The sequence below is a fragment of the Vigna unguiculata genome, chromosome 4 (genome assembly GCF_004118075.2).
Source record: "Vigna unguiculata cultivar IT97K-499-35 chromosome 4, ASM411807v1, whole genome shotgun sequence".
NCBI classification, from domain to species: domain Eukaryota; kingdom Viridiplantae; phylum Streptophyta; class Magnoliopsida; order Fabales; family Fabaceae; genus Vigna; species Vigna unguiculata.
In genome coordinates, this window is record NC_040282.1 from 4,097,245 (window position 1) to 4,158,192 (window position 60,948).

General features: G+C 30.7%; 8 protein-coding genes, 1 long non-coding RNA gene and 11 other non-coding genes across 21 annotated transcripts; 11 read left to right on the forward strand and 9 right to left on the reverse strand.

The window, feature by feature from the left end:
• Nucleotides 1-1,864: 1,864 nt before the first annotated feature.
• On the forward strand, nt 1,865-6,006 carry LOC114180342. The gene is made up of 9 exons (XM_028066638.1): nt 1,865-2,218; nt 2,455-2,526; nt 3,244-3,465; nt 3,955-4,090; nt 4,246-4,408; nt 4,591-4,719; nt 4,850-5,044; nt 5,354-5,476; nt 5,772-6,006. The coding sequence occupies exons 1-9, from the start codon at nt 2,047-2,049 to the stop codon at nt 5,859-5,861; spliced, it is 1,302 nt and encodes a 433-aa protein (XP_027922439.1). The 5' UTR covers nt 1,865-2,046; the 3' UTR covers nt 5,862-6,006.
• Nucleotides 6,007-9,972: 3,966 nt separating this feature from the next.
• On the reverse strand, nt 9,973-12,210 carry LOC114182571 (transcription factor MYB35). The gene is made up of 3 exons (XM_028069461.1): nt 11,620-12,210; nt 11,396-11,525; nt 9,973-10,780 (listed from the first exon to the last, which is right to left on the reverse strand). The coding sequence occupies exons 1-3, from the start codon at nt 11,750-11,752 to the stop codon at nt 10,054-10,056; spliced, it is 990 nt and encodes a 329-aa protein (XP_027925262.1). The 5' UTR covers nt 11,753-12,210; the 3' UTR covers nt 9,973-10,053.
• A 1,564-nt stretch (nt 12,211-13,774) lies between these two features.
• LOC114180250 (probable prolyl 4-hydroxylase 7) lies at nt 13,775-16,863 on the reverse strand. Its single transcript, XM_028066537.1, has 8 exons — nt 16,529-16,863; nt 16,320-16,406; nt 16,182-16,239; nt 15,610-15,714; nt 14,926-14,983; nt 14,668-14,843; nt 14,503-14,563; nt 13,775-14,230 (listed from the first exon to the last, which is right to left on the reverse strand). Exons 1-8 carry the CDS (start codon nt 16,630-16,632, stop codon nt 13,917-13,919), a joined length of 963 nt encoding a protein of 320 aa, XP_027922338.1. The 5' UTR covers nt 16,633-16,863; the 3' UTR covers nt 13,775-13,916.
• A 6,622-nt stretch (nt 16,864-23,485) lies between these two features.
• Nucleotides 23,486-23,567, forward strand: LOC114182814. The gene has a single exon (XR_003604249.1). It is a non-coding gene; the product is annotated as a small nucleolar RNA Z199 (small nucleolar RNA).
• A 107-nt stretch (nt 23,568-23,674) lies between these two features.
• Nucleotides 23,675-23,749, forward strand: LOC114182796. Its single transcript, XR_003604232.1, has one exon. It is a non-coding gene; the product is annotated as a small nucleolar RNA SNORD18 (small nucleolar RNA).
• A 76-nt stretch (nt 23,750-23,825) lies between these two features.
• Nucleotides 23,826-23,908, forward strand: LOC114182818. Its single transcript, XR_003604253.1, has one exon. It is a non-coding gene; the product is annotated as a small nucleolar RNA U54 (small nucleolar RNA).
• A 61-nt stretch (nt 23,909-23,969) lies between these two features.
• On the forward strand, nt 23,970-24,062 carry LOC114182821. The gene has a single exon (XR_003604256.1). It is a non-coding gene; the product is annotated as a small nucleolar RNA R64/Z200 family (small nucleolar RNA).
• Nucleotides 24,063-27,279: 3,217 nt separating this feature from the next.
• On the reverse strand, nt 27,280-28,926 carry LOC114181027. The gene is made up of 2 exons (XR_003603728.1): nt 28,806-28,926; nt 27,280-28,026 (listed from the first exon to the last, which is right to left on the reverse strand). It is a non-coding gene; the product is annotated as an uncharacterized LOC114181027 (long non-coding RNA).
• Nucleotides 27,282-27,386, reverse strand: LOC114182831. Its single transcript, XR_003604266.1, has one exon. It is a non-coding gene; the product is annotated as a small nucleolar RNA snoR97 (small nucleolar RNA).
• LOC114182817 lies at nt 27,415-27,529 on the reverse strand. Its single transcript, XR_003604252.1, has one exon. It is a non-coding gene; the product is annotated as a small nucleolar RNA Z278 (small nucleolar RNA).
• On the reverse strand, nt 27,616-27,730 carry LOC114182816. The gene has a single exon (XR_003604251.1). It is a non-coding gene; the product is annotated as a small nucleolar RNA Z278 (small nucleolar RNA).
• Nucleotides 28,130-28,222, reverse strand: LOC114182820. Its single transcript, XR_003604255.1, has one exon. It is a non-coding gene; the product is annotated as a small nucleolar RNA R64/Z200 family (small nucleolar RNA).
• Nucleotides 28,479-28,553, reverse strand: LOC114182819. The gene has a single exon (XR_003604254.1). It is a non-coding gene; the product is annotated as a small nucleolar RNA SNORD18 (small nucleolar RNA).
• On the reverse strand, nt 28,662-28,743 carry LOC114182813. The gene has a single exon (XR_003604248.1). It is a non-coding gene; the product is annotated as a small nucleolar RNA Z199 (small nucleolar RNA).
• Nucleotides 28,927-30,374: 1,448 nt separating the features above from the next.
• LOC114181484 (thaumatin-like protein) lies at nt 30,375-31,852 on the forward strand. The gene is made up of 2 exons (XM_028067952.1): nt 30,375-30,606; nt 30,870-31,852. Exons 1-2 carry the CDS (start codon nt 30,543-30,545, stop codon nt 31,583-31,585), a joined length of 780 nt encoding a protein of 259 aa, XP_027923753.1. The 5' UTR covers nt 30,375-30,542; the 3' UTR covers nt 31,586-31,852.
• A 4,136-nt stretch (nt 31,853-35,988) lies between these two features.
• On the forward strand, nt 35,989-37,920 carry LOC114182312 (AAA-ATPase ASD, mitochondrial-like). Its single transcript, XM_028069162.1, has 2 exons — nt 35,989-36,645; nt 36,738-37,920. Exons 1-2 carry the CDS (start codon nt 36,077-36,079, stop codon nt 37,705-37,707), a joined length of 1,539 nt encoding a protein of 512 aa, XP_027924963.1. The 5' UTR covers nt 35,989-36,076; the 3' UTR covers nt 37,708-37,920.
• A 2,819-nt stretch (nt 37,921-40,739) lies between these two features.
• LOC114180289 (AAA-ATPase ASD, mitochondrial-like) lies at nt 40,740-42,558 on the forward strand. The gene has a single exon (XM_028066577.1). The coding sequence runs from the start codon at nt 40,894-40,896 to the stop codon at nt 42,226-42,228; it is 1,335 nt and encodes a 444-aa protein (XP_027922378.1). The 5' UTR covers nt 40,740-40,893; the 3' UTR covers nt 42,229-42,558.
• A 5,828-nt stretch (nt 42,559-48,386) lies between these two features.
• LOC114182753 (AAA-ATPase ASD, mitochondrial-like) lies at nt 48,387-50,265 on the forward strand. Its single transcript, XM_028069684.1, has one exon. It carries the CDS (start codon nt 48,468-48,470, stop codon nt 49,992-49,994), a length of 1,527 nt encoding a protein of 508 aa, XP_027925485.1. The 5' UTR covers nt 48,387-48,467; the 3' UTR covers nt 49,995-50,265.
• Nucleotides 50,266-50,616: 351 nt separating this feature from the next.
• On the forward strand, nt 50,617-53,126 carry LOC114182754 (AAA-ATPase ASD, mitochondrial-like). Of its 2 annotated transcripts, XM_028069686.1 has the most exons (2): nt 50,617-52,462; nt 52,556-53,126. In XM_028069686.1, the coding sequence occupies exons 1-2, from the start codon at nt 51,410-51,412 to the stop codon at nt 52,862-52,864; spliced, it is 1,362 nt and encodes a 453-aa protein (XP_027925487.1). In that variant the 5' UTR covers nt 50,617-51,409; the 3' UTR covers nt 52,865-53,126. The 2 variants fall into 2 exon arrangements, with proteins under 2 accessions (XP_027925487.1, XP_027925486.1); XM_028069685.1 differs by having other exon boundaries at nt 51,179-53,126.
• Nucleotides 53,127-60,227: 7,101 nt separating this feature from the next.
• TRNAC-GCA lies at nt 60,228-60,298 on the forward strand. Its single transcript has one exon. It is a non-coding gene; the product is annotated as a tRNA-Cys (tRNA).
• The last annotated feature ends 650 nt before the right edge of the window (nt 60,299-60,948 follow it).

The following is a 60,948-nucleotide window of genomic DNA, read 5'->3' on the forward strand; positions in this document are numbered from 1 at the left end:
CCATAATAATTATAAAATGCTTGTGTCATTTAATTTATTCTAAAAGAAGTTTGTCATATTTTTTTTGTTTATAGATTTGTTTTCATTCATCATGCTTTATTATTATTATAATATTTATTTGTGATAACAAATATTTAATATATTTTAAGATGTTAATTTAACTGAAATAGCATAATATACAATATACATTGTTAATTAACATGAGTTTTATAAATTACTTCCGGTTGAATAAGTGAGAGAATACAATAAATACATTACTACAAATTTATATGCAATGTATAATTTAGTTTAATTAAAACTTAAAAAAAAAAATTTACGGATCAAAATAATACAAATAATACTAAAATGAAAATGATAGTTTAATAATTTCATTTTTTAACAATTTAATAGATACACACACATATATATATATATATATATATATATATATATATATATATATATATATATATATATATATATATATATATATATAAAGAAACACATACATGTGCATGCAGGGATAGTGGTAGGATCAAATGGAGAATATACCTTTCCGTTACAAGGATAATAAATTCTTTAATTAAGAAATAAGATTGAAAATACTTTATACTTTTAAAAACTAAATTCACTGTCTATCCAAAAATGAATTTCATTCAATTTGGTAGACTTTTAACTTAATAAATTTTATCTTAACAAATGTAAGAAAATAATCTTTTAAATCAATGTTTTTTTTATCACTATCCTAAACTGGTTCATTTAATAAATATTATAATCAGAAAACTAAATAATTTTAATTCTAACTGCACACATCATTTATAACTTTTCAATAAAAATTATATATTTTTATCAGGTGTAATTTTGCTTATTTAAAGTAAACACAAATAAAAAAGTATAACTCTTCCCAAGATTTAAAATACACTTTTATTTTTGTTTTTGTTTAATGGAGATACATATACTTTTATTTACCCTTGTGTTGGCATAAATATAGAAACATAAAAAAAAATTAAATATGTTTTTTTATCTTCTTCTTTCTATAAAAGTTAAGATAAATAGGATTAAATATATTTTTTATCTTTAATTTTAACGGAACATAAAAATAGTTTATTTTCAAAACTTTCATTCAATTTAATTTCTTTATTTTATAAATATGTGAATTTAGTCATTTTAAAGAAATATTGTTAAATTTGTTTAGTGTTTTAAACGCGTTTTATGCTGTCATTTTAAATAAATATTGTTAAATTTGTTTAGTGTTTGAAGCGCGTTTTATGCTGACAAATAAACTTAATAATATTTTGTTAAAAGGACTAAATTCATACATTTCTAAAGTTTAGAAATTATGTTGGGTTTGGAGATAAACTAATTCCAATTTTTACTCAAAGTCAAGAGACTAAAAATATATTTAACTATTTTTTTTTTAATTTTAGACTAATTTAATCTTTATTGTAAGAAATGTGTGAATTTAATTTTTTTAATCAATATTTATTAAATTTATTTGATATTTAAAAAATATTTTTCAACTAATATGAAAATGAAAATATATTAAGTGTAAACATTAAATAAATATAGAACGTTAAAAAAATTTAATAAAAATTGATAAAAATACTAAATCCAAATATCTTTAAAATTAAAAAATAAATTAAACTAAAATGTTGAGAGAGTAATTTCAATTATCAGTTGAAGTTAATGGATAAAATCATATTTAAAAAAAATGGAAAAGGTGTTATTTTATTTTCCTTCTCATAATCATTTATCATAAATTCGACCTTTGCTCTTCCTCCGATTGTCCACGTGGTGCTCCCTTAGCCGTCTGATCAAATCCTGGAGTGGACCCCACACTCTCAAGTGCACTTGCATCATGATGAAAGCTAATGAATGACCCTTCACCAGCTTGCTCAACGACGATGCTTTGCTGGTGACCCATCTCTTCTTCTTCTTCTTCTCTTCATCTTTCGTCTTCTATCTTCCATCTTCATTCTTTGAACACCCTTTTGTGTAAAGCACCGATTTTTTAGCACTGCGGCGCTATAAGCGAAGAGGGTCGGCGCCAGAAAGGTAGAAGAAGTAATGGGTGTTTGCGCGTCGAGGCCTAAGGCGAACGAAGACCTCGCCGCGAAGAAGAAGAACCACCGCAGACGACGGAGGAGAATCCTCCGAAGACGCGTCTCTTCGAGAAAGATCGAAGCCAACAACGTGGCTCACTCTAATTCCGCTTTGCAAGCTTCTAATCGCGCTTCAGGTGCTTCTGCTTCTGTGGACTCTTTTCTTCTTCTGCTTAAAATTTGAATTTATTGTTTTACATTATATGAGAGCAAAATTGGACACCAGAGTTTAATGAATGCTGCTGGGTTTTAATTTAGGTATGCATGTATGTGGACTTAGTCTTAATTGAGGTTTATTATTGATTTTTAGTTTTAATGAATGTTTGATAAACATTGAAGTGGAGATCCTCATTTTTTTTTTCTTCTGTTTTAGATGCTGCTTGGTTTGATTCTACTTCGGCCTTGGATTCTGAGTGTGATGATGAATTTTACAGTGTCTATGATGGTAAGTGAATTATTATTATTTTTTTCTGTTTTTTCTGTAAATTTGGAGTTTAAATTACAGGTTTTTAAATGGGGGTTGCCGAGCCCTTGGTATAATCGTTGATATTGAGGTTAACTGGGGACAAACATGGCTCATACGGGTGAAATTGTGGTCGGTTGTGGTTGGGGATATTCAAATTCTAGGTTCTGAATTGGGGCAGAGCAGAGGGCTCGCAATTTTGTTGTAATTCTTTGTATTGTGGGAAATTACAGATAAATGCGGTCGATGGGGCTGCAGTTGTAGTTGTTGGGGGAAATTGTTGATGAATGTGACTAATGTAGCTACAATTGTAGCAGTGTTTTGTGGCCAGAGTGTCCGAAATCCTTGATGTTAATGCTGAAATTGTATCTGTAGGCCGTTTTTTTGAAACCTTGATTATATTTTCAATTTATTATTGTTTGTTTTTCTTGTCAGTGTGGTTATATATTTTTTACATGAATGTTTGGTAGATTAGGTGTCTTTGAATGAGAGTGAAACTGTGTCAAGGCCAAACTATTCATCTCCTAAAGGAGTTTGATCCTGCGTTTGTTGATCCCCACCACCACAGCCAGAAACAAAGAGTGCACCCATATAATTATTTTTGTAGCAATTCTTCTTTGAAGATTGCTAAGAATCAAGTCAAACCAAAAGATTCTACATTGCAATCAAATGGAGCTTATTTCAACTCTGTTTCGACAGGAGAAGCATCTTCAGGTCACGCAGATGAAATTGGAGAGGACAGAAAGCTGAGCCTGGATCATTGTGGGATTCTGCCAAATACCTGTTTGCCTTGCCTCTCTTCTAGTGCACTTGCTGTTGAAAAAAGAAGGCCAATGAGTCCTGATACACCCAGTTCACAGAGAAAGTCGCTTTCCAAACTATCCTTCAAATGGAGAGAAGGGTCTTCGGATATGACTTTACGTGAGTATTCTGCATATTTCTTTGCCTGCAAGAATTGCTTTGTATTTCAGTGTTTGCATGCTTTCCAACTTTGTGCAAATGAATGAACTAGGATCTGTTTGTTTCAGGAAATTGTTTCTGCTTTGTTCTGTGTGTTCATATATTATTACGAAAATGTCTCTTTGGTTGCACGTTGCTTCGTAAACAAATCTTTGAAAACAGGAAACAATAAGGTGACATTTCAGGAATTGTTTGTGAAAACAGAAAATGTTTTCTCAGATCAAGTAGACTCTTAGGACAACTGTGAAATTGTGAAAGTGAAGATACCTTGTTTGCTTGAGTGGATCTTATTTTATTTCTCCTGCCATGTTTACAGCATAGTAAACACGAAAAAATATGTAAAAACTTTAATTTGCTCTTGTTGAATTTGCTGTATCATGCACTTTCCCATTTTAGATGTTTGGTGCCAGTTCTTTTATTTGACTAATTCATGGCTTTCTTTTGTTGCAGTTTCCCCTAAGGCATTTAAACAAAAACATTTGGCCGGTTCATTGATTCCATTTTGTGCAATAGAGAAGCAAACCCCTGGTTCGTGGTCTCAAATTGAGGCAAGTTCATTCAGAGTCAGAGGCAAAAACTACTTAAGGTAGGCACCAAGTTCATAATTTGTGCTAAATGTTCTTTTGGAGATTGAACATTTTGCTAGGGATGCCCCTCGAATAGATGTCATTCATTTCGTTAACAATCAAGCACTGTTCCATTTCTGATAATGCCATAATTCATTTGTTGCATGGTTGGCAGGGATAAGAAGAAAGATTCTGCTCCAAGCAGTGCTGCTTTCTATCCTCTTGGTGCTGACCTCTTTTTGTCTCCTCGAAAAATTGATCATATTGCTCGCTTTATACAAATTCCTGCAATAAATGTACCTGGGGAAGTCCCTTCAATTCTTATTGTAAACCTTCAGGTACCTGCATGTCTTTTTCTAGAATTTCTTAGGCTATGTGCCCAAAGTTCAGAGTTTCTTACCATTCTGCATATGTATGCCAATTTTATCAATAATTCTGTGTCATGTGTGCTGAAAAATATCAGTGGAATACACATTCATCACAATCTGGATTTTGACATATTATGCTCTTTGAAATGCAGATACCATTATATCCTGCCTCTATCTTCCAAAGTGAAAATGACGGTGAAGGAATGAATGTGGTTTTGTACTTCAAATTATCTGAAAAGTACTCTAAAGACCTTCCAGATCAATTTCGCGAAAATATCAGTGTAAGGGGGATGATATTTATCTTTTTATGGCCATTGTCTCTCATGTTACAGAAGCTTTTTCCTCTTTAACATTATATGTAGTTTTTAACACTTCATTAACATGTGTACATGTTCTTGTTTTCCTTGACAGAAATTGATCAACGACGAAGTGGAAAGAGTCAAAGGCTTCCCTCTAGATACAATCGCGCCGTTTAGGGAGAGATTAAAAATTTTAGGCAGAGTGGCAAATTTGGAGAATCTGTCTTTAAGCACAACCGAAAAGAAGCTTATGAATGCTTACAACGAAAAACCAGTTCTCTCACGTCCTCAGCATGAATTTTACTTGGTACACACTTGCATATCCTTCTATAAATTTTATGAGGACCCTCTAATCTTTCATTGAAGCAATCATCAATGAATTTGTAAAGTCTCTGATTCAGTAGAGATCATTGTCCAAAATCATACTAACACATTCCTTCCTCATTTGGACCATTGGTCTTATTTTCATCACTTTTATCTGTTTGTCACCATTAGCCTTCGTTTTCACAAGCAAATTATTCAACATATTAGTGCAATATGTTTCTCCTTGTTATGTTGAGTGATTTTTTTTGAGCTGTTGAAAAAGATACCTAATCTGATGCTACTTCTTCCACAGGGAGAAAACTATCTTGAGATAGATTTGGATGTGCACAGATTTAGCTATATTGCAAGAAAAGGATTTGAAGGCTTCATTGAAAGACTGAAGCTATGTAACCTGGATTTTGGTCTTACAATTCAGGTAACTTTCTTACCATTTTATTCACAACATAAATAAGCTTTCTTCTGTGTTAACCAAGTGTTGAGCTATCAATCATTCAATCAGAAATCGTCATTAGTATGATTCTTAAGATAATTATTATAAAATCCATCAAATTTGTCATAACATAATTGTTCACAATTGGATGATAGTGTAAAAATTATTTGCATGAACTATTTACTGAATATCTTCTGCTCATAGCATTTAGTTTATTTTACAATTGGAAGATTCAAAATCTTGGTTATATAATTTACTTTCTATTGTGTTCATGATGTAGGGAAACAAGGCTGAAGACTTGCCAGAACATTTATTATGTGCAATACGGTTGAACAAACTTGACTACAGCAACTTCAACCAGATTGGCTAGTCTTCAACATAAAGAGTTTTAACCTTAATATTTTCCATAATGATTACAAGAATGTCACTCACAGGTTGTTTCCAAAACAAAAAAAATTCGGTCGCTAACAGAAATGTATCCTTGAATTAATCGATTCATTGATATAAAATTCGTAGAGTGTATAGTAGTGAGAATAATCAAATTAGAAATTATCAGTGAATAACTTATCTCAGATACATGCACTTCCTGAAGCTTCATTCAATTTCTGAATTTCCATATTCACAAATCCAACTTCGTTTAATCACAGTTTATACTTCATTTTTACTTCCTCTCCCAAGTAAAACTTATGAATAAATAAGACAAATCCAATCGAATGGAGTTTATTTGATTGAATTGAAGATTAGATTAAATTCAACTTAATCAAATCCAAACTACTTATGATCTTATCAACTGGTCTATGAAATATTAAATATAGATAAAATCAGTTGTTAACTTTTGCAATGATTTTGAAAAATATAGAGTGCACACCTTTGTAGTTAGAAGGGGGTTTAATCTATTTTTCCTATTCATTCTCTTCCATTTGATGAGGTTCCAAAGCCTTTTTAATCTAATATTGACAAAAAAGAAAGGTAAACCAATTAAATTTAACCCTTTTTTTAACATGTTATCCCAAATTGTTAATAGGAATGCGATGAAAAATAGGTGGAGTTTTTTTTTTTTGAAAAAAATTCATTAATTTCCACTTCCCAATCCTGTGCAAATGTATGATTTTAATATCTTTTAACAAAGATATTGTAATCATAATATAAAAAAATATTTACTTAAATTGTTTGACATAACAAGTATAAAACATTTTTTTTAATGATTTAAAATCTGACTTTTTACCCCAAATATGCTTTTTAAACGGTTTAGATTTGACCTATTTGTAGGGTTTGTTTTGCTAAAAAAGAAATTCTTATCTGATATCATTTAATCTAAACAGGAGTTCAAAACTTTATTATATTGTCATATACTTTCCAATTAAACATTTTTGATTTAATTTTATTTCTTATTTATTTTTCCATTATTTGAATTGACTTATTTTTTTTTTCTTGGCAGTGTAAAAAGAACAAAAGCGAATGAATTGACTTTAGAACTGTGGAATGGCTAACCTGTCTAGTCCATTTTGGTGGATTGATTGCAAGGCATGTGGGTCAGTTTTTTGTTATTTTTTTAAACCCTACAATGCATGTGTTTTCTATATCACAAACTCTTGCTCCATAAAGAAGGTTCCTTGAAAATTCCCTGTCTCCATTAATTTATTTTTAAATTTCTTAAAACATTTGGGATGTGATTAAAGTTGAGATAAGGTCATTTTAAATGTAAGATACCTTATCTCTCTTTTATCTCTCTTGTACCCAAAATTCATGATTCTCACAACCTTGTAATAAACCAATATTTTTCGTAGCCTCTTTGTTACTGTGGTGTAATGATAGAGTTTGTTGATGCTTTTGGAAGCTATTACATGGAAATTTGTTCTGATAACACTCAAATTTTCTTGGTTAAAACATGATCTTTAAAATTTTTGAAGATATGAGTTATTAAGTTTGACTCTCTATCAGTAAGTTGTATGTGGTAGAACTATATATCTGTATCGTCATTTGGTAACAAAAAGAATTTGCAAAGTGCAAGTTCTATTATGTGAGTGCTACAATGGAGTATACATATGAATGTTGCATGAAAGGCACGACATTAGCTAAAGCCATGTGAAAGTTGTCTCTAGCTCAGTTTCCTTCTGAACAATTATCGATGATCGGATATGTGACTTTGGTTTTGATATCAATTATTGTATATTATGTTTATCATTAGACTTAAAATTATAACAAATAATCACAATGCAATTCTTTTTTTTTTTTTTTCAAATATAGTATTTTTTAAACACCACACTCTGATTGTGACTCTTAGTAGGTACGAGGATTAATATCGGATCTACAAGGACAAATGATTGATTTACCTATTCAAATCAATTTAACAAAATATATAATTTCTTGCTATGGAGCTCGTAAAGGAGTTGTAGATACTGTTGTACAAACATCAGATGTTGGATATCTTACACGTAGACTTGTTGAAGTGGTTCAACATATTGTTATATGTCGAACAGATTGTGGTACCATTCGAGGAATTTCAGTAAATACCCAGAATGAAACAATGCCGAAAAGTAGTTAGACATAAAACCATTAGAAATCAAGATATTGGAATTGGACTTTTTGACCATTTCGTCATGGAATATAGGATAACAATGATGGATGAATGATGCATACATACCAAGAGGAAGATATCTTACTCTTAGTTTACTTTGAGATTCTTCATACTTCAATGAACAAATAATTGGTTTATTTTAGTTCTTATTCATTATGTTACATTTTATTTACTTGTCTTATTTGTTCATTTTCTTTTTCCTTTGCTAATACCCTTATTTTTGTGTTACCAAGAATTTTTTAACTAATCAAAGGGAGAAAAAAAATACCCTTTATCATTTTTCTGAACGGCTAAAACGACTGAAATTTTCGCATATGTTGCTTATTTTCTTTGTTGTATCGAACATTTGGCAAAACATAAAACTAAGAACACAGAGGAATACTACTAAGAATAACGAAAGAATGTTCATTGAACATAAAAATGAAGACACATATTTGCACAACGTTAAAAACCAAGAAACTGATAATACAAAAGAGATGACCCTAATAAAAAAAAAAACAAGGGTGATCGATCAATCGCGACCTGAAGGATTGTTCATACACAATCCGCAAATGGAAGAGAAAAAACTTCCATGTACCTTATTTTGAGATTTAGACAAAGAAGAAGGTGATGTATTTGAATGTGCGTCACCTTCATCATTCTCGTGAAATGTTCTTCCCGCTATGGCTTCTTCAATCTGTGGCACATTTGCCTCCTTGTTGTTGTTCTTCATCTTGTTCTTCAATGCAGCACCAGCAGCAGCATTACCATTGCCTTTTGCATCCTCGAATTGTATTTGGTCTTGCCATATTTTACCAGAAGATCCTTGTCTTCGAAATGAAAATGATGATCTTTGTAATGAATTCATGATTTTTTTTTTTTTTCTGAATTTCAATGGAAATGTGTGTCTTCTCTTTGTGTTTCTTATGATCTCTTCCTGTGAAATAGTCCTTCTCTTCTCTCTCTCAATATGGATTTGGATAGTGGTGACTATAATAATCTCTTTTGTTTAGTCTGTTCATGCAAATATAGCAATTAGCCTTCTATTTTTAGTTCTTATCCCCACAATTTTTGGCTACTTCGTTTCGGTTAGTTGCTATATTTGAAAACTTATTATTAAGTGTTCTTATCTGCTTTTGGTGATGCTACATTTTAGGGATTGCACAATAATTGAACCACTGATGATATTTCTTGCTCATTTTTAGGTCTCGGGTTTTTCATTTTAGGGTCTAATGTTATTAGCATTTTAATTCTTATCTGTACAGTTAGAATAATTATTGGTAGCAGAGGTTTTGCTTCAAGATTTTAGCAAAATTCCAAGGTCATTCTTTCCTATCTTGTAAAGCACTATTTTTAATGTTTTCTCTCTTTTTGGCATTCCATTAATATATAGTTTATAGTACAATTAAAATAAACTAAATAAATATAAGAAGTGAAAAAAATAATAAAATAAAACAGTTGATAAAGATTAAAATATGATAAATTATTTTTTTCAGGTTATGCAGATCATTATATCACATACTGTCCCATCATTAGTATATAATAAATTATGTAAAATAGATCGAAATAGATGTACATATTAAAGAATGATGGATTAAAAATTAGTTAAAATATCGTTATCCTATATTAAAATATTCACATTAACAATTTCCATAGAGGTCCTGATGCTAAATCGACATAGCTATATCAACTGAAAATCTTAGAAGGGATTAATCTTAATTATATAGTTACACGTTAACATCAAATCCAGTACATGTTTATTTTGTTAAACGAAATACACATAAATTTAAAAAAGTGTTAAAAACTAAAAGAAAAAAACATTGTAAAAGATTAACAAGCACTACTAAATCATGTATAAGAGGCATTGCAAGATGGTAAATCATAACAAAATCTGCAACTGGAAAAACATAATGAATGGTTTAACTTTCTGCTACATCCTAGTGATGTGAGAGTGTTGTGTGCTTAATAACCCTGCTGCTAATCATCAACAAGCAGAAAAACACACTCAGTAGTCAAAAGAAGCATCCAAAAGTTCAGGAAATGCTGCTCTTAACTCATTATCCCTGTCCAGAATACCATCTACAAATGAATGATATTCCATGCTTGCACCAGAACAACCATCAACTGATGCAACTCCTTGTTTGTCATGGCCACTGGTTTTGGCATTGATGGAAAAAAGATCAGCTTCAGTTTGCACCAGACTTGAGGGGTTCAGTGACCACACAAATGAGTCACTAGTGTGAAGAAACTCACTCCAATCAAAGGAGGAACAATGAGGAACAAGAGTTTGAGCCTGAGGGGTTTGGCAGGAGTAGGACTGTGGTGAGCCTAAGTGGGAGAGGTTGGAGGAAGATGAGGATGAGGTGGAGGATGCAGCTTCACTGAACACATGTGGTTGGACATTTTCTGTGGTGAGGACTTGGTATGAGTGAACCTGACCCTCTTGTGTGTTCTCCACCAGTGACTTATTGGAACCTGATGGTTCAGTTTTGGTTGGTGCCATGTTGCTCATCATCAAGTCCTTGTTAACATAAGCCATTGGGTTAGTGGTGGTGGTGGTGGTGTTTGGGAAGCCACTGATGCTTCCCAAGTCAGAGAGGACTTGTGATACTGGTTTATGAGTCACTGGATCAATTCCCATCTTCATAAGCTTCTTCCTTAGCTTTGTGTTCCAGTAGTTCTTCACATCATTGTCAGTTCTCCCAGGTAATCTTCTTGCAATCAAAGACCATCTGAAAAGAAAATGTGATTAGATGCCACAAATAAGGAGATCAGATTTTTTTTTTCCTTTAAATAAAAAAAAAGGGTAAGTGAAAAATAAATGGGGTTATATAGTTAGCACATTTGTCATGCATGTCAAAGTTTATGGTTAGTTCATTCTCTCAATAAACCAAAACAACACAGTTTATATTTTCCTCATGCAACATATACCAGCCACTGCATTTTAAGTTTTGTCATGCTAATTTTGCTTACTTTGTGAGGCTAATAGCTGTATCATAAAATCAGAATTTAGTAAATTGCATTGCACCCTACAGTGTGATTAGACAGCTTGGAATTAACTGTTATCATTTTAGAAATTAAATCTTATAAAAAAAAAACAACAAATTTCACTAAAATAGACTCTAAATTATGGTTTTGATAGCATGTCAATAAGTAAACTTTAAGCTTAATTCAACCTTACAAAACGAGTTTGGCTTGTGAGATGAGATTGTATCTATTTATATACTATAAATTAACTTTTATCTCTATAGCCTTATATATAACATCTGTGCCACCTTTCATATTGGTTTCATACAATGTAATGAAGCCATTGAAGCATTTTAGCAAATATATAGAGTGGAATATACCTGCTTCCTATGGCTCCATGAAGGTTAATAATGAGCTCTTCTTCTTGGGGAGTAAAACTATCATGCTTGAGGTCTGGTCTGAGATAGTTGGTCCATCTTAGCCTGCAGCTCTTACCACACCTATTCAGACCTGCAAAGAAATGGAGAAAAGAGAGTAAAGTTGCACCATAACAAAGTCATGTCTCTTTGTGTGGAAAAAGAAAAGGGTTGATTGAAGAAAAAACCTGCTTTCTTTGGAACCAATGTCCAGTTTCCAGTTCCATGATTGGCTACATAGGCAAGTATTTTAGCATCTTCCTCAGGAGTCCAAAGACCCCTTTTCACATTGGATTTGTCACAACAAGGAGGCCTTCCCATTTTTTGTGCAAACAGACAGAGAAGAAAAAGAAGTGCAGAGTGAATTATGTAATGGTGATGCAATATGCATTGAAGGGTAACTTTAAAGTGGTGAAAGGGGGCTAATGTTTAAGATATGAAGAGGCAAGAAAAGCATGCAAATTTTGGCTCCTAATAACAACAATTGCATGATTATGTTCATCTTTCTGTAAACAAAAATTAAAAACCAAAACCATTTGTATGACATCAGAAGCATAATGCAAATGCCTTCCCAATTTCCAAAACCAATATCTATTTCAGGTGCAATTTGAATGAATGACCTCTTTGGTTAAAACTCATTTTATTTGCTAATGCAATCCAAATTCTTAATCAACAGTACAAAATCTTTGCTTAAGACAAAGCAATATAGAAAAAGTACACATAACTACTACATAGATTCGTTCTCAGAAAGCCTGTGTAAGCATTACCACTAAATTCTGAAAAATAAATTCTACTCTGCATAAGTTCTGTTCAGGTGAACCTGTGAGCTACCATTGGATACAAAGCTATCATGTAATCATACTACTCGTGTATTTGGTATATATTTGTGTTTTATAGTAAATTTTATTCACCAAAGCTGTCCAATCCATTTTATTTTGTGTCACTTCCTGATATTTGTGTGAAAAAAAAAATCTAAAATAAATTGGATCTTTGCATCGGTTCAACTCAAAAATTAAGGTTAAATATTTTTTTTTCCCTTAACTTTAAGTGACTTTTGGAATTAGTCTACTTCAAAATTTTGAATCAATTTAGTCTTTTATCTTTCGAACTACATGAATTTAGTCTTTTTAATCAAATTTTGTTAAGTTTATTTAACATTTCAAGCGCGTTTCATAATAGTATTTGACTTAATATTAAAGCAAAAATGTGTCAAATAATATAAATAACTCAAATACGAAATACATACGAAACATCAACTAAACCTAATAAAATTTGGTTAAAAGGACTAAATCTACGTATTTCGTAAAATAAAGGACTAAATTGGTCCAAAGTTTTGAAATGAACTAATTATAAAATTGATTGAAAGTTAAGGAACCAAAAACAACACACACACACACACACACACATCGAAAGCATAATTATGATAGATTGTAATAATAATAACAATTAATTATACATTCGATTAATTATTTAAATAATGTACAATCCCTAAAAGTTGAAGAGTTGTGATAAGAAATAGACTTAATCAAGTTTTAAATTTTTGATAAATGTGTATATTTTTAATTGAATCTCAATTAATTTTTTAAAATTTATTAAATACTTAAAATTTTTACATTTTTAATTAAATTTTAATATTTAACTTTTAGTTTTTCTAAAAAATAACAATCGCATAAATTATTTAATAAAAAAAATTAAACAACAAAGGCTTAAAACATTTGAGAATTCAATAAATTAAAAGTTAAATAAAATTTGATGTATAAACTTTAAACTTAATTACACGTAAAAAAATAATTTCAATTTCTTACGAGGAATTATATTAGTCTATTTCTTTTACACTCTATTGTTAGCTTATTTTTATTCATCACTATATCCTCATTTTCTCCTACTTCTCTTCAGCAAAACATTTCTAATATCATTTCAGTTCTTACAGACTGTCATCACTTCAGTAAAGTCCATTCTTTATATTGTTCCATTCATGGTAAAAGAATCAACAAACTGTGAATACTTTCAAACAAGAATATATTTACGGAATTGCTGTGAGAACAAACAGAAACAGTAAAATTATCATTGAGTACATAAAAATAGTTCATAATTTAATCAAATTATCTTTTCAGAGTATTTCAATTAACTCCTATAATAGTTTATAAAAAAATCTTATGATATAACTTCATCTTATTTCACCTTTGATTAATAAAACAACTCAAAATGATAATCAAGTTCTACTCAAACACAACCTATATCCAAAATGCATGAAAAGCGATATCAGGCAATAAAAACAGAGAATGGTGTATCAAGTTTTTATCTTTGACCATTAAAATATAGCTAAAAATTAAATCCTGTGTGTTCTAAGAAAACAGTATGAAATGTACTGGCAGAGTTGATGGTTATAGTTCACAACAAAATGAATGTTATATACATTATATTTCACAATGTATTATGTTTCTACATGCATTTAAGTCCAAAAGAAGAAAAGGTAACAGAGTCTTTAAGAAGAGCAGACATTGCAACTCTTCATGCACTTTCCTCTGACTCCTTCACCTCCAACCATATAAAGTGGATTCTTCTCACATTCACCTATTTTAGCCCACCTAGTGCAATTCTCATTCTCATCAACACATTCTCCACTATACTCTTCAAGTGACCTCACAGGTTTTTCAAAGTCACTCACGTGAATCCACTTGGTTGCAGACCACTTTTCACCCTCAATCACTGGACAGCTTCCATGCAAGCTATTGGCATCGGTAGTTGCATCAAGATGAAGACTGAAGAACAACAAGGCATCACCCTTACGAGGTTTTACTGAAAACACCAAAAAAAAAAGGTTAGAACCATTGAAATATCAAGCATAAGAACAGTTAAGTTCATTCAGTACTGAAAACCATTGAATTCTTAGTGTGTCAAACTATTAGTCTCTGCAGATGTGCCTGCAACATCATCGTACTAAGAAGGAGAATGTGAAATTATGTACACCACATGATATTATACACTCGAGACCTGCAGGAATGTTTTTCTGATGTAGTTCAACATAAAAAAACTGCTAATAGTTTGTAAAGGCATCCAAATATATATACCTGCATATCCTTTGTGAGCACATTCTGACCAGGTATCATCTTTTGGCTGTGACAACTTTCCCTGAAAATGAAAAAGAATTGATCATGATTTCAATTTTTCTTTTTATAGAGGGAAGGGATTCCGAATGAAACATCAGAGAATCAAAGCCATGAGAAAATCTTTACCTCAGAATTGGGAAAAATTGTTTCCCCACCCTTCTCAACATCAGACAGATACATCAATACAGTAGCAATCCTATGGCCACCCATAATTTGATTAGCTTTGTCATGGAAGTAATCAAAGTGTGGTTCATACTTCTGACCATGCTCATAATGCAGTACTTGCATTGACTCACCATTCTCTGATGCAATGAACATACGTTTAAATTAAAGCAAAGAAAAGTGAATACTGAACTGGATCAAAGAATGATATTGTTTACTAACCTACAGGAAGGAATGTCCATGCAGAAATTCGGCATTCAATATCAGCAACTGTTTCATCCTTAAAAGATCAAATATAGAAAAAAGAGGAAATCAATACGTAAATGCAATTGTCACAAAGCTCTGTTAAAATAAATTTCAGCTCATGAAATTGAGATAAAAAATTGTTGGTGGAGCGGCAGAATTATTTGGTCATGAGACAGAATTATTAACTTGTTACTCTTATGCCCTGAAAGAGTAAACCATTAACCTCTGATTACAGCACAGTAGAACTGACAGTGGCAGCCCTCCATGATGCACATTATTCATTTAAATGCAAGATAATATCAAAGTCTATCTAGATTATAATCATCTCAAACAAGCAAACAGACATTGAGCATGTTCACCACCTCCTTTCCTAAAGAAAAAGCTTCATAGAAGTCACATGTGGTTGTGAAAGTGATAAAATTCCATTTCTAGCATTTAGCAAGAGCAAGAGCGAACATTCTCCACCATATGAACATCTCCTTATTCACATGTTAACTTGTGGTTCAGTACATCTTCACTTCATTGTAATTATAATTCAATCCACATTTTGCATACACTTACATTTAACTTCTCTATAAGCTACATAGTTAATCATAATCAAATAAAAAGCCTTGAAGGTTTCCATATAAGCATAAAATAAACCATTTTGATTCATCATACCTGTGCCTTGTTCAGAAACATTCCAGAACTCGTTCTGACTTCACTCATTATACTTTTACCAGACTCATTATCCGCCACCATAGACTTCTCCAGCTTGTCCTTGGCCTAATATCACAAAAATTCAGACACAAAACTTAATATGATATATAATCTCATAAAAAAATCTCACATAAACCCAATGCTAGAGGTTTTAAATTGTAGCCACAATTTCGTCACAACCCTTAATATTGCGATAAATTGCGGATAAATGCAGCCTCGGCAACCACAAAGCATTGCAGTCACAGAAACCCCAAAAAATCATTAAGTTGCAGCCTAGATCACAGTCGCAGACCCTTTTCTAAAGCCTTGATTTTCTAATATATTGATCATAAAATCAAACATAATCCTCGTATTTGTTATAAATGATGAGCTTCATTCTTGATCCTACAATCTTATTTTTCACAAAGATGAACGGAATTCAACAATTATACAAAATAAGATCAAAATGCATCGATTACAAAAAGTACCAAGACCAAAATCCACAGTCATTGTTTTAAAAGTATAAGGACTAAAGATCAAAAACAAAATCTAACCAGAGATATCAAATGATCGCATTCTTCCTCCTTTAAGAACCCCTTGTACAGAAAAGCCCTGCACGACATAATTCACAAAAATCAACAACAAAAGATAACAAAATCGACCCATTTGTCTAACAAAGGAAAAGGTCAAACCTGGGATTCCACGAGAGCTGAGTGACCCGTGTGGGATCAAATTTCACTGAACAGCCTCCCTTTTTCAACCCAAGCCCCGATCCATGGCTGAAAAACGAACACCCACAAACCAAAACAAAAAAAAACGTCAAACTTTAAACTCATCCACGGGCAGAGAGATACACAAATGGCAGAAGGGCATTCAGAAATAAAATTATGATCATCATTACGTGGCCTTGGCTTCTTGGTCCACACCAGGTAACCGAATGGCGGAAACAGAGATCTCAAAACAGAGGAAACAGAGAAAGAGCGACACGAAACGGAGAGAAACCATGGTGAAAGGCTTTTTCAGTGGGCAATCTGAAAAGAGTGTTGAAATTTATGCAATGCAATAAAAAAGAGTTGAAAGTGAAAGAGAGTTTGTGAAGATGTAATGTGGGCGTTTATTCAATCACGGTTTGTCGTTTTCGGAGCAATGAGGATTCAACGAACGCCCACTGGTTTTGATTTGGCTTTCTACTTCCTCTGTCTGTTTCTAATGTGTGCTTAAACCCACCTTCTCGAACCTTCGTTTACCGCATCAACACGGAAAAAAACATGGTCCCTGTGTTTTTGTAAGGTTAAATTCTACGTTATTAATTCATTTATTTTAATATAATGCGGTTTTATTTTATATTCTAAACATTTAATTTAATTATATATTTTTTTAATAAAATGATGCTTCGATTAAAATAAAGTGTTAAATATCTTTTTTTCTTAATTTTTAAAAAATTTTGAAATTAGTCTATTTTGAAATTTTAGATCAATTTAGTTTTTCATGTTTTCAAATACGTGAATTTAGTTTTTTTAATCAAATAACATCTCAATCGTATTTTATAATAGCATTTGACTCAATATTAAAACAAAAATGTATTAAATAATATAAATAACATAAATATAATCTTGAGATGCGTACGAAACATCAATTAAACCTAACAAAATTTAATAAAATAAATGACTAAATCCACGTATTCAAAATATGAAAGACTAAATTAATTTTAAATTTTAAAATTAACTGATTTCAAAATTTAATAAAAATATATTTAACTCTAAAATAAATTAACATGTGACGTTAAACTTTATCGGTAAGAGAACTTGTTTTTTGTAACTTGGAAATTTGACTTGATTCATGTTTTTTTTTTTTTTTCTTTTTCTCTGAAACAAAATGAAACAATTTCTGAATACGTTCAGTTTTAGACGTCAACAGAGAAGTGGAGAAACTTGAGTCCAACTACGTCTTTCTCCCATGCCGAATGTGTGATGAGAAGAAAGAGAAGTGGTGTTGCTCTCTCTATGTATAAATAAATTAGCTAAATTGTTGATAATATTAAATTAAAATATTAAAGAATTAAGAAGATGAAATATAGTTTGCGGAGGAACAAAATTTTGATAAAAGAAATACGAAATTAAGATTTCATGTTTATATTGTGTATTTTAATTCATTTGAATATAGGAGTGCATTTGTTTAATTAAATTTATTGTTATTTATAATAAAATGTAAATATATTGTATGCATCGCCAACTCAAGAATAAAGTAGATAAAACATTCGTTTCAGACTTCAAAAGAAAAACCCTCAGCATTTTTTTATTTTTTTAGTATTAATATTTTTTTATTAAATTAATTATAAGATAAAATTTGTAACGCCTCATTTAATTTAATACACAAAATTAAAGGAAACGTCACAAAATTTAAAGAAAAAAAAGCTTCAAAACAACTTTTTAGTTATAATATATCTTTATTAAATTAATATTAAAATTATGTTTGAGAAAAATAAATTTTAAAAAATATTTTTTTAGTACTAATATACCTATTAAATTAATTATAAGTTTATGTTTAAAAATAAAATTTAATTAAATTATTATTAGTATCTTTCAATTAACCTCTACATGTACTGAAGTGATATTTAATGAGTTAAAACATCTTTTTAGTAAATAATTAACTTTTTTTACGAAAAAAAGTAATAATGGTTAATTACTTTTATTTTACTTACATATCCTTGTTCTTCTTCTATTTTATAAAACAAAAGTTTTTAGAATTTTGTCAATTTACATTCTTTGAATTTCATGTTGACTGTATACCAATATTTTCACCCTTATCTCAAGTTGATATGTTTTTTCACTACTAACAAAATTTGTATTTCCTACCAATTTTGTTTTGAATTTCTTTTCGTAGGAAATACTTACAAATTTTGTTGTGAAATTTTTTTTTTCAACAAATTGCTACCAATTTTCTTGCAAAACATTTTGTATAAAACACTGTTTGCAACAAATATTGTAGAATATACTTGCAAATTTTATAATTTTGTAGGAAATGATTACCTACAAAGAAATTACCTATCATTTAAAATTCCTAGAAAAATAGTAGAAAAAAAATCTTTTCTTGCAAAATTTGTTAACAAATTTATAAGAAAATTTTCATGTAATATAAGAATTTACAGTAGTGTTTCTTTCTATTCGTTATTTGTATGAATGTTGCCTTTATTCTACTTGTTGGATTTATATTGGAATTAAAAATACATTTATTTTTTTCAGTTTTTTTTTTATACTTTTTGATTTAGGGATTTTGAGAGTTTTTTTGCATATATATTGATGATGAACTGAATTTTTTCTACATAGCTATTAATTATATTAGTTTAGTCTTTTTGCGGACAATAAAAAAACAAAAAAATGTGACAAGAAAATAAGATTCAGATTTAAACTCTACATTCAAAACTAAGGAGCTAAGCTGAGTTTTTTTAGAAAAAGTAATTCAAGTTTTGGAAAAAAAAAACTTACCTTTTCTGTAACAAAAATCATAAAGAAGGACTCTCTTCAAAGTTATTTAAGTTTAGGAAAAAAAATACTTACCTTTATTGTATATTTATGCATTTAATTTTTTTTCATAATTAAATAACTTAAACAAAATTTTAGGTTTGAAAAATGATAAATTAATTGACATTCTTTGTGACATCCCATTTAAATAGATTAATCTACTAAACAAAACATCGCATAGTTATAATATTAAGTTATAATATTAAGGAGCAAAGCTGACCGAAGAAACCAGAGTTAAGAAAAGTACTTTAACAGTCATCCATAGGAGTGCTTAAAATGAAACCTAGGCATATAACCATGCCATAACAAAATCAATTCTAAAGCTTAACAGTTTTGCAAAAGAAATGTTATATGAGCATGGAATTACAAGGCACTAGGGCCATAGAATTTCTTTCGAAGGCCACATCAACGGGCCCATTAAGCTGCACTGCTACCACCATTAGGCCTACCTCTAGAAGCATTCCCATCTGTTCCCACCATATGGTGATCATCGCAAAAGAGAAAGCAGAACAGGAACATACACAAAAATTTCAAGGGTAAGCTAGTGTAATTTAAAACTTATGATGGTATAAAAGAACAAGTACATGAACATTCCCAAGCATACAAAACAGAGACACAAAAGTCATGTTATGACAAACAAACAAGACACTATGACTCAATTATCCGGATACACATACTAAGATCGGATTCACTGGACGCTTGCACTCGTGGTGGCCTCTACTGCTCTGCAGAGCCATTGCCAATGGCTTTCACCCTACCACACACGAGGTTAGCCTTTAAGCGTCTAAGGCAATTATCCTGCCAGAGACTAGAGCCTCCCGCTACTCTCACCACTTGGGTCAGTTTGCTCTACTTGAGACTCACTGACCCTTTAGAGCTTCGGGATGCGATCCTTACTTGAATCCATATCTTAATATATACACTACACACCACCATGAGATCTCCCCACGAGACTCATGGAATTACGCCTATCACATACCAAATTCATGTTTCATACCATATCCACCATCTTTATCTCAAAACATTCAGTTCTCAACCAACCAAAATCCATGTGTTATTCATGCCAACATACCAACTTTTAGTTAAGAAGATTCAAACAACCACATATATTCACATGCTTTAGGTTTTGAAGGAAATGGGTAAATAAATAAAGCACACAATTCACCCATCAAACAAAGAGAAAAACAGAATTGAAACCACCCGCTGCAGCAGCCTCGCTCAAGCTAGGAGTTGTCGCCCAGACGAGAGAAGTTGTCTCGCTCAGGCGACGGGCTCTCGCTTAGGCGAGCCTACAACAGTGGGTCATTGGAGAGTTTCACGATCCCTCGCTTAGGCGAGGCTGTCTCGCCTGGGCGAGCTGTCTTGTCGCTCAAAACGCAGCCCCTCGCCTGGGCGAGTGCTCGAGGCAGAACCCTGAGTGAGCTGCTGATATTCTCGCCTAGGCGAGACGAGCTCGCCTGGGCGAGAATATCAGTTCTCCCCCACAGTTTCACACATGCAAGGCAGAAAAACGACATAGAGCAACATCCAGAATATACGCCAACCATTTTTACACGATTCCAACACCATTCAAGCACCCACAACATGGAACAGAACATAAGCATGCCACAATAACTTTAAACTTAAAGACCTAGCTCCCCTTACCTCTGTTTCAAGCACCAAAAGCAACCAGACCCTAACTATGCAGTACCACAGCTCCAGGAACTATGGCAATGAGCTGAAACGTGGAAAAAGAGGACAAAACGAAGTTAAGAGACTTAACCTCAACTTGACCCACGTGTTTTAAACAATGCAAAAAGGAGAAGGAACGGACCAGGAGCTCTAAAGCTCAACTTACCTGGAAAAAGAGAGAGTTTTGCTAACTCGCAGGCGTGAGGATGGAGTGCCCTAGTAGGGAACCTTGCTGAAGAACAAAGTGTTTGAGGGAGGGGAACCTGCTTCTGTAAAGGAGACAAGGCACATAATGAGCTGAAAGGGGGTATAGGGGGTCCCTTAGTGGGCTGGCCTTAGGCCCACGAGAGGTTAGGCCCTAAACACAAAACTGAATTGGGGCTTACATTCTTAATTATATAAAAGACATATTATTTTTAAAATGCATATATAATTTATAAAATGATATTAACAACAATTCCAATATCAATTTCTTTGGCCGAGAGGAGTTTATCAAAGTTAAAGATAATAAAAACATTTAAGAAGAAAGATTAAATGGAGTAGTCCTTATTGTTTATTAAAAAAATATTTCAAATAAAATTAATTATGATAATTTAATAAATAATTTTACATAAAAAAAATAAAAAATCTCATTTTTTTTACTTTGATTTAGGCCCTGCCAATCCTTTAACAGCTCTTGAATTTGTGCTCCTAGACAACGTTGACTTCTTTTAATAACACATTAATTAAAACTTGAATAGAAAATTATAATTTAAAGTTGGTTTTATTGCGAGAAAGATGGTCGCAACTTACAATAAGAAAATATCATAACATGAAATAGTTTATTTTACAAAATATAATATGTAAAGAGAATAAAATAATAAATTATCACGGTGATAGTTTTAGACAATGAAAATATTTTTTTCTTATTGAGGAAAATTATGTAAACATTGGGTTTGGTAGTTGTATTTTAATATATTTGGTTTTGGTGCATATTTTTATATTACAATTAATGAAAGATTGTTTTATATTTTACAATGAATTATAATGACAAGAAAATGGTGTTTAAGACATGTAAGACATACATATACTTGTGACATTGCCAACAAAATATGAAATATGCGTAATAGATGGGTAAGTATAATCAACCTATGTTTATTTTCAATTTTTTTTTTATATTGCATTTTAATAACAAAGGAACAATTCATGGAAATGATTATAAAGTTGCTTCTAGGCAAGGTTTTAGACACGGTGAAATTGATCTTAAAAAATAAATCATTCTTAAAAATTGTAGATATCTTAATAAGTTTGTATTGAATTTTTTTAAAAGTTTCTTAAATAAATTAGAACATAATAATTTTGAACATGCATTAACTTATAATAATCAAAGTAATATCCATCTCATTATATTGATTTCAAAAAATTATCATCATATTCATATTTGCTATCACTATATACTAAAATTTAAATGATAATAATATAAAGATAGAAAATATTTATAAAATTATTGATGATAAGATGACTAAGACTATACTAATAAGGTAATAGCATAATAGTGCAAGGTATTAGTATAAGCTTTCCAATCATGATAGGTGGACTATTAATAAAATATTTGTTACTATTAATAATAAATTAAGAGTATGATAAAAATTAGTGTTTAATGCCAATTCTAATATTTTAATTCATATTTATTTTTTAAGCTATTTTTTAATTAAAATATTATAACGAAGTTATTTTCTTATTATTCACGTCTTCTTTTCATGTTGGATGCCTGTTTAATATAAGTTAATCAATCTTTACCTTTTTCTTTAATTTTGGAGACACAAACAACCATTACAATTTTATAAACTAAGTAATTGATTTTTTCACTTAAAACAATTTTATTTTATAATTAACGCATTAAATTCATTTTATTACGTGTTTGGTCATTTTGCATATGGACAATAAAAAGGTTTAATATATATTTAATGTTTGACAATAATGTCAAATACACGTCTTTAAAGTCGGGTTGAAAAATGACGCGCATACACTTAACACTCTTTAATTACATAAAATTACATAATTTATATATTAGTATTTGTAAATGTTTTCTTTAACATTTGTTCATGAAAAATAAAATTATTTTGTCATTTATTACGTGAGAATTTTTAAAAATGTTTAAAATATCAATTATTAGTGTTTATGCTGCCATATTAACACCTGAATATCTAACTTGAATTCCTAAAGCAATATTATTTATTTACCTAAAGTGGATGATAAGGAAAAAAATATCAGTGATTCTAGAATTAAAAAAATATGAAAATAAAAAATATTTCACAAAAGTCAAAATGAGTAAGTACTAGTTACTCATTTTATTTTTGTGCACTGAAATCGACAATTTTCTCAAAACACTTAAAGACAGAAAGAAAAGGCCCAAATTATGAGGACCCGGCCCATTCCGCATCTATCTTTCAATTTTAGGGTTTCTCTTTCTAGATGCTTCACCGTTCAAATGTCCTTGCTTATAAATACGCAAAGCAAGTGTTTCACTCTCAGTCTCTCACAACCGTGCCTCTTCCATCTGCTAAGGTTACAGGTCTCTCTGATGATCAAACCGACCTATTTTACTAGGTTTATTCTTCATCTCTAATTTTAGGGTTTTAGGACAATTGTTGTTTTTCAACTTTTTGCTTTTTTTTTTTCCTTTTAAATCACGGGATGAGAAAAAAAAACTGCAACAATATGATTGGATTCGTTCCATGATTCCTTGTATTTAAGTCTCTGATGATTGATTCTCTTCATCTCTTTTTCTGGTGCTTGATTTTTGTTTTCAGTTTTTTTGATTTTGAATTTACAATTCTCCTTTTTATGTTTATTCGATAAGATCAATAAGCAAAGAGATATGATGATTTTAACATTGGTCCGTGTTTCTGAATCACCGTGACCGACAAATCTTACCAATTTCTGATCTCCAATTGTAGTTGTAACTTTTATTTTAGCTGTATTTGTTTCTGTAATTTTTTTCATGCATGTATTGTGTTCTATTTTGGCTCAGTGATATTCTGCTTTATATGCAGTATACGCTATTCTGATTTATCATGTGAGCGGATATTTATTTGTAGATGAGAGCCAATAATTTGTTATTTTTCGAAGTGTTTTTATTTGTTTTAGTGACTGTTTTCTGTATATCTTGTTCTGCTATGACGATTTAAGAATAAAATTCACATGTCAGACTTCAGAGATTTTAAAATCGATGAGAATGACAATTCTTCTGCTGAGCGGATTACTTGATATTGTTTGCATCATATGAATTTCACTGTTTGTTGTATAATCAGTAGTTATTATTCTATTTCTAATGATTGAGTTGTGTTGAGCAAAATAATTTTCATTGGCGGGAGATTTCTACTCTGGAGTCTCATACTATTTTGAGGGCAAACAAATTGTGTTTGCATGTTCTCAAGTAACCGTCATAAAACGATTCTCCGGCGTGACGGAGCCGCCCTCATAGGTGGCATCTCCGCTAGAGTGTTCTCATATTCCATTGCCTTGTGGAGCGGCGTCGCTGCCTTTACCATTTGGGACTGGCCATGAGAAAAACATTCCTTTTAGTTTATTTTGTTCATATTTTGTGTATTGCTTGGTAGAATTTTCTTTTCGGCTGGATGGCATGGAATTTCGTAAAAGATGGGATTCAGTGAGAAAGGGTTAGGACGGAAATTATGTTTTGTATATGTAAATGCATTTTGTACACTGGAGGAGCATCATCTTAGTGATGGTTATATATTTTGTTTAGTTGTATTTGAATTTCGGCTTATTTTTTAAGCTTTGTAAGGAATAGCAAAATGTTATGTGTAAAATTCTCGGATCAGAATTTCTGAATATATGGTGAGGTTTTTCTTTGTTATTTCGAATTATCATAATATATATTAATTTTCAATACTTTAATTTATAAAATTTTGGCTAGGAGTTTTGTGCTATGAATATAATCGTCAAAAACAAAGGCGCAAAACTAAAATCAATAATTTAATTAATTGAACCAAAATATATAACTGTTTTGAAACGATAATTTTTGTAATCGTTTATTTCATTCCAAAGTTTGTTTTCATGTTAGATTTATTATGTTACAGGTCAAAAATGATGTAAGATTAACGAGTTGACTGAATGAAACATAATAAACTAAACAATGAGTTTCTCGTTCACATACTGTTTAGACCATAAAATATAATAGTTTAAGGTACTTGTTAAACCGTAAATTTTATCATTATGTCAAAACAATTACTTGCCTGTGTTCATGTTGGAAGTTTAATTGAACCTTTCATCTTACAAATGTCCTCGTGTAGTTTTAAAATTTTCACAAGAAAGATCAATGCAAATTATGTTAAAGATCACGGCCCCAACCAAACGTTTTTGAGGGATAGTAGAGGCTCCAAGATGTAATGGTCTAAGATCCAAAAACCTTGATGAGATTTGTGTCATTGGCCAAACAGATAGAAGAAAAGCTTGCTGACAAACATAAGCTTATGGGTCTAACACGCGAAATCAGACACTAGCTACCACTAGAAAGATGGCACATGAAGAGCTTGTACTCATTACAGCGCTTTAAATACAATTATCACCAAATTCTAGTGTATGAGGAGGACATGTATAGCATTGCTTTTAGAACACAAAGGCTTATATGAATAGAAGGTGATGTCATTTCGGCTAACCAACGCACCAACAACATTTTAAGCTCTCATAAATAACATGAAATCTTGGTTTTTTTTAGATTTTTTAGATGAAATCTTGGTTTATAGTCCCACATTGTGCACCCATTTAAAGCATTTGAAATATGTACTACAACTGTTATATTTGGCAAATAGCAAATGGAATATTTGGGACACAGTCTCGACATCAGGAATACGGACGAGTGCAAGATTCAAGTTGTCTTGGCTTGGCCCTTACGTAAAAGTCTTAAACAATTAAAAGGCTTTCTAGGATTGACATCGGATAAAGCTTTTGCTACTCTGAAAACAGCCTTAACACAAGGTCCTCTTTTGGCTTTACCAATATTTTCACTACTCTTTAAATTAGAAATTGATGCTTCTGAAATGGGTACGGGAGGACTCAAAACAAGCACCCAATTGCAAAAAAATATCATCTGTCGTGCAAAAGCAATCAAGTTATGTGCGAGTATTATATGCCCTTAACAGAAGTAGTGGCAAAATTCAGATTTTATCTTCTTGATCATAAATTCATGCTTAAAATTGATCAGAAAAACTTGAGAACTTTAATGGAAGAAAGATTACAAACTCCAAAGCAGCCAAATGGCTTCATAAACTACTTGATTATGATTTTACTATAGAATACATGCCAAGGAAGGATAGTATACTTACAGATGCACTCTCTACTGTTCCTTTCTAATTAGGTTTGTTCTTTGAGTATGAATAGATTAATTCCCTGTATTTATGTTTTTTGGTTTTTGATTTTGAATATACATTTGAGGGCGAACAAATTGTGTTTGCATATTCTCAAGTAACCGTAATAAAACAATTTTCCGACGTGACGGTGTCACATTTAGGGATTGGCATTAAGTTTGAAGCACGATCATTAAACGGGGACATACTAAACTCTGAATAAAAAAAAATGAAAATAGACTGTGCGAATCCATTACCATTAATAAAAAAATAAATTTAAGGATTAAATCAATAATGATTATGTTATAGGGATTAAAAAAAGATTTTGTTCTTTATGTTATGAATACGAAATTGGGTAAATCTCACGATAGGGAATTGTTTAAAAAAAATGAGGCATGGTAGAGATGGGGTAGATGATTAGCAATGATTGAAAGAATGTCCTATATTGAGGTTTTTATTTGACAAAATATACAATCCTCACATTGAATTTTTTTTTATTTTTCTAATTAAAGATAATTTAAGAATTTCTGAAATTTCATTTTTAATGTTATAAATGTTGGAAGCATATTTTATATTTAATATGTATGTAGTATAGATTTCATTTTCTCATTATCACGTTTATTTCGGTCTCCCCTCCATTAACACAATTGTCCATTCGGTCCAAAATTTGATATTAAAGGCAGTTTTTTCCAAATTCTCCATTCCTCCGTTTGTGTTCGTGAAGTAGTTGTTTTTATCGCTCCATAAGGAATTGCTATTGAAATGGCTCACATAATAAATCGGAATCATACTGCACATAAAGCAGAAAATCACCGTGCCAAAATAAATCACAATACTCGCAAGAAAACAATTGAAGAAAAGAATCCAACAAAAAATAGTTCTACCTATGATTGGAGATTCAGAAACACGGACCAATGTAAAAATCATCATATTTCTTCGCTTGCTGATCTTATCGAATAAACATAAAAAGAAAATAGTAAATTCAAAATTAAAAAAAATAGAAAAAAAATTCAAAAACTGGAAAATGAGATGGTGTCACGAATGTTTAAAACTTGATATATCCAATTTGGTTTGTAAAAACAACACATAAGAAATATAAAATATGGGCCAAAAATGTAGTGCTGTTATTTAACTCCTATCTCGTAAGTTACAAGAGATGAAGCTGATGACAACACTCAATCTATGAGCTTTTCAGACCCAGAATCAACTAAATAAACCCAGGGTATAGTTAAAACTCAATATACACAACTAACAGAAAATTGTTGTCATAGGAAATGTGGTAACACCGAGTAGGTTCTCCCCGAACAGGATATTGGATCAACTACAACCTCTAGCAATTTGGATAGGAAAATCATTGGTTAAAATAGTCAAGTTTTACAATAAATTATAAGAAACAAGAAAATTAAATAGATCATTCAAATATAGAAATATTCTCAAAGTAAAATGCTTCAGTAAAATCCTAGGATATCATATGAATGAGGCTTCACCAAGTAGGTTCTCCCTGAAAACAGGGTCTTGGATCCACAGCACCTCATAAAATTGGATTAAATCATCATCAGCAATTTCAATAATTGAAATATAATCAATGAAAATAAATACATAAAGAAAAATAAACGAACACTAAAGCACAACAAAAGAGAAGGAATGTTTGTCTCATGGCCAGTCCCAAATGGTAAAAGCAGCGACGCCACTCCACAAGGCAATGGAATATGAGACCGCTCTAGCGGAGATGCCACCCCTAAAGGTGGCTCCGTCACGCCGGAGAATTGTTTTATGACGGTTACTTGAGAACATGCAAACACAATTTGTTTGCCCTCAAAATAGTATGAGACTCCAGAGCAGAAATCTCCCGCCAACTAAAATTAAATTGTAGAGAACAACTCAATCATGAAAACTAGAATAATAACTAATGATTATCCAACACACAAAGATATGCATATAATGCAAACAATGTCACATAATCCGCTCAGGGGAAGAATTGTCATTCTCATCGATTTTAAAATCTCTGAAGTCTGACATGTGAATTTTATTCGAAAATCATCACAGCAGAATAAAATATACAGAACAAAAACTTCAATATAAAAAGGTTTTACTTCAGTTCAAACTACGTGATTAACAATTAAAACAGTGAAGAAAATAACATATAATTGGCTCTCATCTACAAATAAATATCAACTAGCATAATAAATCAGAATAGCTTATACTGCATATAAAGCAGAATATCACTGACCTAAAACAGAACACAATACAGGCATGAAAACAATTACAGAAACGAATACAACTAAAATTAAAGTTATCGCTATTATTGGAGATCAGAAATTGGTAAGATTTGTCGGTCACGGTGATTCAGAAACACGGACCAATGTAAAAATCATCATATCTCTTTGCGTACTGATCTTATAGAATAAACATAAGGGGAAATGCAAAATTAAAAAACAAAAACAGAAAAAGAAAACGATTTCAAACACTGGAGGCAGAGAAGGAGAGAATCAATCATCAGAGACTTAAATACAAGGAATCATGGAATTAATCCAATCATATTGTTGCAGTTTTTTATTCTCATCACATGACTCATTGAGAAGAAAATAGTGATAAGGGAAAACAATAATCCAAAAATTGGTGACAAAGAACAAACCTAATTAAAAGAGAACGATTCAATCCTCTGATCGACCTAAAACCCTAGTAGAAGGAAGAGAGACACAAAAGTGAGACACTGTGAACGAAATACTTGCTTTGCGTAATTATAAGTAAGGACATTTGATGAACGGTGAAGCATCGAGAAAGAAAAACCCTAAAATTGAAAGAGAGCTGCGGAATGGGCCAGTATAATTTGGGCCTTTTCTTTACTTATTTGTTCGGGCTTTTCTCTATGCACCTCCAACTTGTTTTCTCCGCTCCCAATTTTTTTTCAAAAAGTCTTAAATCCTTGGCTTTTTGACTAATTCCGTCTCACAAAATTTCAAAATCCTGTCAGATCTCAAAATCTAATAAATATACTTGACGCATTTCAAAATATACATACAGGAAATATATATATATATATATATATATATATATATATATATATATTTCTTCATATATTATTTAAAAATAAAACTATATATATTTATTAGATTTTGCAATCTAGTATATATATTTTTTGAAATCCGTTAACAATATTTATCAGATTTCAAATTTTGATAATGTATAACTATATATAAAGGGGATTCTCTCTTCTGTGTCCATATCTCATAATTCCAACTTTACCATTTACAATTTAATTATTTATTAAATTTTTAAAAATTAACGGTTAATTTTCCAAGTTTTTATAAAACTATTTACTTATCTCCTTATTCTTTTTTCTCCTACTATTCATCTTTCTCATATTTTCTCCATACATTTCACTTTAATTTTTATAAAAATACTTTTATTTTGTTCATTATAACATTACAATATCATCAATTATAAATATAATTCAAAAAATGCGTACATACATGCATGATAGCGTCTGTGTTTACCCTAGTTTTCTTAATGAGGTTTCGAAATTTGTCAATTTTTTTAAATAAATTTTTACTTTCTTAACTTTTGAAATATAATTTGGATTATGAAAGGATATTGTACTCTTTATAGTTTTAATGTATGTTTTTACTTAATTAGGATTTTTTTTTGTATTAATTCTTTTTTTTTGTAATGATGTTTTTACTTAATGTACTCTTTATATTTTTCACTCTAAATTCGTTGATGATAGGGGAACAAACAACAAATTGATCCATGATAATAATATTTGTAAACTGCAGGACTTAAAATATATTTAAGTTAATTGTGTTATATAGTTTTATATTCTTTTAATTAGAGTAAGTGTCTATAAAATTCTTAATTTAAGATTTTTTTCATTACTTTGATTGTATTAATTAATATCTTTTTACCTTTGATGTTAAACTAACTGTAGCTAATACTACAATAATGAAAAATGACAGTTTGAAAATACCTAAAATTTCAAACTAAAGTATATTAAATTTGTTATTTTCTTACAAGAAGATGGTCATTTTGACATAATCATTACATATTTAATGCCTCATTAAAAAAAAAAGTAAATATAAAACTTAAGCATAATCTATACATAGGTCTATAGTAGCAGTTAACTTAACAAACATTCATCAATAAGCAACATTTTCATTACTCTTGTCCACTTGTTAACTCCTTTTTTGTTCTCCTTGAAGCAAAGACAATGAACGCTTAAGGGTCAACATCATCGTTTTTCTTCCTTTTATGTTAAGATTATCCACATCAAATCTTAGAGTACAATTGAAGAACAAACTTCTTTTCTCATACATATTATATATACAAAAGTGTGTTAGGTGTTCATAGCATTCATTTACCAAGATTCAGAATAATGCAGTTGCCAAAGTTTAATGTGGCTTTGTTTTTCTTCCTGATCTGCTCTTCCATTTACTGTGGTAATTCCACATTCATCTTATTTTTCATGTTAATATAGTTTATAGGTTAACAGTTGAATTGGGTTGCTTCTAATGTTCTTACATATTTAGTTTTTGGAACTCGTATGAACTCTGATTGATTGTTCTTTCACCCTGTATATAAATTGGGTTATATTATCACAATCTGATTGATTAGTTCAAAAGATATCCATCTGATTTTTCTGAATGGTTGATGATGTAAAGAAATCAAACTCAATTGCTAAGGATGAAAAGTGTATATGCAGGAAATGCAGAGGCACATCAAGTTGCACTCCATGTGCACAACAAATGTCCCTTTCCAATATGGCCAGCAACAGCACCAAACAGTGGCCAACCAGTGATAGCAGATGGAGGATTCTACCTTGCTCCAGGTCAAACTGAACGTGTGATAGCACCATGGACATGGAATGGTAGAATCTGGGCAAGAACAGGTTGCGATTTTGGTTCAAATTGGAAACCAGCTTGTAAAACTGGGGACTGTGATGGAAGACTAGCATGCAATGGACTCATAGGCACTCCCCCAGCAACACTGGTTGAAGTTTCATTTCAAGGAGGAAAACCAAATTTCTATGATGTTAGCCTAGTTGATGGCTACAACATCCCTGTGTCTGTCACTCCCAAGATCACAAACCCCAAATGCCTCATTCAAGGGTGCTTGAAGGATCTCAGAGCCCTGTGCCCTCCTGAACTTGAGGTGCTGAATTCCAAGGGAGAAGTTGTGGGATGCAAAAGTGCTTGTTTGGCCTTTGATGATGACAGGTTTTGTTGTAGGAATGCCTATGGGACTCCAGGGAAGTGCAAGCCTAGTGTGTACTCAAAGATATTTAAGGATGCTTGTCCTAACTATTTTAGCTATGCTTTTGACTCACCTACCCCATTGGTGAGTTGTGCATCCTCAGAGTATGTGATAACATTTTGTCCTTATGCATGGGGAGGTGCTGGTGAACACAAATCTGAGTAGGAAGTGCTTACACCTCTGTTGTAAGAATTGAAGTTGGTTCTGGAATCAAATGATTTGATTCTGTTTGATAATATGTTGCAATAAAAGTTGTATATTGGTTATTGCATGTTATTGATACCTGAAAAATACCAAGTGCTGCATAGTTTCTAGTTTACTACCATTACTTAATTGTAACTGTTTGATATATTTGTTTATCATGTATTCTTAATTAGTTTAGTTTCATATTGAACAAAAGATGATATGGTAAAGTATGTGATTGAATAACTTTTTATTTCTAGTTTATGGTTCTATATTTCTCACTCAAGTGAAATTTTAGTCGCAAGTTTCTTGGTATATAAGTTGAGATAGATAATTCAGCTCAGGTGAAATCACATTATCCGTTTGTATTGTGCAGGTTAATAGTATTATGATTAATTTCTCGGAAAGAACTACAATATAATAATTACTAATTTTCCTCATCTAAATTGAAGGGTACCTAAATTTTCCTTAATGCTTCCAAAAATCCTAAACAATCTAGGTTTTCAACAACAACCAATCCTTATATAAAAAAACATCTATTCTTAAAACTCACTCATAAAGAAGAAGAAGAATTCAAACTTTTATAAAAGAATGACTTATTTGTGAGAACCGAAACCAATCAATTCACAAATATTTATATTATTCCAATACAAAGAATATACTACAACACTATACTAATTATAATCTTCCATTGAATTGGAGACAGTTTACATAACAGAAGTTTAGGGACATAAATTTTAGAATAAAATAAAAAATAAACATGTAATTTCTATTTTAAAAAGTTTCAAACTTTTATTTACGAAAAATTACCTTAAATAAAAATCAATGCTCTTACAAAATAAGAATTAATAAAATATATATTATTCCCATATGTTAAAATAATAACTTATTTCAAATATTAATTTATTTCAGTAATTTTCATTTTTTCACATTGTAAATGATTCAAAACAGTGTTAACAATAATATTATTATTGAATTGATATATATATATATATATATATATATATATATATATATATATATATATATATATATATATATATATATATATATATATATATATATATATAAGATAATTGAATCTTTGAGCGTCTAGTGTAGAAATAATGGCATTTAAGTTTTTTTTTCTTCAATTTCTAAACAGAAGTCTTCTTCGTCTTCGTCTTCGTCTTCTTTTTATATTTTAAAAAATTACAAGAAGAAAAACATAGTAGGAATTATTGACTTAAAAGACCCAAAAGCCATTTTATTTTCCATCAAGTAATTGAACTCTAACAAAAACTTCATCAAACTATCTTTCAGTGGTAACTATTTTTGTTTTTATCAATGCAATGTTAACAATAATATTATTGAATATATATATATATATATATATATATATATATATATAAATAATATAATATAATATAAAATATTAAGATAATGAAATCTTTGGGTGTTTTGTGTAGAAATAATGGCATTATTAAGTTTTTACTTTTCTTATAAATTTCTAGACAGAAGTCTTCTTCTTCTTCTTATATTTTCAAAAAGAATGAGAACAAAACATTGTAGAAAATTTTGACTTAAAAGACCCAAAAGTATTTTTTCCCATCAAATAATTGAAAATCTGTTGAACTACTTACACACATGCTTTATAGAATTTTAATATAATAGTGCATATAATAAAATTGTATTCTAATGAATTTAAAATAAAATAAATTTTAAAAAATTATTATGAGTAAGGAATAAAAATTAAAAGCCTGAATTAATAATTTTTATCTTTAAGGGGAATAAATAATATAATTTAGTTTTATTAGAGGAAAAATATTGGCCACAATAAAAGTGGTTAGTTTTTAAAAATAAATATTTTATATATAAAATATGTAAGTGTTAATATCTTTACAATTTTACATATATCTTAACTTGATTTTTTTATTGATATAAAAGTACTATATACTAGTATTTAAATGTGAATATTTTATTTACATATTGTATGATTATTTTTATTGAACAAAATCTTTATCAATTATTTATATCTGATTTTAATTAATTATTTATGAGGCTTTAGTGATTTTAATACTATTATTCTATTATGAACTTTATATAGTAAAGGGAATTGTAAATAGAATCAAATATTAGATTAGTATTTGATTGAAAAAATGGATTAAATGAAAAAAAAAAAGACAAATCAATGTATATTGAATTACGTAGAAATTGTCAGTTTTCTATAGGTACTAAATTAAGCTATATTGAATTGTAAGAAAGTAATTTAATTATTTAAAATGTATATTTGTTACACATTTAAAAAAATGAGAAAATTTCATTACCTTGTTTTATCCATTTATAATTATATTTAACTAATAGAATTTAGTTTTTTTTTCCATTTTTATTTTGAAAATACTTGTTATTATTTTTACCGTTTATTTCTATAACTTTTTAATACAACCATAGTTAAATTAAAGAGAAATATAAACATGGAAAGCTCTTTTTTTTCTAAAGTAAACAATAGTTCACCATTAAAAAAATATATTAGTTCTTGGTAACCCTTTTTTTTTGTTGCCCCATTCATTACGATGAAAATAATAGACTTTATTTACCTTATAGTCTTCTTAGTCAACTTAATATAAAATCAACACTTTCAAAATAAAAGATAGTTCAAAGTTGAATAAGAAATATTCTTTTGTATTTTGCACTTTTTTCTTCTTCTGTCAAGTAAGTATTCTATTAAAATATATATAAATAATACAAACACTAGTACTTGTTCATCAGAAAAAAAATAAAATATATCAACTTACAAGTTGTACTTTATCATAAAAAAAATGGGGATGATGCTGTATCAGAAATGAAAAGAAAAAGCAAACATGTGATAAAAATATTAAACTGATGAATAAAAGTCAAATATATGATTAATTTTTAAAAGAAGAAAACTTAATATATGATTAATGTTAATTAGTAGTGATTTCTATACTTTGGAAACATGATATAATCATAAAACCATGAATTGATCCTTAATTATTTATTTGCTAAAATGTATTGTGATTTTAAAAATTTATATACAAAGTAAAAAAATTCTAAGTCCCTTAAAAAGCATCTTGGAAGGTCAAAAATGGCAGCTACTGAATACACAAACATCATCAGTCAAATCAACTCTACAAAATGACAAAAAATAGAAACTCCCAAGAAATTGAACTGCCGTGCCAGCTTAAACTGTGTTCAATTACATTATTTTTAGAAAAATTATTTTTTTTGACAATTTTTTTTACAGGCTTAAAAAAATATTTATAAATAAAATTAAAATAGATTAATTTTATTAATTTTTTTTACCTAAATAGATAATTTATCAAAATTTGTAAAAAAAAATAAAAATTCATTAACCCATGTTTTCCTTATTTTTAACGTGCTCAATCAATATCTCATACAGTTGTTGTTAACCTCTTACTCAGAGCATGTGGACCTTTATTCCTATGATGTTACAGCTGGCAGAACTGACCTTTTAGACAGTTCACAAACTTAACAACCATAATTGTGTCCAATAATATCTTAATATTGGATAAAAAGTATGTTTTTTTTTTTTTTATAAAAATGACCGACAAATGAAATTATTAACTTTACAATATTTGTGTTAGAAATTTAACATTTTAATAAAACCAGTATAAATAAAATTATTAAATAATAATTAGTTTTTGAGAAAAAATCAAACTATATTAATTAAGTTAGATATTATTTTATAAAAAATGGATATTTAAAATAATTTTTATTATAAATAAATAATAATTATTAGTTTGTGAATTTAAGTCTAAATTGATTTTAATTTTAGTTATTAAGATTTTAACTATTAAAAATCAGTGTTTAAATTAATCTTTAGTTTAAAATTGAAAACTAATTCAAAATAATTAATAATAGATAGTTTAAACATAGTTAGAAATTAATTTAAAATTTAATTTTCAAATTAATTATTAGTTTTATTTACAATAAATATTATTTTTAATACTAATAATTTTTAGTTTATAAAATAATATTCGTTTTAATTATTTTAATTTTTAAAATTGTATGATATCTAATAGTTTTTCTGTAAAAAAAAATAAGAATTTTGGTGATAAAAGTGAAGTAGTATTTTACACTCACAAATTAAAAAAGATCATCCAACAATTAATATATTAATTGTCTACTTCTCAAGATGTAAAAATATCTAAAGTAGGTGAAAACAAATTTGAAAGAGTCCTAATATGTGTCACATCACAACAAATTCATAGAAAATGTTCACATCCACTATTGTTGTAATTTTTTTCATATAATTATAAAAATCTATTTATTTTAAGTAACACATCACCCATTAAAAAATTCACACCATGGTTTAAGTGCAAAAAAAAAAAAAAAATTCTTTTGTTATATCTGACTCTATAAATATCACATTAATTCCATGCACATTCATTAACCACAACACCGAAAACACAGAAAACAGAACAACACCAGAATCTCTTGAACAAAAAAAACATGACAGGGATGGGTGAACTATGGTCTCAACTAGGTTCACTCATGGCTAGCATCATGTTCGTGTATGCCATGTACGAGCAATTCTTCCCGCACCATCTTCGAGTCTACGCCAAAAAATACACAAAAAGATTCACAGGGTTGATGTACCCTTACATCCAAATCAACTTCCCTGAGTGTTCAGGCGAAAGGTTGAAGAGAAGTGAAGCATACACCGCCATAAGAACCTACCTCAGTGCAAACTCGTCTCAGAAAGCTCAGAGGCTCAAAGCCGAAGTGGATCAGGGTAGGCAAGACTCGGTGGTGCTTTCCATGGACGACAATGAAGAGATCACAGATGAGTTCCACGGTGTCAAACTGTGGTGGAGTGCAAACTACACACTCCCAAGAACACAGTCATTCTCATTCTACCCTTCTTCAGAAGAGAAGAGGTTCCTAACGTTAACGTTCCACCGGCGCCACCGTGACCTCATCACCACCTCTTACATCCAACATGTGTTGAAGAGAGGAAGAGCCATTGCCGTCGACAATCGGAAGCTCAAGTTGTACACCAACAACCCCAGCAACGATTGGTATCGATGTCATTTTATATCTTTTGAAAGTCTGACATAAGACTAATTTCAAGTATATAAGTAGATGCAAACATTTGAATTATTTCTTACAGGTATGGTTGGAAACGAACGAAGTGGAGTCATGTGAATTTTGAGCATCCTTCGAGGTTTGAGACTCTGGCAATGGATCCGAAGAAGAAGGAGGAGATACTGAGCGACCTTGAGAGGTTCAAGAATGGGGAAAAGTACTATGCTAAAGTGGGGAAGGCTTGGAAGAGAGGGTACTTACTGCATGGACCTCCAGGAACTGGGAAATCAAGCATGATAGCTGCTATGGCGAATTACATGAACTATGATGTGTATGATCTTGAACTCACAGCGGTGAAGGAGAACACGGAGTTAAGGAAGCTGTTGATTGAGACATCAAGCAAGTCCATTATAGTGATTGAGGACATTGATTGTTCTCTTGATCTCACTGGGCAGAGGAAGAAGAAGAAGAAGGAGAAAGAGGAGGATGATGAGGGGGAGAAGAAGAAGAATCCTGTGAAGAAAGCTGAGGAAGAAGAGAAGAAGGAAAGTAAGGTGACTCTGTCGGGGTTGTTGAATTTCATTGATGGGATTTGGTCAGCATGTGGCGGAGAGAGGATCATAATCTTCACCACAAACTTTGTGGAGAAGCTTGATCCTGCTCTCATAAGGAGGGGAAGGATGGACAAGCACATAGAGATGTCATACTGTGGCTATGAAGCATTCAAGGTTCTGGCCAAGAACTACTTGGAGGTTGACTCACACACTTTGTTTCCCACTATAGAGAAGTTGATGGGAGAGACCAATATTTCACCTGCTGATGTAGCTGAGAATCTGATGCCTAAGTCGGTTAATGAAGATCCTGAAATCTGCTTGAAGAGTTTGATTGAGTCTCTTGAAGAGGCCAAGAAAAAGGCGGAAGAGGAAGCAGAGAGAAAGGCCAAGGAGGATGAAGAAGCACGGTTGAAGGAAGAGAATGGAAAGAAAGAGTTAGAAAAAGGTGAAGCAACTGGAAAATCTGGAGAAGAGGTAAAAGAAAATGGTAGTGTACATTAGTTTAGATTATGATTAGTCATGTTAGTGAGACAATGATGTATGTTTATGTTACTCATATGTGTGAGATATGTCCGGAATCAAAATGAGTCTAAGTTTTACATTGATTAGAAATGAGAAAATAGAATATTATATAAGAATAAAGATCCACAAATTTATTGTTGAGATTTTAGATCGAAAGTGGTGTCAATTTCTTATATAGTTAAATTTAGGTTTCATTGGTGTTTTTTTATAGGTGAAACTTCGCTCTATTGATAAAATACAAATATTTTAACTTTTTTCTACTTAATTCAACCTAAATTATTTTATATTTGATTGATGTTGAATACAGACAAGCGTTTGTTGTTTATGGTGAGTCTTTTAATATCTATATTTAAGGAAGAATAATGAAGAGAGGTGAGGTGGGTGAAGAAATGATATTCCTAAATTAAGTAACATGACGAAGGCGATTTATGAGAAGGGCGTGAATAGAAAGAGTCCTCCAATAAGAGGGGGAAGCTTAAAAAGGGAAAACTTACTCCAAAATATATTATCCTAAACATCTCTAACAGAACATAAATCATTCTCTGTTAAGAAAATTACGGTTATTTCATGAATTACCGGAAATTATAATTTCTAAATATTAATAGAAAATGTATACACCTACTTTAATATATATATATATATATATATATATATATATATATATATATATATATATATATATGCAGAGAATTAGCTGTAAAAAAATATTATTAAAGTCATTGAAAGCGACACTATTATAATTATAAATAGGAAAACGATTTGTTAAAACCCGATTCTTACTACTTTTTTACCACTTTAATCGGTAGTACATGTGATTTTTCATTTGCAATTTTTTATTTTTTTTTAAATCGTTCATGTTGGTAGTGAGAATCAAAATGAATTATGCGTGTTTTCGAAAAAAACATTTCTTCTCTTCTCCTCTTCACTTTGCAACCCAAAATGTTGAACCAAACACCCTTTTCCCCTCCTTTTCTTTTCTTTGGTATGAACTTTGTAAGCAATAATGTTCTTTATTTTTTTCGTCCTTTACGTGTGCCATTATGAGTTTTGTGGAAACAAAGGTTGACATTGATCTTTTTTCTCATGAGAGATTAGGGCTTTTGTGTTATTGTGTGTGCTTTCCTCTTCTCCGTCGACATTTTGTTGTTTTCTCTCGCCAAAGATCGGAGTTTTTACTTATTATGCTCTATTTCTTCTAATTTTCCTACATGTCCTTAAACTTTGATTACTGTACATCACCTCACAATACTAACTTTTAAGATAATATTTTTATTTATTGGTGTATTATAATTCAAACATATCTCTAGCTGACATAACATATTTAATAAAAATAACTAAAAATTATTTATAACTGTTTCAATTTCAAGTTTACTAGCATTGCTAAGACTAATGCATTCAAAGTATTATCTATTTTAGTGTTTGAAAAGTTTATAGCAATTTTGTTTTGAAATGATATTTTAGTGAAATAATGAAAGCTAATTGTTTATAAGTTACCTTTTACTTTACTTTCTAAAACATTTTGGAGTTCATAGGAAAAAGTCACAGTGGCGTCTCTATCACACTTTTCGATGAAGAAATCTCTTACTGAGTTACATGATGAGAAATATGTATTTAAGTTAGTTTTGAGTTTGATTATTAAGAAAAATGAGAAACATTGTTAAAGGTTATCCCACTATAAACTATTCATTTGAGAATTTTATGAGTAATAATTTTATATAAAAAGTCACTTAAATAAATTAAAGAAAGACGTAAAACTTTGAAATATAACATAATAGTTTTTTAAAAGTTTAACATATAATAAACTAATATTTTAGAAGTCTTTATTATTCCTGATATCGCAATAAAATAATTTTGAATTTAAAGTTTGATTTACTTCCTATAAAAATAATTTTATAAAAGCTTCAACAAATACATGATTTGAAGATAATTTAATTTTTTTTTAAATATAAACTAAACATTGGAAACAAAACCTTCATATATTTTTATAAAACTAAAAGCTTTTTTCTTTTAAATGATCTTATTAAGAGGTAAAGTTAGGATGTCAAATAAATAAACTTGTACATCTAGAAATTGTTCGAACCCATTATTATGTTAACTATATGTTCATTTTTATTTAATTTTTCCTTTGTATTATATGATTTATGTTTATTTTTTTCTCATATATGTTTGGTAATAAATATTTTGGGATAGTTCTTTTTGTCTCTATTTTATTACGATACGTTTCCATTGCAATGGGTATGGTTTACCTCTTTGACGTGATCCAACAAGACCCATTAAGTCTCAATAATATGGAGATATTTTAAAATATGTACATAAGAACAAATATTCTCATATTAACTTTAACTATAAGAATAACCTCAGTAATTTGATTACGTTATTATATTCTTTAATATATGATATTCTTTAATATCATATATTTACTGAATATTTGGTATACAAGATATGGTTGTATATTATTAATATTATTGTTATTATTATTATTTAATTGATTATGTCATGATATTCTTTAATACTATATATTATTGAATATTTGATATATGAGATACGTTGACACATTATTATTATTATTATTATTTAGTTGAGGTAAATCGTTATTTTACTAATATAATTTGTTATTATATTACCAGTTTGATTACTTGAATCTCTGGGTCCAAAAATTCTATAAATACAACTAGTGTTCCTTAGGAAAATATATATTTGAAGAATTTGGATTCTCTGCTGGGTTTTTGGTGTTGTTCTTCTATTGTGTCTTCATAATACACTAATTATCACTAATTTTGACGTTTTAAAATATATTGAAAAAATATTTAAAATACCAATAGAATATATTTTTAATGCTCAACCCGATAACAGAAAAAAAAAACAATAAAGAATATATACTCACATTTGAGTTCTCTCTTTCACCATTTGAGTAGTAAAGAGAACTGCAAAATAATTATTCAAGTGATATCAAGTTAATGCACAAAACACAAAAAACAGATTACTTCATCACAGAAAAAATGAATTTCCTTTTCACACAACTTGGTCAACAAATCTCAGCAATGGGTATTTCCTAACCTAAACTCTGTCATCTGTATAACTCTATAAATACAACACAAATGCTTCATAACATAAGAAACCAAAATCTTGCAGACACAACACAATCTAGTTACAACCTGCGAGATCATGCCAAACAACACATACCAAACGTGGACACAAACAGGGTCATTCATGGCCTCAATCATGTTCATCTACGCCATGTTCATGCGCTTGGTTCCTTCAACTCTTCAAACCCGTGTTCGAAGGTACACCAACAAATTCACCACCTTCCTCTACCCTTACATCAGAATCACCTTCCACGAATTCACAGGCGAACGCCTCATCAAAAGCGAGGCCTACGCTGCAATCCAAACCTACCTCAGCGAACACTCTTCGCAAAGCGCCACAAGGCTCAAAGGAGAAGTCGTCAAAGTGAAAGACACATACAACCCTGTTGTTCTTAGCATAGACGAGAACGAAGAGATCGTAGAAGAGTTCCAAGGGGTGAAGTTATGGTGGGGTTCGTACAAAATCACCCCCAAAACTCACTCCTTTTCTGTGTTTCGTTCTTCGGACGAAAAAAGGTTCTACAAACTCACCTTTCACAAACGCCACAGAGGCCTCATCACCGAGACTTACCTCAGACATGTTTTGGAAGAAGCGAAGGCCATTGAGACGAAGAACAGGAAGCTGAAGCTTTACACGAACAGCAGCACGAGGTGGAGCCATGTGGGTTTTGAGCACCCGGCAACTTTTGAGACTCTTGCTATGAATCCAAAGGAGAAGGAGGGTATCATGAATGATCTTGTGAAGTTCAAGAGTGGGAAGAGTTATTATGCTAAGATTGGGAAGGCTTGGAAAAGAGGGTATCTTCTGTATGGTCCTCCAGGCACAGGGAAATCTACCATGATAGCTGCAATGGCTAATTTCATGAACTATGATGTGTATGATCTTGAACTCACAGCAGTGAAGGACAACTCAGATTTGAGGAGGCTCTTGATTAACACTTCAAGCAAGTCAATCATAGTGATTGAAGACATTGATTGTTCTCTTGATCTCACTGGTCAGAGGAAGAAGAAGAAGAAGAAGGAGAAAGTTGAGGGTAGGGAAAGAAAAAGTAGTGATGAAGATGATGATGATGATGATGAAGAGAGGGGAAGTAAGGTAACACTTTCTGGACTGTTGAATGTTGTAGATGGGATTTGGTCAGCTTGTGGAGGAGAGAGGATCATGGTTTTCACAACAAACTTTGTGGAGAAACTTGATGCTGCTTTGATCAGAAGAGGGAGAATGGATAAACACATAGAACTTTCATATTGTTGCTATGAGGCATTCAAGGTGCTTGCGAAGAACTACTTGGATGTTGAGTCTCACCATTTGTTTCCTAGAATTGGGAAGCTGTTGGAAGAGACCAAGATTACTCCTGCTGATGTTGCTGAGAATCTGATGCCAAAATCAGTTGATGAAGAAGTTGACACTTGATTGCATAGCTTGATTCAGTTTCTTGAGATCGCACAAAGGAAGCAAAAGCAAGTCAATGCACCAGAGAGTAAAGATATCAAACATGGTGAAGTTGTAGTGGAAGAAAATGGTGTCATCAATTAGTTGTTTTTTTTTTTTTTTCTTTTTCTCTTCTCTCTATCATTGAGCTTGTTTACTTGGAATTGTAGAATGTGACGTATATCTGTATTTGAACTTTGACTTCAACATTGTTTGCAGGATTTGAGTATATGTAATTGTCCTATGTTTGAACATCTTGATGGACAGAAAATTAAGGTTCACGTTGTTCAAAGTTTTAGTATATTTGGTTCACATCATTTGATTTCCTATTCACATCTTTAACATGCTCTGGTTCAAAAATTTTGGTTAGAATATCAAAATATGAGTTTAAGTTTTATATTAGGTAAATATAATATAATTGAGTATTTTATAAGAAATTATAAGAAAGAAAAATTATAAACTTATTATCTTAAAATTTTAGATCAGAAATAATGTTAATTTTTTATAGGTTTAAATATGTTTTTTATCTTTTAATTTTTAGAGAAAATTAGAATTTTTTTTTAAATTTTAGTCCAATTTAGTGCCTCGTTTAATCTTTTTAACTAAATTTTGTTAAGTTTACCTCATATTTTATACGTGTTTTATGATAACATTTAAGTTGTTTATATTCTTTGACATAATTTTTATTTTTAATTTTAATTGAAATGTTATCATGAAACATGTTTAAAATATTAAATCAACTAACTAAAATGAATTAAAATTACCAAATTCACGCATTTATAAAATTAGAGAATTAAATTAGGTCAAAATTTTTAATAAAAATTAATTCTAATTCTCAGAAAGTTAAAAAACAAAAAACAGAAGTAACTCTCTTTCATGGGGAAGGTTCAGATTTTATTAGTTTTATGTCTTCTCGAAAATTTTTCTCTTCCTAAATCCATTATTACCATCGGAATGGATGGTTTAAAACCTTACAATAAGTTATGCTGTGAATTTTCTTTGATCTGCTATGATGTGAACAGTTTGATTACATGTAGTTATGCATTTCAAGCCAAAGAGAAAATTCGATTTAGAGAATTGTAATTCAATTATTGAAAATATGGTTAAATATGTTTTTGGTCAAGTTTAATTGAACTTTGGAATTAGTGCTTTTTCGAAACTTCATACCAATTTAGTCATTCATATGTAGAAATGCATGAATTTAGTCATTCTTAACAAATTTTGTTAAGTTTATTTGACAATTTAAATTCATTTTATGATAATATTTGAGTTAACATTGAAGCGAAAATGTGTCTAATAGTGTAAATAATTCAAATATTATCATGAAATGCCCTTGAAACGTCATATCAACTTAACAAGATTTTGTTAAAAGTATTAAATTCACGCATTTTTAATGATAAAGGAATACATTAGTTAAAAATTTTAAAAAATTTAAAGATGAATTAATTCTAAATTTCACTGAAAAGAGAGACAAAAACATATTTAACCCTTGAAAATATAGTAATGGTAGATCGGTTGTTAAACTTACCTTTAAGATAACTTTTGCCATTATATATCATCAATCAATTTAGTTCAAATAAATAAAACAGAAAAATAACTTATAAATATACTTTTGTTAAAAAAAATAAGAAGAAGAAAAAGAGGAATTTGACAGAATCATGCGTCAATTATGAAATTATTTTTTCGTTATAATTTAAGTCAGATTAATTCCATACGTTCAGCAATTTTCTTGAAAAACAATGACATCTTGATGTTATTCATATTCAGAAATAAAAAAAGAATCTAAAGAACTGCATAATTTATCATTTGTGACACAGAACTAGTTAACACTTTTATGTCGTTTTATAATTTCTTAACCAGAAACATTTTGTGAGAGAAAATGACATTTTTGTTCTTCGTATCAAACTTCATTACAGAATACACAAAGTACAGCAATAAATATAGTTATGATGCTGCAAATCATGCATAATATTAATATTTTCTTGAAAGTGATGTGTATTCTTTGTTATATATTATTACAAGTTGGAAAAAAAAATAAAGCAAAGAAAAAGAGCTTACTTAGCAACGTGTACTAGAATAGATGAATGTTTCACAAACCATGTTTATCTTTGAAAGTTTTCAACATGACGAAAACTAAGAAAAATAGACCAGTTATTTAAAATTTTAATTGTTTCATTAAAAATCTTAAACATGATATCTACTGTTATTTGGTTTATAAACTTAATTACTTGCACATTTCTTTTAAATTTTCTACATTGAAAATTTGTACTTTCTTTAATTTTAAAGATTTTGGTTTAAATATATTTTTTTAATTTATCAAACTTCAGTTAAATTTGTTTTTATTCTCCCAAATTTAAAATTAATAATTAGGAGAGGATGAAGGTGTGAGTAAGGGAAAAACGTTTATTTTATTTTACTTTTTTATTTTGGAGATGGAGATTTTAAATGAAAGGATGGAATGAGATGTGTATGAAAAAAAAAAAAATTATTGTGAACTTCAAATTTTGAATTGTATGATCTAAAAGTATTATCATGCAAAAGTGAATTTTGACATTGTGCATTTAAGAAGTTATTTTTCAATCTTGAAGTTTATTTCATATTTCAAAATCTATAAGTTATTTTTTATATAAAAAAACACCTTTTAGACTATATAATCTAAAATATAATATTAACTTATGAATTATATGATTTGAAAGTTAAAATTGAATTTTAAATGACTGTTCTTAGTTGTATATTACATTGCACTTTTTCTATGTTTTGGTTTGTACCATTTGAAAGTTTTCTAATTACACAATCAATAAAATAAAAAACTTTAAACTGAAGAGTGAAGCGAGGATTTTAATATTTATAGGTAGGGATGTCAACGGGGCGGGTAGGGTACGGGTAGTAGTTCTCCCGTACCCTACCCGCTGGAAAAATATTTGCCCCGTACCCGTACCCATATCCGTCGGGTATCCGTTATGCGGGTACCCGTCTATTTTTTTCATATTTGCGGATATCCACGGGTATTTACAAAAATATTTTAAAAAATAAATATTTAACCATAATTAGTGCTTAGATCAACAAGTCTCCTTTCTCAGATTGATTCTTGAAAAAACAAACAAATAAAAAATCACTACCAATTTATATTGTAGTTTATTTTTGAATAAAATATTAAAGAAATTACTAACTTCATCAATGTCCACCTCTTGCAACATTGTATAAAGTTTCATGTTGTCCAATTTTAATCTAGAAAAGCCTTAAAACATAAGAAGTTCAGTAAAAATTTCTAACAATCACTTAATTAAAATATCTAAGTAAAAGTGTTAATTTCATTACCTTCCATGTTGGTCCATAACCAGTCTTAGAGACACATCAATACCTCCACAGTATATGGAAGTAATTTACTCATTTGTGGGGTAAGAATCTGACCACCATTATTGGATGAAGACTCATAATGTTGTTTACTAATATATATATATATATATATATATATATAAAAGGTAAAGTTTAGCGGGTACGGGTATCCACGGGTACGGATACTATGATACCCGTACCCGCCCCGTTAACATGCGGGTATCAAAAATATCCATACCCGCGGGTAGCGGGTATCCATTTTTAATATCCATTTCCTATCTGTTGCGGATTTTATCCGCGGATACCCGCAGGTACGGATTTTTTTGACATCCCTATTTATAGGTCATAAGAAAACTTGAGGATACTTTTCAAAATAAACATATGGTGTCTATACTTTTACTATTATATAAAAAAGGATTTTGCATTTTGGTGTGCAGATTTCTTTTTTAATTTTGCCTTTAATTATAAATTTCGTTTTTTAAATTTAATCAAAAAAATTATCCAAAATAACTTTTTACAATAAAAAATTATTTACAAAATAAATAAAAATGATCAAAAATAAAATTGTAAAATTTATCTATATCTACTTTTGTAATTATAATAAAAAATTTATTATTCTTTGCTATAAAAAAATATAACACACATGTACTCGTATATATTTTCATAGTCTTTTATAACGAACTTTCTAGCAATTTTTTTTTCTAAAGTAAAATTTTAAACAAAATTTCTAGAATATAAATAAGAGATTCTAAAGCGGATTTTGTGGAATGAAAAATTATACTATAATTATAATTTTTTTACTTTTTTATTATTAATTTTTTGACATGATTTAGTGTATATCATTAATTCTGTAAACAAAAAAAATAATACATTAATTAATAATTCATACTAAATTCATACTAAATTAGGCCAAGAATTAAAAAATGAAAGACATAACATTATTATGAAATGAAACTTCTATTCTATATCTCTTCTTCTTCCTCTTCTCAAATATTGGAAACGGAGTGTAATACAATAGAAAATTTATTTTTAAGTTTTTTGTGTTAATACAAGGATGTGGTTAATAATAATTGAGATAAAGAAAATATTTGAAAAAAAGGTTAAAAAATTATCGCCGAATCCAATATAATTGTCTAGCAGCCCATTATTCTAATTAATTGATTTATTACTCACCTACTTGTTTTTACACCTAATAGGACAAATATTATTTTTATTTATCATTATCATTATTTTGCATACAGTAGTAAAACAAAATTCTAATTCACGAGAATATCTCCATCTACACTTGTTTTCGTGTTTTATAATACTCATTTTGGCAGTGTTCCAATTCCAATTATTGAGATGCACATTAATTATTAAAGTAATTGATGGAAATAACAACTTCAGTTGTTCCAAAGTTCCATAAATTCGTTCAATCACTAACTATTCAAAGAATAATATGCACATTTAATTATATTAGTTTTTACATACATGTTTTTTTTTTAATCTGCCTTTAAAAATGTTTACAAAATATAACAAATGTTTACGTACGTACGTCATTTCGGTAGAATAAGCTTTAATTTTATTTTCTTTAAACAATGACTTTGATACTATATTAGAAGTGAGTTTTAAACTTAATTCAACTTCACAAAATTGACTTGTAAGGTGAGATTTTCACTTCATTTATATATTATAAAATTGTCTTATTTTTAGTCAATGTGACACTTCTAACCAAAAAATATCTTTTATATATATATTTTTTATTTTTGGTTTATATATATTTTTTGAAGTTTCTCTAAATATGAACAAGAAAAAAGAAAAATAGTAAGAGAATTTATTTTAAAATAAAATGTGAAAAATAAGTAGTGGGGTGAGAATAAAAGAAGCTTTTATATTAAGGAAGCGTGTTTGCGTGGTAAGGTGGAAGAAGGAGAGGCTGCTATTGTCGCATGTGTCAAATGGGTAGGAAAGTAGCAACTCAATGCCTCTCTCTAACTAAAGCAGCTTTCGCACTTTCCACCGTCTACAAACTTTCTTCTTCCATTCTTCAACAAAATGTAACATTTTTAAAGTGGGTTAGTTACGTCATCAAATAATTTAGGCATCAATTTAAATGTTCTATCACATATAAATGATAAAGTAAGAAAAACTTATAAATTTAATATCTTGATTAAAAGTAATGATAATTATAAAAATGTGTGGATTTAATTATTTTAACTAATTTTTTTAAGTTTATTTTTAAACACATTTCATCTCAACTAACTTTGAAGTAAAAATGTTTAAAGGATTTCGTTAGGTGAGATGAAATGTATTTGAAACATCAAATAAATTTAATAGAATTATATTGAAATAACTAAATGTATATATTTTTAAAGTTCAAAGACTAAATTAAATCAAAATTTTAAAAAATAATTAATTTTAATTTTCGCTGAAAGTTAATGTAAAAAATATAAAGATAATTGTACATAAAATATACCATTTTGAAATATGAAAGAGTGTTTAAAATTTCATATTAATTAAAATAAAATAAATTTAAAATATATAAGTAAATGTAAAATTCATTTATATAACATTTAGTTAAAGTTAAAATTTATTACTTTTTAAAGGGTTAGGTTCTATTCCTAATTAAAAAACCAAATATTACAATGTTCTCAAATTCATAGTAATCTCTGTACAAGGGAAAGGAATCAAGTTAGAGAAAACAATAACTTATCCCAATTGAAACAGTTTTCTTTTTCTATAAGGAACTTGACAAGAAAGGGCACATGAATGTGTGAAACTTTGACTTTTCCTTATAGGAACTTGGCAAGAAAGAACACAGACGTGTGTGTATATATATTCACATCAATTGTGTAAGATCAGAGAAAAAGTGAGAAAATCAAGAGCACAAAGAGAAGATCAGAGAGATGATGGGGGAGCTATGGACTCAGATGGGGTCGTTAATGGCAACCGTGGTGTTCATGTACACCATTTTTGAGAAATTCTTCCCTCCTTCCTTCCGTGACCGTGTTCAAGCCTATGCTCAAAAAGTGACCAACCATTTCAACCCTTACATCCAAATAACCTTTCCTGAGTTTTCAGGGGAAAGGCTGAAGAAAAGTGAAGCATACAATGCCATCCAAACTTACCTCAGTGCAAACTCATCACAGAGAGCCAAAAGACTGAAAGCTGAAGTGGTGAAGGATAGCCAAAGCCCACTGGTTCTCAGCATGGATGACAATGAAGAGATCACAGATGAGTTCCAAGGTGTGAAAGTGTGGTGGAGTGCAAACAAAGTAAGCTCCAATCCACAAAGGTACAACCCTTTCTCTTACTACGGTTCCTCTGATGAGAAAAGGTTCTACAAGCTCACTTTCCACAGAAGCTACCGTGACATCATCACCATGTCTTACATCAAACATGTGTTGGATGAGGGGAAGGAAATTGAGATGACAAACAGGCAATTGAAGCTTTACACCAACAATCCCAGCAGTGGTTGGTATGGTTACAAGCAGTCAAAGTGGAGCCACATAGTGTTTGAGCACCCTGCCTCTTTTGAAACACTTGCAATGGATCAGAAAAGGAAGCAAGATATCCTGAAAGACCTTGCTAAGTTTAAGAAGGGCAAGGAGTATTATTCAAAGATAGGTAAGGCTTGGAAAAGAGGGTATCTTTTGTATGGCCCTCCAGGGACCGGGAAATCTACCATGATAGCTGCTATTGCTAAGTTCATGAACTATGATGTGTATGATCTTGAGTTGACAGCAGTGAAGGACAACACTGAGTTGAGAAAGTTGCTGATTGAAACTCCAAGTAAGTCTATTACAGTGATTGAGGACATTGATTGTTCTCTTGATCTTACTGGCCAGAGGAAGAAGAAGAAGGAAGAGGTTGAGAGTGATGAACCAAAAGATCCTATGAGGAAGAATGAAGAGGAGAGTAGCAAGAGCAGCAAGGTTACTCTATCTGGGTTGCTGAATTTTATTGATGGGATTTGGTCAGCTTGTGGAGGTGAGAGGATCATCATTTTCACCACAAATTATGTGGAGAAACTTGACCCTGCTCTCATCAGGAGAGGGAGGATGGATAAGCACATTGAGATGTCCTATTGTTGTTTTGATGCATTCAAGGTGCTGGCCAAGAACTACTTGGATGTTGAGTCTCACCTTTTGTTTGGTAGAATTGAAAGATTGTTGAAAGAGACAGAAATGTCACCTGCTGATGTTGCTGAGAATCTGATGCCAAAGTCTGAGGATGAAGATGTGGAGACTTGTCTGGAGAATTTGATTATGGCTATTGAGAAGAACAAGGAAGAAAAAGCAAAGAAAAAGGCAGAAGAAGAAGCACACAAAAAATTGGAGGAGGAGAAAGCCAAAGAAGAATCTATTCAGAATGAGGAAAGAGACAAAGAAAAAACTAGGGAGAATGGGGTGAAGGAAAATGGGTTTTGTTGAGGAGGAAATGGAAATGTTTTTGCAAATAACAATCAATTACTGATCTAGCCATTTAGTTGGTATATACTGCAGTATACTACCACTACTAGGATTTTGTAATTTGGAATATCTACCAATTTTTCCAAATGTATCTTCTTGGCTTAATAAGAGTCAATTTTTCCTTGTCTTCTGGTTTTTCCAATGTTTCTTAGAGTAGCAGATTGAACTCACCTCTTTCAGTTTGTGCCATCTTTGTATAAAGCATAATGCTTCATTGGAAACCTATAATTAACATGCAATGATCATTATCTAACCAATCTAACTCATTCTTCCAACTCTCTTGCAGGCCAAAAAGAAATTATTTTTCTTTGATCTCTGACGTTGTTGATGACTGAAAGGTTCAATGTTTCTTGAATAAATAGTTTTCAATTACTGGTTCACAAGTTAATTATCAAACAGTTCTCAGTTTCAATTAATACTTTATATTAAATTGTGATAGTTACAAAGTTAAACATAGTTATGGACTCAATGTAATTATTAGACGACAATCTAGCATTTGTAGTTTTCACTAGTTACTGGTTTTCGGACCATTACTGATAATTACTCTATATTTTCTATATTTTGATCCACACTCAAACACGAACACCTTTTTCCTTTCCCTTCCTAGATTCATACATGGACAGTGAAATCAAATAAGAAAACTAACTAGAATTTTTTTTATAAACATTCAGAAACATTTAACCTATAATAATCTGCTATTAAATAAAAATGATAATAAAATAAAAATAAGTCTTTTCATTCTGTTTTCTTCCTCTCTGCCCTCCCTAAATAGAACATAGAACAGGCCTAATTTACTTTTTCTTGCAAAAGCAAAGTCTGATTTCATCTTTATCCGGTGACCTTTCAACCTTTATAAGAACCACTCAAAATGAACACTGTGTAGCATAAGAAAGTCAAAAATTGGGATACCTAACCAAATGTTTTTGTTTTTCTACTCCATTGTGTCTTCTTATCCAATTGATTAAGGAACCTGTAGTCGGTGCTTTGACAATTTAGCATGCATCAACACACGTCATACACAACAAAACATTTTTCTAAATCTGATCAAATTCACAAATAAACTAGAAACCAGCACAGATATAGTGGAAGTGCTTCTAATAAATTATTTATGACAAGATGTAATGAAAGAAAACTTTTTCTAATATACTAGATTATGTGTTTAATATTGGTAATAAAGTTTGATCATGTGAATCAACCAGAAGTCACGAATCAGATCATTCTACTGTATTACAAAATTCAAAAAATTTCTTGTATAATATGATTTATGATTTATCCAGTGTGATATGGTCTATTTTTATTTGAAGTATATCCAAAGATATTATGAGGTATGAGAGGGATATTTTGTCACACATATCCTGAATCTTCTATATAAGACAATGTCTGAACCAGAAAGTTGTCTGCAAGAAAAAATAAGAGGTGGAAACAAGATGAATCCAGGTGATATGTTTGGTCACATAGGATCCATAGTTGGTTCCTTGATGTTTGTTTGGGCCATGTTTAAGCAATTTTTCCCTTACCAAGTTGTGAACCAAATTGAGAAACACTCCCAAAGATTGGTGACTTATGTGTACCCTTACATCCAAATCACATTCCATGAGTTCACGGGTGAGAGGCTGATGCGGAGTGAGGCCTTTTCTGCCATAGAGAACTACCTCAGCTCCAAGGCATCAACACAAGCAAAGAGGCTCAAAGGTGACATAGGGAAGAACAACCAGAGTCTTGTTCTCAGCATGGATGATCATGAAGAAGTTGGTGATGAGTTCAATGGTGTGAAGCTTTGGTGGGCCTCTGGGAAGCACATTTCCAAGGCACAGTCCACAATTTCCTTCCACCACCCTATGTCAGATGAGAGAAGATACTACAAGCTCACTTTTCATAAGAGAAACAGAGATGTGATCTTAGGGACATATCTTAACTATGTTATGCAAGAGGGTAAGGCCATTAAGGTGAAAAACAGGCAAAGGAAGCTTTATACCAACAGTGGTTCTTATTGGAGCCATGTGGTGTTTGAGCACCCTGCAACATTTCAAACACTGGCTATGGATCCTGAGGAGAAGGAAATGATCATTGATGATCTCATCACATTCAGCAAGTCAGGGGGGTTCTATGCAAGGATTGGGAGGGCATGGAAGAGAGGGTACCTACTTTATGGACCCCCAGGAACAGGCAAGTCCACAATGATTGCTGCTATGGCAAATTTGTTAGGATATGATTTGTATGATCTTGAGTTGACTGCTGTGAAGGACAACACTGAATTGAGGAAGCTTTTGATTGAGACCTCAAGCAAGTCTATAATTGTGATTGAGGACATAGATTGTTCACTTGATTTGACTGGCCAAAGGAGGAAGAAAAAGGAAAAGGAAGAGGAAGAGCAAGAGAAGAATCATCCAGGGCAAAAACAACAAGAGAAAGACGTTAAAAGTAGCCAGGTAACACTTTCTGGTCTTCTGAATTTCATTGATGGGTTATGGTCTGCATGTGGGGGTGAGAGACTCATAGTTTTCACCACAAACTATGTGGAGAAATTGGACCCAGCATTGGTCAGGAAAGGGAGAATGGACAAGCACATAGAGTTATCCTTCTGTGGCTTTGAGGCATTCAAGTTGTTGGCTAAGAATTATCTTAACATTGATGCACACCATCTGTTTGGCACAATACATGAACTGCTGAAGCAAATCAAAATTACCCCAGCTGAGGTTGCAGAACATTTGATGCCTAAAAGTGCTTCTGGGGATGCAGAAATTCACTTGAAAAGTCTGATTCAAGCACTGGAATTGACAAAGATGCAAGAAAAAGTTGTTGTGCATGGTCCTCATTGGACTGAAAATTAGTCAAATAGTGTGGATACTTTTCTCAATAACTTATAATAATACTTGGTGAAGTATATTTAATACTGAGTGACATCTTTAGAACATTCATGAGCTGAACTTTAAAAAATTGTAGAACTGCTACACCTGTCGTTTGTGGCCTAAAACATTGTTCTATGGCCCAATCTAAGTGGTACCTAATTGATGACCTAACTAAATTTTCCAACAGACATGTGCTGATGATTGGAAATGCATAGAATATGTATGAAACTAGTGATCTGATAAACTCATGCTGTATACCTTTCTACGCAAGCACGCACTTCATCTTCATTAGACTGCACTAAATCCAGAATTGTGATAAGAATGGTGTAAAGTTGAAGAAAAGGGAATGCAAACATCATTGAATAACAGATAAAAACAACAGAAGTGATGTTGCAACAGATTCAGATTATATATTATATGGATACAAGGGTAGAAATATCCTTTTATTTTTTATTTTACAAACTCAAGTAATCGATTAATTATTCTTAAAATTAAGATCATTGATATACAAAGAAAAGAATGATTTTAGCCAACTATATATGTCTTTAAGAACACTTTTTTCTTATAAAAATGGTTTTTGGTATATTGAATGGACCAAAAATTATTTAATTAAATTTTCAATCAAATAAGATTTTTCTTTTTTAATTTTCTTAATCACTTTATTAATTATTAAGTTTCAAAATAGAAATAATCATTAATAAAATAAAGTTGCCTCGATAAAACTAATTTTCAAGTTAATTTAATTTTATAACATATCTATGCTTTTTAATTTATATTTTTACTATCATTAAATAATTTTAAAATATTTTGAATTTAGTTTTTATATTTTATATTTCATAAGTAATTGAAAATACTCTTCAAGTGGACGATGATAAAAGCAGCAGCGGTAGTGTGTTGCAACAATGAAGGGTAGTTTAGTCTTTTTATTGGTGTGATGCAGTTAGTAATTGGGAGAACATCCATGTTAAGATTTATTATAAGCATTGAATATGGCCCGACCAAAGATAGGATTTTTGTTATCGGACCTAGGAAGCATAACAAGGCTATTATTTTCTGCACCACCATGTTTTGCTTATAGACCCCCTACTTTTTAAATATTCATTTCACGGATTGTGATTTGGCAATTACTTCATGCACTCCACTAAATTTCTTCTCCCACCTCGTCAAAATGCTTCCGGAAAAATATTTTCGTAGAAGGAAGAAATGTTTGCTTTCCGAAAAAAAAAATCCAGAACTATTTATTGATTTCTAGAAAATAAATTTCAAAAATGATGGGTGCAAAAAGTAATTGCCTCGTGGTTTTTACCTTGTTTGAAACTAAAATTTCCTTTTTCGGCCACTATTTACAGTTGCATTTCAGTTCTTGGAGCATTTCTTCCCGTACTCCCATAAAACATTTTATCTCATCTTATCCCTAAATAAAAATATATTAAAAATCCTAAATTTCTTTCCTCTTTCTTCACACAACGTCTCTCTTGACTTTAGGTTATCATCTTTATCATCTTCCTCACTCATAACCAATTTCATATTTATAAAATTATTTTTGGATTGACCAATCCGGAATGCACATCTAGATAATTTAGTATACACTCCCAGGTCAATGTATGAAAATGCATGTTTTTTATTTTTTTATTGCCGACTAAAATTATCTATAACTGTTGAGATAAAATGACAACTTTGATTGGAGAACATTATCAACAGTACTATGTCAAGGTTGTTTGTAGATACTAGCAATTACGAACATGAAAATGATAATGAGCATCAATTTTTATTTTTCTGGCCGTGTTCAATGGTTGTGTGCATAACTTACATATATTTAGTTGTTAAAGTTTTAAATGTACATTAGTCTCAAGAGTTGATAAATCTAGTAATTCTTTTTTAGATTTTATCCTGTTAAATTTTTTGGCATTTCAAACAATCATCGTAGGATAGCACGAATATGTTGTCTAGTTCTTAAGTTTGATACTTTTGTTAGAATGCACTTAGGCTTCTTGAATTATATAATTGAGGAGATTTTTTTTTTATTAAGGCCTAAAAGAAGTATAATGACAAGATCTTTTGGAATCATTATTTATCTATTTTGTTATGCTAGTTGGAAATGCATGGGAATTTTTTCAGATGTTAGATGCACATCCATTGTCTCCATTGTTGTCCATCCATTACTTGAAAGCATTGGAGCCCATATTTCCTGACATGGATAGAGTAGAGGCTTCAAGGCCTACATAACAACCCATACATTACAAACATGAATTAAACAAACAAAAAAGCATACACTTCCAAATTGGTCAATCTGGTATGCATTATTAGATCTGAAAGTGTATACCAAATTACTCAATCTAATATGTAAATTTACATACCTGGGTAATCCTGTATGTAAATTTACATACTAGATTGGGTAATCCGGTACATACTCCCGATTTTAGGGAGTGCATTTCAGATTAACCAATTCCAAAATAGTTCTATCAAGATAAAATTGGTGATGGGTGAGGACACTATGGAGATAACGACGCGAAGGTCAAGAGGGATGTCGACTGAAGAAAAAAGAAATTAGGATTTTTAATATGATTTTTACAGGGGTAAGATGGGGATAAAATATTTTACGGTGGTGCTGGAAAAAATGGGTGTGCAGGAAGGTAGAAAAGGAGTGGGTGCAGAAAGAAATGCTGCGGTTCTTGCCTTGGGCATTTTGTTGGCAAAGGATATTATCAGAAATCAAGATTCTGTAGAGAATGATATTGGGAAACTCCTTTATTGAGTATTTAGTGTTTTTTTTTTCAATGTACTTGAATTAATAGTTGTTGAAATAGAAACATGAAGTTTAAGATTTGATGATAATATAGAAGCAAATGTTGAATGTATTAATCTTGTATTTAATTTTGAAGTGGTTGTAATTTGTGATTTTAATTATGTTGTAGAGATGACAAATAAACCCGTGCCCGTGGGTATCACCCGAACCCGTCTCCGTTTTGACGGGAAATCCCCGCTTTGACTGGGTATGGGTATGGATATGGGTAATACCCGAAATTTTCAACTGGGGATGGGGATGGAGATATATATATATATATATACCCGCCCAAATACCCGTCCCCGCTTAAATTACTAAACTATTTATAATTTATTAAATAATCTAAAAAATATATATAAATAAATAATATATTTACACATATAATATAATATAATATAATATAATATATATACATATAAATAAAATATACTTATTTATATATATATATATATATATATTTACACATATACATGTAATATAATATAATATAATATACATATAATATATATACATAATAATATAATATATTAATATAATATAATATAATATAATATATATAATATATACGTATAAAACAAATTAATCATTTAACTAGTGAGATCTTTTATAAACAAATTTATAACATTACAAATTTACAAAAATTTAAAAGAAATATATATATATATATATATATATATATATATATATATATATATATATATATATATATGAATTAATTTCAAAATATAAGTCTTTCCCATTAAAGCAGGCTGTTTAAAAGAATTCCCTGTTCTTCCATCAAATATTTTGCTTTTTCCAGGATACTCGGGTTCAAATATCCATGGATTAGATGTTTGTTTACTGGCTTCATATAATTCAGAAAACACTAGTTTTCTCGAAGCTTCTTGTTCATACCTCTCATCAAATGGTGTTATTCGATAATGTCTATCTAGCATACCTCCTGATAAACCGAGCGAGCATTCAAATATTTGTCCTACATTCATTCGTGAAGGTACCCCTAGTGGATTGAAGACCATATCAACGGGTCCTCCGTCTTGCAAATAAGGCATATCCTGTCTAGACAAAATTTTAGAAACGATACCTTTATTTCCATGTCTCCCGGCCACTTTATCTCCGACTTTAATTTCACGTTTCTGTAAAATAGATATCCGAATCGTTTCTGGATTATAACTGGAACCCCCCTTTTTTTGGATCCATCTCACATCAATAACTCGACCTCTACCGCCTATGGGTAGTTTTAGACAAGTTTCCTTTGAGGTGGATACCTGAATGCCAAGTATAGCTCGTAATAATCTATCTTCGGGGGAATACGAGGATTCTTTTGCCATTTGAGGTGTTAATTTCCCCACTAAAACATCGCCCGTTTCGACCCACGATCCGAGAATCACAATTCCGTTTTTGTCTAAATTTCGGAGTAATTTGGCTTCTAGATGCGGAATTTTATTAGTGATTCTTTCAGAACCATAGCTTGTCATATGAGTCTGAATTTCATATTTCCGTATGTGAAAAGAAGTAAAAATATCTTCATAAACCAGGTGCTCACTAATGAGTACAGCATCTTCAGAATTGTAACCTTCCCATGGCATATAAGCTACTAATACGTTTTTTCCCAAAGCGAGTTCGCCGCCAACTGTAGCAGCACCATCCGCTAAAATTTGTCCCTTTTTGATGCATTTACCTCGGTGAACCTGGGGTTTTTGATGCATGCAAGTATTTTTGTTGGAACGTTGATATATTGTTAATGGAATACTTAGAGTATCTCCATTACCAAATAAAAAGATCCTGTCAGTATCAGTATAAACGATGTTTCCCTCGTGTTCGGCTATAGCGGAAACCCCTGAATCTAAAGCTACTTGGCATTCCAATCCAGTTCCAACAATGCATTTTTCAGACTCAGAAAGCGGAACTGCTTGACGTTGCATATTAGAACTCATTAAAGCCCGATTCGCATCATTATGTTCGATAAAAGGAATCAGAGAAGCTCCAATAGAAAAATATTGGAAGGGATAAATACTTCGAAGATGAACCTGTTCCCATGCAATCGTAAGAAATTCTTGACGATATCGGGCTGGAACAATCTGTTCCTCCTGAATATCTCGAGTAAGTGCTAAAGAATTTCCTGTTGCTACCCTATAGTATTCATCTATATTTGGTGATAAATAAAGCATGCGTATTCTTTTTGATCTTTCGGATATTTCAAAAAATGGACTTTCTATGGCCCCCAAATACCAATCCTCGCATGAATTGCTAGAGATCCAATAAGTCCAACATTGATTCCTTCAGACGTGTCAATTGGACAAATGCGTCCATAGTGACTAGGGTGGATATCTCGTATCCGAAAACTCGCAGTTCGCCCCGTCAATCCTCCAGGGCCCAAATAACTCAATTTTCTCCCATGAACTATTTCCGTCAATGGATTAGTTTGATCCAAAACTTGAGATAATGGGTGTAATCCAAAAAAAGATTCATAAGTCGTTGTTAATGGAGTTGAAGTCACCAAATTCTGAGGAGTCGGTATCAATTTATGTCTAATTGCTCCACATATAGTTCCTCTAACCATATTTTCTAAACGAACCAGGGCCAATCCAAATTGATCTTGTAATAGATCTGCTACAGAACGAATACGTTTATTTTTCAAATGATTTATATCGTCAAGTAGAGCCATTCCAAATTTCATGCCAATCAAATGATCCGCAGCTGTCAATATATCTCGCGGTAACAAAAATGTATTGTTCTGGGGTATATCAAGATTAAGCTTTTGGTTGATATTTCGTCGACCAATTTTTCCTAATTCACATCTTTGTTGAAAATTTTTTTTTTGTAATTCTTTCCATAAAGATTCAGAAAATACCGGATCTCCGCCAACACAAGCAAATTGTCGATAAAACTCCAAAATGGCATTTTCTTTTGACCCAATTTTTTTTATCCTTATCATTTAGGAAAGACACGAAAATTTCAGGATAACAAACATTTTCTAGAATTTCGCTTAAATTCGAACCCATAGCTGATGATAGAACTAGAATAGATATTTTCTGTTTCCTACTCACACGAGCCCATATCCTTGCTTTTTTATCAATCTCTAATTCTAATCTACCCCCCAGTCTGATATTATAGTGCCAGTATAGACCGAAATTCCGTTAGGGTCCAATTCTGAACGGTAATAGATACCAGGACTTTGCAATATTTGATTGATTACTATTCTGTATATTCCATTTACTATAGAAGTTCCCAGAGAATTCATTAGAGGAATATTTCCAACAAAAATAGTTTGTTTTTGTATATCTCTACTACTTTTCCAAATTAATCCCGCGGATATATATAATTCAGCAGAATATGTAAGTGATTCATATACAACATCTTTTTCGTTTATCAAGGGTTCTAATAATTGATATGTTTCGGCAAATAATTGAAATTCAATTTCTTGATCTGTATCCTCAATTTTTGGAAACTTAAAAAGCCCTTCTGTTAAGCCCTGATCAATGAACCTACAAAACCCTTCAAATTGTATCTGATTCAATCCAGGTAGTGTAGACATTTCTTCATTTTCACTCCCAAGCATTTTCAATTTCCCCGTGAATTTTATCGAAAAATATTCCACGATTTGCTGTCATGCTTCATCAAATCACATGAATCCATTTAGCAATACTGGAATTTCTATTCTTTATACTGAATTACATGAAATCTTACCTAATCCCGTGTATCAAATATTTCTTAGTGTATGAAATACCTATTATGAAAAGAGAAAGAAATATTAGAATTTGATACTCAACTTCGAAGGAATTTGCAACAAAACAAACAGATAGAATCGAAATTCGAATCTAAAAAAGGATTGGAAATTTCTACGGGCATTTCAATATTTTTTTTAGGAATATAAAAAAATGCATTTCATTTCTATCATTATTATGATATTACATATTCAAATTCAATTGGATACAAAAAAAATCCATTCGAAATTGTCAAGAAAAGATATATTTTGAAGTGAAGTATTTTGGAGAGAATTGGGGAGAATATGATTAGAGTATGTTATGTGTAATGTAATAAGGCTTGTATTTTTGAAACATGCATATATTTAACTGCAGCTATAGATCTGTCTCTAACTTTATTGCAGTCATATTTGTTCAGGATAACAAACACATAACATGTTGTGTGAATTTTTACAAATTTTCTATTGAAAATTGTAAAAAAAAGGATAAGCACGATAATTTCTTGCAAATACCGTATAGTATTGGTATTCTATATCTATATAGATATGGATAAGATACTCGATTAGATAATATCTGTGTAACAGATCAAATTGATATTCTAGGGTTTACATATATTGAAAGTTGCTGTTATAATTAGAATGAACAAAGTTAAAAAAAAAAGCAATATTGATTGGTTATGTATCAATTTTTATTTTCTGATCTCATTAAGAAAAAAACAAATTTCTATTCAAATATTCAAGAATAATTCATAAAAGAATAGTTAACGGTTGCGATTTGTCTCAAGATTGTTTTTCAATTTTTCAATAGAAAGAAAAGGGGGGAGTATTCTCAAAAACTTCATATCTATATTTTTATTGGCGGCATGGCCGAGTGGTAAGGCGGGGGACTGCAAATCCTTTTTCCCCAGTTCAAATCCGGGTGTCGCCTGATCGATAAGAAACTGTAAATGAAAGATTATATTACGTTTTTTTAGAAAACTTTTTTTCCAACAGAAGCAAGCGAGGGAAAAGGAGTCTTGAGAATTGCGTTTGATTCGAAATTATAAGCATCAGTAGCTTAAAAAATGTTGTAAATATTTTTGTCTCGAATTCAAGGAAAGATTCTAGTAGTGAAAAGGAATCCATAAATTTAGAAATGATAGTTCGTTCACTACACAACTATTGTAGTGTCTGTCTCCTGACTGGGTCTTTTATTAGATTGGATTAAGAATAAGTCGGATAGGAAAGTCCATTTTTAGGTAGAGAAAAGGCAGAAGAAAAACCTTCTATACAGACTAATTTAAAGTTTATGAGTGCTTCCACATTTTATCAATATTATTTAGATCAATTCTATTTAATAGCTTTAATTTAGCTAATTCGCTTTCGTAATATTCAAAAAGAGTATTCTTTAGATTTTCATATTCTATATTCTAATAAAATTAAAAAGTTTTGATTCTAAAATCGAATAGAAAAGAAAAAAAGTTTTTTTAATTATTTTAGAGAACGAATTGGGAGACATTTAAGGGACTATTTCAAATAGAAAGAAGAGTATAAGTATGCAAATGAATCTGTCTTGATTCTTTTTTTATGAAATCCTTA

Coding starts and splice junctions, on each gene's coding strand:
- LOC114182571 (XM_028069461.1), bottom strand. CDS start 11,752: ATGGGAAGGCCTCCTTGTTGTGACAAATCCAATGTGAAAAGGGGTCTT. Junction 11,526..11,619: donor ATTGGTTCCAAAGAAAGCAG/GTTTTTTCTTCA, acceptor ATTTCTTTGCAG/GTCTGAATAGGTGTGGTAAG. Junction 10,781..11,395: donor CATGGAGCCATAGGAAGCAG/GTATATTCCACT, acceptor TTTTCTTTTCAG/ATGGTCTTTGATTGCAAGAA.
- LOC114182312 (XM_028069162.1), top strand. CDS start 36,077: ATGACAGGGATGGGTGAACTATGGTCTCAACTAGGTTCACTCATGGCT. Junction 36,646..36,737: donor AACAACCCCAGCAACGATTG/GTATCGATGTCA, acceptor TATTTCTTACAG/GTATGGTTGGAAACGAACGA.
- LOC114181484 (XM_028067952.1), top strand. CDS start 30,543: ATGCAGTTGCCAAAGTTTAATGTGGCTTTGTTTTTCTTCCTGATCTGC. Junction 30,607..30,869: donor CTGCTCTTCCATTTACTGTG/GTAATTCCACAT, acceptor GTGTATATGCAG/GAAATGCAGAGGCACATCAA.
- LOC114180342 (XM_028066638.1), top strand. CDS start 2,047: ATGGGTGTTTGCGCGTCGAGGCCTAAGGCGAACGAAGACCTCGCCGCG. Junction 3,466..3,954: donor GTCTTCGGATATGACTTTAC/GTGAGTATTCTG, acceptor CTTTTGTTGCAG/TTTCCCCTAAGGCATTTAAA. Junction 4,720..4,849: donor AATTTCGCGAAAATATCAGT/GTAAGGGGGATG, acceptor TTTCCTTGACAG/AAATTGATCAACGACGAAGT.
- LOC114180250 (XM_028066537.1), bottom strand. CDS start 16,632: ATGGTTTCTCTCCGTTTCGTGTCGCTCTTTCTCTGTTTCCTCTGTTTT. Junction 16,240..16,319: donor CAGCTCTCGTGGAATCCCAG/GTTTGACCTTTT, acceptor TATGTCGTGCAG/GGCTTTTCTGTACAAGGGGT. Junction 14,844..14,925: donor ATGGACATTCCTTCCTGTAG/GTTAGTAAACAA, acceptor TCATTGCATCAG/AGAATGGTGAGTCAATGCAA.
- LOC114182754 (XM_028069685.1), top strand. CDS start 51,410: ATGTCTGAACCAGAAAGTTGTCTGCAAGAAAAAATAAGAGGTGGAAAC.
- LOC114182753 (XM_028069684.1), top strand. CDS start 48,468: ATGATGGGGGAGCTATGGACTCAGATGGGGTCGTTAATGGCAACCGTG.
- LOC114180289 (XM_028066577.1), top strand. CDS start 40,894: ATGCCAAACAACACATACCAAACGTGGACACAAACAGGGTCATTCATG.